The sequence below is a fragment of the Carcharodon carcharias genome, chromosome 23, assembly GCF_017639515.1.
Source record: "Carcharodon carcharias isolate sCarCar2 chromosome 23, sCarCar2.pri, whole genome shotgun sequence".
Classification (NCBI taxonomy): domain Eukaryota; kingdom Metazoa; phylum Chordata; class Chondrichthyes; order Lamniformes; family Lamnidae; genus Carcharodon; species Carcharodon carcharias.
The window spans coordinates 30965136-31037224 of record NC_054489.1 but is presented as its reverse complement, the minus strand read 5'-3'; positions in this window follow the sequence as shown (position 1 = coordinate 31037224).

The following is a 72089-nucleotide window of genomic DNA, read 5'->3' as shown; positions in this document are numbered from 1 at the left end:
AAACATGAGCAGCTGAAAATGATGTTGAATATTATGCCAGAAAAAGCTGAATTGGAATTATCAGTAGTAATGAAACAATGCACTGAAGCCCAGAATGAGTTGGCAAGCGGTCACCAAGAAAATGATTGGTTGAAAGAACAACTGATTGACCTTCAAGATCAAATGTAAAAGGAATGCATCAGTAACGTGAAGAAATGAAGACTGTCTTCAATAGTAGAATGGAAGTACAGTGGAAGGGACTCAAGGAGGCTGCTGAATTACAGGAAAATTCAACATGAAGCAAGTGAGCTTTGCAAAGTACAAGGATCACTCAGGTCAAAGTTTATTCTTCTGGAAAATTATGAAGAGAAGCCAAATGTATTTAACGTCACTCTGAACAAACTGAACAACCAGTTGGCAGAGAAGACTAAGCAATGCTCTATATTCCAGGAGGAAGCCAAAAGCTACAAGAAACAGATTGAAAATCTGAAGAAGCAGTTGAATGAAAATGAGGAAACATTGAAAGGAAAAGCTGTAGAACTTTCCAAGCTGTTAGTGGATAATGAAGCCATGAGGAGCACAGTTATAAAACTGAAACATGTTAAAGACTTTGCCAGAGACAGACCTGGCCAACAGTGAATTCAAAATGAAAGACAAGGACAAAGTTCTGTTGCAGACAGAGAAAGAAAAGACACAAATAAGATTGGAAAATGTAAATCCGACACTAAAGCACAAGGAACTGGAAGAAGAGAAAGCATTGGATGTCTCAGACATGTAGAACAACTGAGCTGAATGAAAAGATTCATAAGCTAGCAAAATGCTTTGAAAATAAAACAGCAAACAAATCTTTAGCTGAAATTGTGAAACAAATGGAAATGAAGGTTTCATTTGTGAAACATAAACATCCAGCAAGAACATGCTGCACATCACGATAAAAGAAAATTCAAGTCCACTCTAGGAACAAACGGAGTGCACATTCCCCTCAGGGGGAAGGGAAAAACACCACAATGTTCAAGAAAAGCAGACATGTTATTAATAAAGAGAAATGCAACTTGAAGGGGCACAAAAAGCAAATCAAATGGAGATAACCAAGTACCAGAAACACAGAGTACTACAGCCATCCCTCCAAATGTGACAGATGGAGATGTGGAAGAACTGTCAAGCCTCAAGTCCACCTGAGTTTACAAAGTCAGAGACTTGATTGGGGGAGAAGGGATAGAAGTAGAGATTGTATTGTAACACTCCTTTGAAAGGGAGGAAAGTTTTCTTTTGAGAAGAAAGCAAGATGTTGTATGATGTTGTTTGTGCCTGCATGCCACTGTACTGTAAAGGTGCCTGACAGAGCAAGGGTTAATGTGGGACTGGAGAATAGCACGACCCACAGTATGATGTATGGAGTCACATGGTAATAGACTGATAGAACAGCCTAGAAGCAGCCTGCATGCAGATAGCAGCACCATGCACAACATTAACTGGGATATGCACATAGTTAAATATTAACAATAAATGATTCATGTTTAAACATACAAGTCTCAAGATCTCATCATTGAGACATCAAATGAACTCATAACACAAGAGAGGCAAGGTTTAAGAAAATGTTAAGTGGATTATTGTTGTGTGTCTGAAATAAAAAGAAAGGGAGGTACTCTTTTTTGATTTGACCTAACTCGTCTAAGATATTGCTAAGCAAAGATTGATGTGAATTGCGTTCAAGGTGGCAGCTTCCAGCTTGGAATATATGGGTGATTATTTCCTTCTCTGCAGACAATCAGTTTTGAATTTCAAACACTTTTTTTATAACTTTGCACTCAGGGCAACCACATGTGTAAACGTTGCTGAATTTTTTTTCCACTGTGTTCCCATTCAAAAATTTGGGCCTGAATTTTACCTTTGGCAGACAGGCGCAGTAGACAGGCCCGTGCCCGCCCGCGATCGACCCCTAACCGCGATTCCACGCTGGCTGGTCAATTAAGGCCCACCCAGCGTGAAGCACGTCTTTCCGATGGCTGGGAAGAGGGCAGTGTGGCCTGTCAGCTGACAGGTCCAATGGCAACCAGGCAGCTGGTTTAAAAATGGCATAGGCAGCTCCTTGAAGGCTGGCAGGGAAGAACATATCTTCTGCATTGTGAACCCTGAAGCTATGGCATCAAGTGTGGCTGGAGATGCCAAGCAGGAGGGCAGGTTGGGTGGGCACTCAGGCCCTAGTTTTCTGACGAGTGCCTCGCAGTCCTCCTGGAGGAGGCGGCTGCCAGGAGAGACACCGTTGTCCCTACAGATGAAGAAGGCCACAGCTCCTGACAAAAAGAGCTTGGGAGGAGGTGACAACTCAGGTCAGCAGCAACAATGTTATGGAGCACATAGGGTGCAGTGCTGCAAAAGGTTTAATGACCTGCTGCACTCGGGAATGATAGGTACAGTGTTGGCATGGATCAGTGTGGAGAAGTGTTAAGGGCTGGCCATCCCCCTGAGGAGCTCAGGGGTGTTGGAGTCTGAGTGCCAACTGTCAATGGCCCCAGAGCTGGCCAAGGGGCTAAGCGCTGGCTGCTTGAACTGAGTGCCTTGTGGCCCAAGGGCCACGACTCGGATGTGCCCTGCAAGGTGTCCCTCAAATGGGGTTGGCCAGGCTGCAATGGTGCTGCAGGTAGAGAGTGGACTAATCCATGCTCCTCTCTCCTTCCAGGAGAAGCCGAGCCATAACAATATTGAAAGGTTGTGTACAGGCAGAGGCCCCGCCAAACCTCCTAATCCTATACAGATTTGAGGAGGATGCCTTGGAGCTGGAGAGGCTTCTCGGTCAACCGGTCATGGAGAGGTTGGAATGTCAGATGAAGTCAAGGGTGAAGTGCACAGAGGTGAGGGGTTCAGATGGTGCAAACATTCTTGTGTAGTCTCATCATTGATGGGAGCCTCAAAACTGGATTCCCCATTGATCATTGAAAGACGATGACACCATGATGCAGATCTCCATTGTTTCACCAGGGTGCCTGGTATGCATAGTGACATTGTCATTGTTCTTCCTTAGATTCACCAGCATGCACTCAATCACAGGACCCTGAAGAACCAGCCCTGATGCCAGAGAACTGCCAGGATTCACAGGCACCTGTGTCACACCCACTGTCTGAACCAAGCACCAGTGCAGCTACCAGCAGCTCAGCGGGTGTTAGATCCTCAGCTAGAATGTTGGAGCACAGCGGTGAGGGCACTTCATACTTGCTTGAGGAGCTGGTGGGGGCAGAGAGTGCCCAGGACACCGACAGTCGGAGGACTGCTGGAGACCAGGATGATACTGGAGCGAGGGCAGATGATGAGTGTCTGGAGTAATCAATTAGGTGGCACAATGTCCACCGAGATATACGGGAGGATCTGGCGGAGATCCATGAGGGTCTGTATGGAGGACTCCATGCAGAGCATGAGCACTGCGTTGACCCTCATGGCCTAACACACTGCCTCCTCCATTGAGAGAGTGGTGAGTCTCAAAGAGAGGCAGCTCCAGAAACAGAATCAGGGGTTCCTGGGGTTGCATTCGGACCTGCAAGCCCACATCCTGGCAATGACCTCAGGTGGTCATTGCCAGTATAGGAGATGAATGAGGCACCCAGTATCCCAGCTAGGTGCCCATCCATCAATGCCAAGCAGGGAGGTCCAGAGCGACCTCACATTGGCACACAAGCCGCTTGTCGTCTATGCATACTCCTTTCAGGGCACTCTGGATGATGGCAGCAGCTACTCCATCCCTCTGCCAGTGACCAAGACATCTGATGAGGCTGCGAAGACTGGGGAGATGCCAGCTGTGGCACTGGCTGCTCCCTCCCAGGCGGGGCCAGCACAGGCTCCACTGGCAAGAGGACAACCGCCAAGGTCATCAAGGCCAACAAGACACCAGAATCAGCGGGCTGTCTCCAATGCTGGTGCCAGCACGTTGGGTTGGGGAGGGTAGGGAGGTGGTGGTGGGGGGTGGGGCGGGGGGGGGGCGGATGGCACCAAGACATAGTACTTGTAAACACAAATTTGAGGTACCATGAGCACAAGGGTGATCTTCTGTTGTGTAATGTTTTGTTTATGTTTTCTGGCCTGGGAATGAAGACCAGAGAAGGTGATGTTAATTTTTTTTGGATTAATCAAAATGAGATAAATTTTGTTTTTGTTCTAATGGCCTGAGTATACTTCATGTTTGTATTTTTTGGTGCAGGGTATGCCATTATGTAATGCTGGACACAAGTGGCTCTGAACTTTATTGTACAGGCACTGAGTGGACTTTGAGCTCAAATGAAAGGGTCATTTCAGACTTCTGGGATGGAGACAGCAGCCCTGGCATGGAATGGAAGCAAATCTTTGGCAGCATAGCCGAAGGAGTGTTGGATCAAGGCCTCCCTGGTGTCCCAGCCTCCCTGAAGGATACAGAGGTCTACCTCCACACCCTCAGTATTCTCCTCACCGAGCTCCTCTTCTGACTCACTACTGGATTCATCATCTGTGGCCTGTGGAGCTGTGTCGACATCCTCTTCCTCCAGTGGGTCCCCCCTTGCCAGTGCCAGATTGTATAAAGCGCAGCATGCAACCACTATCAGTGACACCCGCACTGGGGGGGTATTGTAGTGCACCCCATGAACGGTCCAGGCATCAGAAGCGCATTTTCAGAAGACCTATGGTCCTCTCTATCACTGCCCTTGTGGAGGTGTGACTCCTATTATAATGCTGCTCTGACTCTGTTTTTGGGTGGTGGAGAGGCGTCATGAGCCACCTTTTCAACGGATAGCCCTTGTCACCCAGCAGCCATCCATCCAGCCGGGCTGGAGCACTGAAGAGCCTTGGCATCTGGGAGTGTCTCAGAATCTGCATCCTGCACACTATCTGGATGTTCATCAAGTGGAATGCTCTCCTGTTGACAAAGGCACCCAGCTGACCTGCTGGCACCTTGATGGCCACATGTGTGCAGTCGATTATACCCTAGATGCGGGGGAACCCAGCAATTGCTGCAAAGCCCCTGGCTCGCTCAGCCTGGCTGGCCTTGTCTCTACAGAAATGAATGAATGTCAATACCTGCCTTCTGGCACCAGCTTGACACAACTGCGGACAGCTGCTTGGGACACTCCACACTGATCCCCCACCGACCCCTGGAAAGAGCTGGAGGCTTAGAAGTTGAGGGCCCCTGTGACTTTCAGAGCAACTGGCATGGGGTATCCACCCACACAGTTGGAGCTGATCTCAGGCCCAATCATCTGACAAAAGGAGGTCACAGTGTCCCTTGAGAGGCGGAGCCTCCTTCAGCATTGCACCTCGGACAGTCTGAGGTAGCTGTATTGCTGCCTGTAAACACAGGCAGCAGGAAAGTTGCATCATCTGCGTCCCCTTCCACCTTGAACTAGCTGCTGGTCCTGTGCCTCTTGTGCCTGCACCTCTCCTCCCACAGGTACCTCCCCTGGAAGCTGCATTGGGACACCTGGCCTCCTCTCCCTCTGCCCCTCTCTTCCTCCTCAGAAGAGGTGCCTCCAGCAGAGACCACAATCCCCATTACCAGGGTAACAGAAGGCTGACTGATACCTGGAAGGGTCCACACAGTCTCAATTCTCCAGGGTCCTTGGAGACACCAAGGAGTCTTGAAATGAAGCCTTGGAATGTTAACAATGAAGCTCTGAACAGAGGTGAAGCCACCATATACCAATAAGTCACCAACAGCAAACTATCTATGAAAATCCTCGCTACTCACACTGACAATGCTGCTGACTCTTTTTATCCCACCTGTGGATGAGGTTTTTTGAAATTGTCAGCTGGCCACCTGCTCGTCTTTCCTGTGCAACGAGCACAAAATCACACAGGCAATGAAAAATCGGCATCAGTAGACTTTTTAATGGCCTTAACTGGCCTCTTAATCAATGGTGGGTGAGTCTCTGGCACCTGCGTGCGCCCGTTGAGTGAAATATCGGGCAAGTGGCAATGACATCGGGACGCTCACCTGACATCATCACGCGCTATTTTACGCTCGAGGTGTTGGGCACGCAGCCGCACGCCAAGTCAAAATTCTGTCCTTAATTTCCAACTCTGGGTCAGTTTAAAATAGAGTTCTGCATCTTATATCTGCACTCAACCAGCAAGCAATGAGCAATCAATCCAATTGACAGGCTCCAAACTATGTAAATTAATTTGCAGTGCCCTGTGTTTGATTTGCAGGAATGATGAGCAGGCAGGAATAAAGTCGATTGTTACTGAAAAATTCCTGTTTGATTGCGAACCTTGATCAGTTATCTTGTCCTCAAACCAAGGAGATTATCTTCAATTACAATGCATTACCTTTTCAAGATTGCTCTTCACTTACAACTTTAAGATTGGCCTGTCTTTTATTCTAGTAAAAATATAATTGAATACATTGACATTTGTACCATAGTCCCAGTGTCTGGTTAAATACATTGCTCTTTCTCTTATATTTGAATACCCTAAATCTCCTTCAGAATATTCTCAATCAGTATGAAATCAATCTTGATGGTCACCTGACAACAGATCAGGAATCAGAATTCAAAAAAAAGTGATGAAATTATAATTTCTTCAATTATTAAGTTAAAACATTTTTCAAATGTTAGAACATTCACATTGAGTATCACTGAAAAAAGACACATGCCGAAGCAATACGAGTGGTGTTCGCCACTTACAGGATGCTGCTGTTAAGCCAAAAACATTTTCTGCCAATCACACAAATAAGTAATGTGGTATTTGAATTTCAGTGTCAATGTGATGCTAGGTATGTAGGCCAAGCGTCCTAAAGACTGGCGGATTGTATCAAACAGCATGTCCCTTCGGCTGTTTGCAATAACCAGGGTACTGACCGTATCCAAACAGCCTGTGCTTGGAAAACTCAAAACACAGTGTCCAACCTTAGATGTGACTCCACCATTTGATAACATTTGTAAACAACCCTGAGTGTGCTTACAATTATGCTGACAACCAGTTTAAGATTATCAGTTAGGCTTGCAATTTGGCACATTTACATGTGCTATAGGCTATATTAATACACAAGGCCCTCTTTGCACACAGGAGCATGTACTCACATTGCACCTGTTTCTACTGAACAAAATAGGCAGCAGCCATTCTCTGGTTCATTCCCCAGGGCAATAGATGACCAATCAGAGTCAACCTGCCTGGTTGAGTTTAAACAAAGCTTGGCAGTTAACTGTTAGTCATCAGTTGTGGTGTATTCTCCATGGCAACACCTCTATCAATCAAAGCCCACTTGCCAACCAATCTACACTGTCTTCTCATGAAGTATAAATTGTTGTTCCCTTTACATTTGGTATTCTTGTGAACGTCCTGATGAGTACAAAATCAATAGCTTCGATAAAATCTCTTTTTTCAGCGATACTTAAGTTCTGTACATCTAAATGACTATTTAACATTCAAATTGTTCAGAAAAGTGGTTAATAGTTCAATGGCTGTCACCTCGAAGGTCTAGGTCACTATAAAAGTTCACCCAAAAATTAACATTAGTAAATACAGAAGTGATTTTGGAACTCTCTTCAGTGGAATGGCTCTGACCCATCCTTGGTCACTGCACAATTTTCCCTATTTAAAACAGAGACGTGGATAAAGCAAGTGAAAATGACAAAAGCACTGAGAACTGTGCAATGCATTTAAGGGATGAAGTGGGTGGAATTTCAAGGCAAAGTGGGATGTTTGGGTTAATCTGTTGCATATTTGATTTGAGGCGATTATAGATGCTCCAAGTTATGAATCTGGAGATTCTTGATATAAATGGTGGCAGAAGCAGAGTGTGAATGTTGCCATTTTGTCTATCCTGCTATGTGGCTTCCTATTGATACGGTAGTTATTTAATTTAACTGTCAAAATGATTTTTTTCACACAACTGCATGGCAACAGGAAGTAATAAACTGGGGCTCGGATGATAGTGAAACAATTCATTCATTTCCAATTACAAACATCCACCACTCATCAGGGTTATTTATAATGTTAAAAGGAATTATTATTTCAGGTTTTAGTTACTATTCTTTATCTTACTTTAGTTTTAAGCTTTGTAAAAAGATTAGCTCTGTCCCTCTCCTACATCCTGGCAAACTAACGTGTCTGTGAGCTTTCAAGGATAACTTTGAAACGCTATCTCCATGTTAACGTGAATCACATGGGTCTTGTATCCAAGTAGGAAGCTGATTCGCTATCCTTCAGATCCTAACTCTCTTTTTTTTGGAAGTGACTGAGCAGTTTAAAACACAACTGTTTACAACCCAACATTCCTAACACTCTTTTGGGACTTTAGTGACTCTCAGTTTATCCACTGTGCCATTCCCCAAGAGTAAACACCTTGCAGCTTCTTCCCATTAAAACAGTCTGGGCCCCTATAGTCCGCTATCAAGCGGACTTCAGAACAGGTCACATGACCACCTCTATTTCATCCAAAATGAAATACACAGTCCCAAAACATAACAATCTTATAAACCTCAGAATTGTAACAGGATCCTGATGTAGTAGTCAGAATTGTATAGTATATTATTGTAGGTGCATTAGAATGATGATTGTTCCCTCAATAATGATTCGATGTACTCAGATATACTCACCAAAGAAGTGTCTCCTGGATCTATGTGAAGTGTTTGCATTGGATTCAAAGGCCAGCTGAAAAGGCAGAGACAAAGTACAGCAAGTCAATAGCTTTGACCTTCCTGGAAGCCTTCAGTAAGATGGTGGCCACAGTCTACTTGCAAAACACGATAACTAGCATTGACACCAGATTTAATAGTATGACCAGTGTTTGACAAGCAGACATCAATCTATGTCATACTTATTGAACCATAATTATATGATAATCCATCATCTCCACTGTCCAGAGAATTAAAATTGCATTGTAGACAGATTTTTGCAGTAGCCTTATATTTGACCAAGATTCTGCAGGGCTCTCATTTGGTGTCAGCCTTAGGCTCAGTGGTAGCACCCTTCCTGTCCCACTCTAGAGACTTGAGCACATAATCCAAGCTGGCATTTCAGTTAAAATGAAATGTTAACAGTGAGGCCCTTTCTACCTTCTCAGGTGGACATAAAACGTCCCGTGGCACCGTTTCAAAGAAGAACAGGGAGTGCCTGCCCAAAATTCATTCCTCAAACAACATAATTAAAAATGTAGATTATATCACCATTATCGCATTGTTATTTGTGGGATGTTACTGTGCACAAATAAGTTGTCAAGTTTCCTACATTACAAAAGAGACTACACACTAAAAATGCTCAATTTGGTGTAAAGTGCTTTAGGATATCCTAAGGTTGTGAAATGTACTATATAAATATAAATTCCTTCTTTCTACTTCAGCTACCATGTTGATTAAGGAATCAGTTTTTGCTAATTATGCTGAATCACAGTTTTTATCTTCCAGCCTGTGTTCATTTTATATGGGACCTTGGTAAAGGCAGACTGATGCCACACTGGAACTTTATTATACAGTGTGATGCCCAAGAAATGCACTACCTTCCTCCTTTTTTTTTGATTAAGATTACAAGTTGCCAGTCAAATTGGAACCTGTTTCACAATGATGAGAAAGCAGGAGTAGAACTGCATGGTAAAGAGGAAGAATATAACAGACAATTGCTCCACAATACCCCATACATATTTGACTGTTATTGCTATACTTACTGTCCACTATTCCCCTCCTAACCATACAGCTAGAATTATTGTGTTTTTCCCTAATGAAGCACTCAAAAAATAGACTATCTTAAGCAGATAAAAATTCTGGCTCTTCTCTTGTACAATCACTCACTTAATCTGTCAAATACTATGGAGTGGGCTCACGAAAGCTTAATAAATCATTTTCCTTGTGAGCTATAAATTAGACTTAATTTATCGAGAATTCTGCCTTTTAGATTTCAGTTAATTATCATTCAATTCTTAAGTTTGTTCTTGATGTATCACAACATTACTTTGTTGGCACATTGTATGAGTTTCTAAGGTACTCACTCTCCCTAATACCATTGCCTTTTTACTCAGAAGACATTTAATATCCTTTGTGAAATTGATAAATAAACTCAAAAGCCAGTTGCGTCCAGCAAAATTTCCCTGCAGCCAAGGGGGTCAACCATTGTTATTCTCTCTTTCTCACTAACATATGTTAGTCCCTTTCTGACATTTAGAAACTTACCAGTTCTAGTTTGCAAGAAATAAAACCTAATTAAAATCTCACCACATACCAAAAAGCTGTCTACTGTTTCACGCTGATTGTTCACTCAGGGAAAACAGAAGTGCCCTTTGAAACAGTGATTGAAATCAGGTACTTTTCATTATATTCAAGGTATCAGACTGAGAGATGATGGAAGCAGGACATGTCGATGTGTTTTTTTTTCAATTTGTACTCATGTACTTAAGGAATAAATAGAACCTCCTTAAATAAGGATGGCTCACCTACCCATTTATTAAGTCTATTTTGCTTGGGCATTTTGATAAGTATTGCTTTGCTGATCTACTTTGAGTGCCTTCATTTGATTACCAAAAATTGAATGCAACAGCACTTCTTAAAGCATAACTTATTTCATTCATAATGGGCAGTTTGAACAAACTTGCAGACTCCTAATTAAAAGCACATTAAGGGATCTCTAAGAAGTCATTATTGCAGCAGTTCATGGTGGTTTTTGATCTTGATTCTTCTTGTATTGCAGCATCAATGAAGAGTGGCCAGATTCTGGCTGATTACATTTTTTAACTCCTTTCTGGTTTCTGAACAGGAGAATCAATTTTAGTGTCCTAGAAGAGATCAGCTAACAACACAGTGCATGTCAAGAACCACAGCAACCACTTTTTATGGACTCTCCTCAATTCCTAAAGAGAAGGCCAGGTTTAATCAGGATTGTGCACAGCTATGATGCTCTCCTTTATAATGAACATTTGGATGAAGTATTGAAAGGATGCAAACACTTACTGTAGTTTCTTTCTTGCTGAGTCAGCTGTGATCAACTAATAAGGGCAAAACCAGAAAATGCAATGTTTTCTACCACACTCAAATAAGTATTTAGTCACACTATTAACAGAAGATTCCGATGATCTTTACATTGAAACATTAGGAGGTTCCTCTGATGACTGAGTGCTAAGTAATACTACTATGCAGTTATTACCTTTATTCAGCTCTGGAAGCTTAAAGATTGCTTTGATTGACAGGTCAGCTGGTGTAGCATTTGTTAGTGTAGTATTTGTTGACATTTCCCTAAGGGCTATTATTATGTAATTACTTAGATTTGTCTGAGTTGCAAAAGTTGTAATTATCTCCATAGGGCTTCTGAGTTCACGGTTTGATTCACAGCTTAAAGAGTCTGTTAAAGATTGAGCTGTTACTGATGTGGGGTATGAATTCAAGTTTGTTTGTTTTTATGAGAGACTAACCACTTAAGATTTAAAATCTTTCAATGGGTTTCATGAATGGGCATTTTTTCACTATCAAGTGTCCAGAGTGAGAACCCTCTTGACTTTTTAGAAATTTATTTTATTTCACCTCCACATGACTCCTGAGGTCTGCCCATGGATACCAGTTGAGTTGGCATTGAATTGGCATGGAGGGTAGGAGGGTAGGAGGGGCCATTGGGGCCTGTGGGTAGGAGGAATGAGTTGACAATGATTTGGCATGGAAGCCACAAAGGGGTCATGGAGAGTGGAAGGGAGGCTGAGGGGGTGTGAGAGGTGAGGGCTAGATGGTCTAACTGTTTTTTAAATTACAACTGGGATGGATTCCCAAAGAAGCAAGGCAGAACTTCTAACCAGCCCTCCTCAGCACTTGCCAGCCCCTGTGGCCACCTCAGATCTGCTTCCAGAGTCGGCGGGCCTGCCTCTATCCCATCCCCATCCTCACAGGTAAAATTGCGTGTGACGAGGCCCTTTGCACTGAGGCAGGTCAGCTGAGGCTGAGTTAGGAAATTTCCTGCCTTAAATCTCTTTTCCCTTCCTCTCCTTTCCCTCTCCCCAGTTAATCTTTGCCCCCTCTCTTCCCCATATTCTGCCTCCTCTCATCTCTCCCTCTCCTCTCGCCCTCTTTCCCATTTTCTCTACCACCACCACCCATCGCCGCTGCCCCTCCGCCACCCCCCCCCCCCGCCCCACCCCCACCTGTCTCCTGCCCTCTCATATCTCTCTTCACTTTCTGACATGGATAATAGAGTCCTGATGCTGTTGCCAATTTTCAAGACAAAATTGGGATAATTAGCAGAATAACAGAGCTTTAGTACAACACAATGTGGTATTCCTTAGAGAAATATTTGAAGTGAACCATTTTACATTACAACTATTAGAAAATCATTTACTTATTAGAGTGACTGCTGCCACAGTTCTGTGAAGATTTCAATGTGTCGCCCATGTATGAAAAGCCACAAATTCCTGCATTTGATTGCCATGACAAGAAAATGGTAATAAAGTGTAGAGCAGGATGGCAATTTTGTTGAAAAAAAATCGTAATAAAAACTGACATTGTCAGATAAAGTATAGTGGTGCCCTGCCTCAGTGCCAATGCTTCAAGCATTTAATAGTGAATCTTCCAGGTTGACAGAGTGATTTGTAAAAGTTGTATTTAATGTAACAACTAGAGTCAGTACAGGCTGCAAATTATTTTTTATACCATGTTGATGTGTATTATTCCTCAATGTTAGCCAACGGTGGCCTTAACTGTACTCTACGGACTTTGTAAGATAGTGGACATAGGGCCCTTAGAGAATGAGGCTGGGGAAATAATAATGGGGAACCACAAAATGGCAGAGGAGTTGAATAAATACTTTGCTTCCGTCTTCATGGCAAAAGATACTAATAGCATTCCAAAAATACTAAATAATCGAGGGACGAAATGAGGGTATGGGCGTGGGTGGGGTGGTGGGGGGGGGGGGGGGCGCGGGGGGTGGTGGTGTTGGGGGGTGGTGGGGGAGGAAATTAATACAATAACTATCACGAGAGAAAAACTAGGAAAACTAATGGGGCTAAAGGCTGATAAGTCCCCTGGATCTGATGGGTTGCATCCTAGGATATTGAAAGGAAGTAGATGCTCTGGTAGTAATCATCCAAGAATCCTTAGATTCTGGAGAAGTCCCAGAGGATTGGAGAATGGCCAATGTAACACCCTTATTCAAGAAAGGAGGGAGCCAAAAAACAGGTAACTATTGGCCAGTTAGCTTAACATCCATCATTGGGGAAATATTGGAGTCTATTATAAAGGATGTAATAACAGAGCATTTAGAAATACATAATCTAATCAAGCAGAGTCAGCATGGCTTCATGAAGGGGAAATCATGCCTAAAAAGCTTATTAGAATTCTTTGAGGAAGCAACAAGCAGGATCGATCAAGGGGAACCAATAGATGTAATATATTTGGATTTCCAAAAGGTGTTTGATAAGGTACTGCACATAAGTCTACTTAATAAAGATAAGAGCCCATGGTATTGGGGGTATTATATTAGCATGGATAGAGGATTTGCTAACTAATAATAGAAGACAGAGGGCAGAATTTTTCCGGCGGTGAGTTGGGAGTGGGGCCCGCCCGCCGACGCGAAAATAATGTAGGATGAAATTGGGGGGAACCCCTAATATCATCCCGTCCGATTTAAATATTCAGGAAGGGGGCGGACAGCATGATCAGCCCGCCCGCCGACCTGTCAATGGCCAATTGAGGCCATTGACAGGATCATTAAGCCAATTAAAGGCCCTGCCTTTCCAACCTTAAGGCTGGCGGGCAGGCCAGGTGCCCCAGTGGGCTTCTGAAAAAGCATAAAACCTCATCCACTGGCGGGATGAGGTATCATGTCAGTTTTTAAAAAAGTTTAATAAAGTTTTTGTGATATTGATTAACGTGTCCCATCTCGTGTGACATTGTCACATGAGGGGGACATGTTAATAATTTTTTTATTATTCTATTTTTGAAGCTTGAAACACTGTCATTGATCTCCCTGAGATAGCACTTAGCCTAAGGGAGATGTGTGCTCTTTTGTGCGCATGCGTGAAAGAGCGCACTCTGACAGTTGGGGAATCCCCCCCCACTCCCCGCACAGGAAGCTCATAATGCTTCCCATCGGGCAGCCCGCTGGCTGGGCCTTAATTGGCTCGCCCACTTAAAATGGCGGCGGGGCCCGTTTTGGCAGCGGCGATTGGCTGCCCACCAGCCGCCGAGCTGGTGGGGCCCGCTCATCCATCAAGGGCAAAATTCTGCCCGGAGAGTTGGGATAAGGTGGGCATTTTCAGGATGGCAGCCTGTAACTAGTGGAGTGCCATAAGGATCAGTGCTGGGGCCTCACTTATTTGCAATATATATTAATGACTTAGATGAGGGAAGTGAATGTACTATCGCCAAGTTTACAGATGGCACAAAAATAGGTGTGAAGATGACACAAAGAGTCTACAGAGGGATGTAGACAGGCTAAGTGAGTGGGCAAAAACTTGGCAGATGGAATATAATGTGGGAAAATGTAAGGTTATGCACTTTGGCATGAAGAATAGAGGAGCAGAATATTATCTAAATGGAGAAAGACTGCAGAAGGCTGCAACACAGAGGGATTTGGGAGTCCTGTGGATGAATCCCAAAAAGCTAACATACAAGTTCAACACCTTAATAGGGAAGGCAAATGAAATGTTGGCCTTTATTTCAAAGGGAATGGAGTATAAAAATAGGGAAGTCTTGCTAAAAATATACAAGGCACTAGTTAGACCACACCTAAAATACTGTGAGCCATTTTGGTCCCCTTATCTAAGGAAAGATATACTGGCATTGGAGGCAGTCCAGAGAAAGTTCACTAGGTTGATCCCAAGCATGGAGGGATTTCCTTATGATAAGAGGTTGAGTAGGTTGGGCCTGTACTCATTGGAGATTAGATGAATGAGAGATGAACTTATTGAAACATGTAAGATTCTTAGGGTGCTTGACAGGGTGGATGCTGAGAGGCTTTTTCTCTTGTGGGAGAGTCTAGGACCAGAGGGCATAATCTCAGAGTAAGGGGGCACTCATTTAAAACAGAGATGAGGAGGAATTTCTTCTCTCAGAGGGTAGTCATCTATGGAATTCTTTATTGTAGAGGGCTGTAGAGGCTGGATCAATAAGTATATTCAAGGCTGAGAGAGACAGAGTTTTAATCAGTAAGGGAATCAAGGGTTATGGGGACAGGGTAGGAAAGTGGAGTTGAGAATTATCAGATCAGCCATGATCTCATTGAATGTTGGAGCAGCCTCGATGGACAGAATGGCCTACTTCTGCTCCTACGTTTTATGGTCTTATGGCCTTATGTGGAGCCAAAAGCCCACTGCCCCTCCAGCAGACTTCCACCAAAACTTGGACATTAGGTCAGGGCTGGATCCCACCCTTTCCCAGGAGTCCCCTACATGGCCTGATGGAGACAAGGTCTCCACCCACCCCAGTCCAGGTGATTGACACAGCAGGGAGTCCATACGCCCAGCATTCCCGCACTCCTGGCCCTAAGAGGGACCCAGCACAGAATTGACAATTGTGCACCTCATAGGATAAGGCATACCAGCCAGACAAAAGGCAGAAGTGGTCCTACAGGCCGGGACTGTGATGTGATGTCCAATGGAAAAGGAATGGCACTTTCAACTTCTGTTGGGGAGATAAATTGACACATGGCCCTTCCCCCGAGAAGCACCATCCCACACTCTAATTTGTGCCTTTTTTATTCATTCATGGGATGTGGGCTTTGCTGGCTGGGCCAGCATTTATTGCCCATCCCTAGTTGCCCTTGAGGAGGTGGTGGGTAGCGGCCTTCTTGAACCGCTGCAGTCCATGTGATGTAGGTACATCCACAGTGCTGCTAGAGAGGGAGTTCCAGGATTTTGACCCAGTGACAGTGAAGGAATGGTGATATATTTCCAAGTCAGTGAGCGACTTGGAGGGGAACTTCCAGGTGGTGGTGTTCCCATATGTCTGCTACCCTTGCCCTTCTAGATGGTAGTGGTCGTGGGATTGGAAGCTGCTGTCTAAGGAGCCTTGATGAATTCCTGCATCTTGTAGATGGTACACACTGCTGCTACTGTGCGTCAGTGTGGAGGGAGTACTGTTTGCGGATGGGGTGCCAAACAAGTGGGCTGCTTTATCCTGGACAGTGTCAAGCTTCTTGAATGTTGTGGGAGCTGCACTCATCCATGCTTGTGGCGTAAGATGAGTGACCCAGATCACTGTGTCTCCTGCCAATTCAAAATGGCCACAAAGATGGCTGCCGATACCCGTCTGCGCGTGCACAGAAAACCAATGACGGATTTTACCCTTCCAAACTTGGGTAGTGTCATTCTATTTTGAAATTATAAAGCACCATTGTAAATTGATGTGGCATGATCAATGAACTGACTGGGGAACGGCAGTCATAGGGATAAAAAAATCAGAATGTAAACGGGTCTCACGGACACTAGTTGTAGTAAGGACTAATGCTAGTCCGGCCTGTAAAACATCCCACAACATTGTCCCCCTTATGTTGCAGATTTTGTTAGTCTGTGTCAGCTCTCTGCCTGATATAATTTTCCAACACCGAAACAAGCAAAAAGGTAAAATGCAGTAAGAATAACCTATAAGTGGAAAATGCTGGACAGAATGAGCAGGTCCTGCAGCGTTTGTATAAAAGCTTGGGTTTATGGGTCAGAGCGGTGAACCTTGTCTAGAACTGAAAGCCAAATCCTAGCTTCTTCACCAAAGATACAAATTGCAGTTTATTTTCCTTTATATCTATCCTGGCCGCTTCCTACCCTGTCACTCCAAATGATGTCATGGAGTTAACAGTACAATTGTGCATGTACTGTGTTGGCAGCAAACCAATGTCAACTTGTATACGTCAGAGTGTGACCATACCCACTAATTTTCAGACCTGAGAATTATAAGCTTTAGTTTTAGAAAGGAGCCAGTTATTTCACATAATGTTTATGACTAATCAGAGTAATTTATTAATATATTAATTAATTATCTTTACCAGTCTACAATTAAAGCATCCATTTATAAAGGTAGGAAAATCTGTCTTTTAATTAGGTTGCTTTGCATATGTAAATTGGATCCAAATGGCATTGTTTGCTAATTGCTTATTACTAGTAGTATAATGATTATTCATAGTAAATTCATGATGATTGTACTTGTCTAAACATTAATTAACCCAATTTAAATGCTAAATTAAGTCAACTTAGCATCACTCATTATTCTATCACTCCTAATATTGTAAGTTTACTTTTTAAAGCTAGGGTCTAATTCCTTTAATTGTAAATAGAAAAGTGATAAATTTCCACTGACACTATCACCTTACAACTGCACTTTTCACTGTTACGGAGGCAATTCTTAATATTTTAGAGCTAAAATAGATACTCAAAGGCAAGGGAGGCAAATGAGGCTAAGAGGCAAACCAAAGAATCTGTACCCCCAAAAGATTTTAAAATTATAATTAAGTTTGTCAGAGTTTTATTTTGAAACTCCCTTATTTTTTTGAACAATTTCTTGAGATTTTTTTAAACATTCTTCAATAATGCTGTTACGATCAGGTGAGGACAGTTGCAAGGACTCCCCACTTCTTCCCTTTCCTCTTCTTGATTGATTGTAACTGGGCATTTTTTGTAATTTTAAAGGATGAATGTGCCGATTCAGTGTATGTACTTAACTGTTTATGTTCTGTTTGCAAATAACTCAGTCCGACAGGCTTTCTTGAGTTTAAAACAAGTAAAGAGCACACATAAACACACGCACGCACACATGCGCACACACACACACATACACACGCCCCCCCAAAAGCATGTAAAACTACAAGTTACAATGTAGAGGAGGTTAACTTTTGGCCAAATTAAGATCCTATGAGACAAGGTAAAGGTGTATAGGACAGGATTTTTCCCCCCGTCGCGGGTGAAGTTGAAGTGAAGGCGTACGCAGGTGCGCCTCTGATCAGCACCATTTTATGTGACATCCGCATGGAAGCGCTATGTGCTCCCTGTGCGGGCGAGGGTGAGGGGGAAATCCCTAAACCTAAGGGTGCACACGAAAGAGCGCACTCATCTCCCTGAGGCTAAGTGCAGCCTCAGAGAGATTGCCTCTACTGTCAAAAATGAAAAAAAAAAATCCCTGACATGTCCACTCATGTGACACTGTAACATGAGTTGGGACATGTCCATAATTTTCTTTAAAACTTCAATGAAATTTTAAAAAATCTACATGAAACCTCATCCCGCCAGGGCTCCTGGCCTGCCCACCAATCTTAACGTTGGACAGGCAGGTCCATTAATTAGTTTAATGATTCTGTCAATGGCCTCAATTGGCCATTGACAGGTCGGCAGGTGCACAGCTGATCTTGCGGCACCCCCACTTACCTGAAAATTGAAATGGGGCGGGGTGACATAGGGACTTCCGCCCTGAATCACCACGTGTCACTTTATGTGTCGGCGAGCGGGCCCCGCCACCTGTTCGCTGACTGGAAAATCCTGCCCATAGAGCTCACTGATTTCAAGTCCTTTGCAGTTGTTCATGACTGAGATAATTCTTAAGATGTAATCCTTGGTCTTCTCCTGGAAATACTACTGTGGATGTTGGCGTTTTCTCTGGTATTTATTTTTTTTTACTGCTGCCCACTGTCTAGTATAAACAAAACACAGGGTCCAGTTCAGTTGAAAGCGAGGGAGAGGCAAGCATCCTTTTTGCTGCCTTCGAATTTCCTTCCCAGACTGCTCTAAAGGAATCAGGGTTTTGTAGTAAAAGAAATTTCAAGATGGTGATCCCCATCACATTACCTCGCTCTCCATGATGATTGAGTTTGCCACAGAAGATAACTGATTGGCTCATGTCTGAACAGGCCTTGGCTATTGTGTTATGGCCAAAGTGATTAATTTTTAATGTCCAAGCCATTGCTTGTGAAAGATCCATTTTTCCAAGTAATGAGCTAAGGAGAACATATCAACACCTCCAAGATGGCCTTTATCTCTATAAACCCTCCTCTCCAGCCTGACAGAAATGGAATGTAGCTATTATAGTGATGCACCCAGCAGTTGAAATTGATATTGAATATTTGACATCAACACACCGCTGTAACAATGTAAAAAGGATATTTAAGAATTTTCAAAACTATTTTTTCAGCCTTTCATTAAATAATCTTGCAGATTCAGCCTCGGGGGCCAATGGCATCTTTCTCAAGACTCCAACTGTTCCTCTATTTTATTGGGGTTATGGTGGCATTCACTGCCAAGACCACCTTCTTTCAGTAGCCTATATTATTCTTATTGCCTGCTTCATTGTTTTAGAGCCGAAAATATGGGCCCTCCTTTGGTAAATTACAGACAGTAACAACTTAAGTGAGGAAATTTGTGGCTTCCATGTCCTGAACAAGCATTGGACTCAGTCTACATTGAGTCACCCTGTTACAGAAATGAATGATTGCCAGGGCCATTTTGGTTGCTGCTGAAACACTGGAATTTTTCTCCCCTCAGAGAAAGATAGCCTAAATAGGCTGACTTAGTAGTGGGAATCCACATGAATACCCTGAGGTAAATTGGACTGGTTCAGGAAGGGTTATACTAATGGACAGTAATCTGACTGCTATTTTAGTGTTAAGACCACCACAGTGGAAAATCCAGTTTACTCTATCACTCTCTCATTTAGTCAATCCTTTCAATATAACATCTACAAATATACTTATAGCTGTTAAGAAGTATGCAAAAGTATTGAAAATTCCATCATTTACATTTTTTCTTTTTTGCTTATGTTAATATTTTATTTTTTTTGTTTTGCTTCAAATAGCCTGCCCAAGATCTGTCTTATTTATTTCTATCATCCTTACAGAGCATTAAACAGCTACCCCGTCTCCCTGAGGAGTATCTCAAAGATTGCATCGTATAGACCAAATATTATTGTACTTGGGAATAAGCTGAGACCAGAAATATGATGAAGCTGATGTTTCTTTTTAAATTAGACTTATGGAGTGAGATTTTAACACGTTAAAAAACCCACTCACACAAAGTTAAAATCAGGCCCAATATTAGGTGTGTAGAAGTTAATGTTGCAGCTGTATTTCATTATCTTTCCCAATTTTCTGGAGGGTGAATCATCTTAATCAAACCTTTTCCATTGCTTCTTACCTGTGAGCGACATTAATTCCTTGGTGCAACAGCCACCAGGAAATGTCAGTGTAATTTGTTCTGTCTGGAAGCTCCTAACAAGGTGACAGTTGTGTCTACAGCTCCAAGCTTTTTAGCAATTTTAATGGTGTTCTCTCAAATCAAATGACATATTTCTACCTGATTTCTGTTACATTTCACAAGACATTACTCATTTGGTGTTAAGAATTTGGTTGAAGCTCTGTTAGATATAAAGTCCATGTTTTATTAGTCCGGCGCTTTAAATGTCAAAATAGCACCAGAATTTAATACAACCGTCAGATTCAAACCGGAATGAAATTTTGTTTGTTAACGATGACAAAGGCAACTGTGCTGGGAGCACAATTTTGTTTTTATACAGAACCAAAAGCAAAAAAAAAATTAAAACACATGGATGCCTTTCAAGCAGATAGTGCTACAAGTTCCAATTCCATTTACCCCAATATACTCAGGGAAATGGGGGAGACATGTGTTACCCACTGGTTCACACTGTCAATAGCTAAATGAGGTGTGGGTGGGTCCCCATGGACTGAAAAGAGATTTGTGTTATCCCATTATTTTAGAAGCGGAATTAAAGGCCTGAATGTCTGACGTTAGATATAGGCAAGTTGTTGGAAATGGTATTTATGACCATTTTGAAGACTTGTAGTTATTATGAATCCCTGGTATGGCATTAGGAAACTAAGTCCTGCTTTACTATCCCAATTAAGTCTTTGTGGAAATGATCAGAACATGGGGTAAAGACTTGTTAGTGGTTTGACTTTCAAAAAAGTGTTATTTAATTAAATGGCTATTAGAAAAATTAGATGGGGTATAGGATAGTTATTGTGTTGGACGAGTAGCTAGTTGGACTCACAAAAAACAAATGGGGCTAGCTGTGGCTGGAACATCATGACCCGGATTTTCATCCAGGCAGCCGGAGTTGGCAAAATTGAGAGCTCGGCCCACCCTTCTCAGGAGAAAGCGCCAGCAAGGGTGGGATTTTCATTGGGGGTGGGGGTGGGAGGTGGTGCAGGCTGGATTTGGGCCAGCTGACCTGGGAAAAAGTTTGGAGGCAGTCACAGGGGCTGCCAAGTGCTGACGTGGGCTGTTGCTGTGGGACTTTATCCCAGTTAAAATGTAAACAGAAAGGCCCTCCAGCCAGCAACCCTCACATACCCTCAACCCGCACACTCCCTATGCTCCATCCATGCCACTTCGTGCTTCCCACCCACCTCCCATGGCCCCTCATGGCCTTCATGCCAAGCTATGGAATTCCCATGCCAATTCACCCATTATAGACTATATTCAGCCAAAGAACTTTATAATGACAATAGGATGTGTATAAGAAAGTTTAAAAACACAGCTATTCATTGATAACAAAACAAAGATAAAAATAACTAGAAAAACTCAGCAGGTCTGGCAGCATCTGCAGAGAGGAACACAGTTAACATTTTGAGTCATATGACTCTTCAATAGAACTAAGTAAAGATAGAAGTGAAGTGAAATATAACCTGGTTTAAGGGGGGGGTGGGACAAATAGAGCTCGATGGAGGGCCAGTGATAGGTGGAGATAGCCAAAAGATGTCATAGACAAAAGGACAAAGAGGTGTTGAAGGTAGTGATATTATCTAAGGAATGTGCAATTAAGGGTAGAGAGAAGGACAAGCAAGGTACAGGGCTATCTGTGGCAATGCAGCTACTTCAATATGTCTGAGGTGCAATGTCGAAAGAAGCTCTGCCTCTCAAGGGAGACTGTGACCTCCATTTGTCAGATGATCGGGCTTGAGATCACCTCCGACTGTGTGGGTGGAAATCCCATGCCGGGGCTCTGAAGGTCACAGTGGCCCTCAACTTCTATGCCTCCGGCTCTTTCCAGGGGTCAGTGGGGGTCAGTGTGGAGTCTCCGAATCAGCTGTCCACAGTTGCGTCAAGCTGGTGACAGAAGCTCTGTTCAGGTGTGCATTGACTTTCATTCATTTCCGTATGAACTAGGTCAGCCAGGCTGAGCGAGCCAGAGGCTTTGCAGCAATTACTGGATTCCCCAGCAACCAGGGTACAATCGACTGCACACATATGGCCATCAAGGCGCCAGCAGGTCAGCTGGGTGCCTTTGTTAACAGGAAGGGATTCCACTCCATGAACATGCAGATAGCGTGTGACCATAGGATGCAGGTTCTGTAAGTCTGTGCAAGATACCCTGGCAGCTCCCATGACATGTACATCCTTAGACACTCCCAGGTGCCAAGGCTATTCAGTGCTCCAGCTTGACTGGATAGGTGGCTGCTGGGTGACAAGGGCTATCTGTTGAAAAGGAAGTGCGTGACACCTCTCCACCACCCAAGAACAGAGGCAGAGCAGTGGTATAGCAAGAGCCATGCCTCCACAAGGGTGGTGATAAAGAGGATTATAGGCCTTCTGAAGACTCGCTCCCGATGTCTGGACAGTTCAGAGGGGGCACTGCAATATCCCCCAGAGCAGGTATCACTGATAGTGGTCGCATACTGTGCTCTCCACAATCTGGCACTGGCAAGGGAGGGACCCACTGGAGGAAGAGGATCTTGATACAGCTGCAAATGCCACAGAGGATGAATCCAGTAGTGAATCAGAAGAGGAGCACGAAGAGGAGAACGCTGAGGGTATGGAGGCAGACCTCGGTAACCTCCAGGGAGGCAGGGACACCAGGGACGCCTTGATCCAACGGTCCTTCAATGCTACCACCTCATGCCAGGGCTTCTGCCTCCATCCAGGGTGTCTGAGGTGACCCTTTCCTTTGACCCCAAAGTCCACTCTGTGCCTGTGCAATAAAGTTTCAAGCCACCCACATCCAGCATTACATACTGGTGTACCCTGCACCACATTAAATAAAAAAGATGAAGGATACTCAGGGCATTATGGCAAAAGAAAATTTATCTCACGTTGACAGTCAAAACAAATTAACAGAACCTTCTCTGGACTTCAATCCTAGGCCAGTTAAAATAAACAAAACATTGCACAACAGAGGATCAACCGTGACCATTCCAAATGTGCTCATGGTGCTTTAAACTTAATTTTGCAAGTGCCACAACTTGGTGCTGCCCCTTGCTGTCACCGGCATTGGAGGCAGCCTGCTGACCCTGCTGTCTTGTTGGCCTTGGTAACCTTGGCGGTTGTCCTCAGGCCTGTGGAGCCTGCGCTGGCCCCACCTGGGAGGGAGCGGCATGTGCCATGGCTGGCATTCCCCCAGTGCCACGGCCTCAACAGATGCCACTGTCACTGGTAGAGAGGCAGAGGAGCTGCTGCTGTCATCCTATGTGGATAGGAGCCCACAGTGATGACAGGCAGCTCGTGTGCCAACATGAGGCTGCTCTGGAACTCCCTGCACACCAATGACGGACGGGCACTTAGCTGAGGTACTGGGTGCCTCATCCATCTCTCACATGGACACTGAAAACAGCTTGTAGGTCCGAGCACAATCCCAGGAACACCTGATTCTATTCCTGGAGCTGCCTCACCATGAGAGTCGCCACTCTCTCAATGGAGGAGGCAGTGCGCTCGGTCTTGAGGGTCACTGCAGTCCTGATGCTCCGTGTGGATTCCCCCATAATGGAGCCATGGCACACAGGCCCTCATGGATCTCTGCCAGATCCTCCCACACATCCTGCTGGACATCCAACATCTGCCACCTAATGGACAACTCCAGAGGGTTATCATCTCCCTTAGACTCAGCATCGTCCTGGTCTCCAGCAGTCCTCCAACTGCTGGCACCCTGGGCACTCTCTACCTCCACCTGCACATCAAGTGAGCGTGAAGTGCCCTCATCACTGTGCACTGACATTCCAGCTGCTGATCTAATGCTCACCGAGATGCTGGTATCCACGCTGGTGCCTGGTTCAGAGAGTGAGTGTGACACAGGCGCATGTGGAGCTTGGTGGTCCTCTGGCATCAGAGGTGGGTCTTCGGGGTCCTGTGATTGTGTGCATGGTGGCAAACCTAAGGAGAGGACAACAACATTTCATTAGTTTAAGTCACCAAATTGTCACTGTGCATGCCAAGCACCCTAGTGAGACAATGGAGATCTGCATCATGGTGCCACCATCTTTCAATAATCAATGGGGACTCCAGTTTTGAGGCTCCCATTAATGAACAGATTACACAAGACTGTTTGCTCCATCTGAAACCCTCACCTCTGTGCACTGCACTCTTACCTTTGCTTGACACCCCAGTGTCTCCGTGGCTGGTTGACCGAGGTGCGTCCTGCTTGTATCTGGTTAGGATGTGGAGGTTAGCGGGGCCTCTGCTGGTCCGCGACCTTTCAATGTTGTTATGGGCCGTCTTCTCCTGAAAGGACAGAGGAGCATTGACTGGTCCACTCTGTACCTGCAGCATCATTACAGCCTGGCTAACTCCACCTGAGGAGCACCTTGCAGGGCACATCCGAGTCGTGGCCCTCGAGCCGCAAGGTACTCAGTCCAAGCAGCCAGGGCTCACCCCCTTGGCCAGATCTGGCATCATTAACAATTGGCACTCAGACTCTAGCACCCCTGATTTCCTGGGGGGGGGGGGGGATGGGCAGACCTTAACACTTCAACACACTGATCTATGCCAGGCTTCCTGAGCATGGCAGGTCAATAAATCTCTTGCGGCACTGGACGCAGGTGTGCTCACCACATTATGGCTGCTGACCAGCACTGCCATCTCCTCCCAAGCTCTTTATGTTAGGCGCGGTGGCCTCCTCCTTCCATCCCTAGAGGCAAGGGTATCCAGGAAGACCATGAGGCACTCACGAGAAAATCGGGGGGCCAAGCACCTACCTAGTCTACCCTCCTGTCTATCGTCTGCAGCCACATTGGAATCCATAATCTTTACCCTCCTGCTGATAACACCGAAAATGTCTTCCTCGCCGGCAACGTTCCTGGGCCTGGCTGTGCTGGTCTTAAACTGGTTGCCGGTGCACCACTGGACCCAGCTGCTGATAGGACCCCGCCCCTTCCCCCACTCGCCCCTTCCCGACCATTGGGGAGCTGCCGTTCACGCTCAGTGAGCCTTAATTGGCCCGCCACCGTGAATTCGCTGTTGGGGGCTGATCGCAGGTGGTGGGCCGTTTCCCACCCACCAACCCCTCACGCTCGCTAAACTCAAAATTCTGGCCACAGTTCAGAGAGCCAATCACGTAATGTTGTACACCAATGGATGTCTGGGCTCTCATTCAGGAATACATAATGAAGCTTGGCTGAGAACCCAGAAATCCATTAGAGTACTGGAACACCTGAGCCCCAGGCAAAACATTGCTGTCAATGGAGGAATCCTGGGGGCAAACCGAGGGTACTGGTGGTAGGAAAAAACAGTAATGGTTAAAAGGCGTTAGTGGGATGCGGTAGGGTAGGAGGGTAAATGTCCATCAGTGATGGATCACAGGCTGGTTTGGGCTGTTAGAGATGACACAGAGGTGTCCATGGATCTTAGCAGTGAGGAGAATAAGGGTGGGCATTGGTGCCATCAGGGAGGGAAGGCATATGAATGGTAACAGTGATGGGCTGCAGCATTATTTGGGAGGAGGGGGTTACAGGGGGGCGGGGGGCGGGGCGCAGGGGAGTTGTTCAAGGGTTATGGTTGAGAGGTTAAAGGTAATACTGGGATAGGAGTCAATGGTCATGGGGGGGAAGGGTGTGGGGGAAGGGGGAAAGGTGGAGGGTAGAATGTGGTTAAAACTATCTCAAAAGAAACCGCACCGTCCTGATGTTGAAGCAGCTGTCCACCCCCACAATGTCCAGGTCAAGAAATGCTGCTTGGGAAGATGGTCATTGAGTGAGTGGAGCTGAGGGACAGCTCAACTAGATAGCTGAAGGAGGGCCCTAATATGCTGTCCTGACAAGGGAAAGGTATCTCTATAGACTAGGCAGTGGGGGGCAAGAGAAGAGCATGCATGGGAGGCTTCTCTTCTATGGCTTGCAAGGGCCCTGGCAAAGGTCGATGCCTCCATGCATGATGCAAGGGGCCATAAACCCAGCCTGTGTCGGCCCCTTGAAGCAGGAGATGGTGATGTGAACAGGCATCAACACAAACAGAAGCAATAAAAGCCCAGCAGACATCTGTAAAATGCAATTAAACATATATTTACACCCATGCTACCAGAGTGAACTTAGAACTTCTTCATTTTCCTTACCCTACCACTGCTTTTAGGTGCTTCCCCGTGTCCATAGCAGAGGTAGAGGCAGCCTGCTGACCACCATGCCCTCTTGTCTCCGATGACCTTGGTAGCCGTCCTCTGGAGGCCTGGAGGGCTGCAGCCTTCTTTGAGGGTTTCTTGCTCTGGGGCAGGTGCACCACAGCGGGCCCAGAGACTGGAGTTGATGGGGTCACAGACAGAGGGGACTCGGAAAAATAGAACACCCTTTGGAGGCTCCTGAGTAGAGGCCCCCAGGATGTCCACCTTATGTTCCTCCCTCCTTCGGGTACCCGAGGCCCCCATCCTGACCCTGGAGGGAGGTCGAGGTGCCTGCTCCCCCTCTCTTGTATTCACTGCAAAAGGTTGCCCATAGCTACAGTGATCAATTGCAGGTCCGAGCGCATCTCTGGCAGAAACTGGGAATTCTGCTGGACCAGGTTCTCCATGTAATCTGCCATCCTCCCCATGGAGACCTCAATGTACGCACATGTCGGTGCCACTACAACAGAGAGCAGGTGGACAGACTCCTCCACATCGCGTGGTACTCTGTTGTGTGCCTCTAACGCCTCTGCCTGATGCTCCCCCAGCCTCTCGCTGAATCTCCAGCATTTTCTCCATGACTTGTCCCAGGGACTCGTAATCAGGCTCGGTCTTAGCAGAGGCCTCTCTCCCAGCAGTCATTCTTTTCCTGCATTGCAGGGCAGTTGTCCTCCGAACAGAATTGACGTTGACCACCTTGGCACCCTCCTCCCATGTAGGTGTGGTGAGATAGGCGGGCCTCCTCCTTCCATCCCTTGGCAAAAGGATGTCCCTCCTGTCTTCCACAGCTAGCATTCGTGTATTCTGCGAGACATCGCTGAACCATGGGACCGCTGCTTGCTGTTTCCTGGCAGCCACTTCAAAGTCCAATCTCCTGGCATGATGAATGAATAGCTGTCCGGGAGCCTTTTAAATATTGTGCCCGGGTATGATGGCAGGGCTTGTGACTTCCTGCCAGCCCTGCCACACGGTCCACTGGGAAACACCGGCTGCATAATTAGTGAGCCCGACATCCCAGGATTCAGCAGGTTTACCCACTAGGCTCTGTGGCAGGAGTCCCTTTGACTTCCCGTTCCCACCACAGGACTTAGGCCCGAAGCAGAAAATCCCAGCAACTGTGTCTGATCTGCTCAACTCTATAATGTCCATCTTTTTTTTATTCGTTCACAGGATGTGGGTATCATTGGCCAGGCCAGCATCTATTGCCCATCCCTACTTGCGCTTGAAAAGGTGGTGATGAGCTGCCTTCTTGAACCACTGGAGTCCGTGTGGTGTAGGTACACCCACAGTGCTGTTAAGAAGAGCCTTCCAGGATTTTGACCCAGCGACAGTGAAGGAACGGCGATATATTTCCAAGTCAGGATAATGAGTGACTTGGAGGGGAACTTCCGGGTGGTGGTGTTCCCATCTATCTGCTGCCCTTGTCATCCTAGATGGCAGTGGTAATGAGTTTGGAAGGTGCTGTTTAAAGAGCTTTGGTGAATTCATGCAGTGCATCTTGTAGATGATACACACTGCTGCTACTGTGCATCAATGGTGGAATGGAGTAAATGTTTGCATGTGTGGTGCCAATCAAGTGGGCTGCTTTGTCCTGGGTGGTGTCTTTTAATGCAAATAGAGACAACATTCATTATGAGTTAGGAACAATAGAAATGCTTGACCCCAGGGGTATTGTGGTTTGCACTCAGAGTGTCAGGCAATGTATTAACACTTTTGATGTTACTGAACTTCAGAATACATCGCTGATTTGACCAACTGGTTGTGATTGCTGAGGTAGAGTCATAACAAAGTGTTGATAGGAATTTGCCAAGAAAATATATTCAGCATGTCCGCCATGTACATAGTGCTTAAAGGGTGCTTATACACTCAGAATCCTTCTGCCCATTCCTCTACTCATCTGAACTTTTTCATAGAATCATAAAATAATACGTGGCAAGCACGCTCCTCATTTCGAGGGACTGCTAGAGAGAGAGAGAGAGAGATAGAGAAAGTGAGAAATAATGCTGCATAGGAAGAGGCCCTGCTCACCTACTGGGCCTTTGAAAAAGCTATCCAATTAGCTTCACTCCCTGAAGCTGATGCAGCCTTTGGATTAATGGAATTTTGACAAGGTGGTGGGAGGAGGTAAACCTGTATTCACTTCAAACGTTATGGAATACAAAAGGGATTTTTCCCTTTGAACGAATAAAATTGTGAAAAGTCCTTATAAATAAGTTTATGATTTTGCTATACATTGGTTAACTACCTTGGTGTTGCCGCTCGCTGTGTATGGCCAACACCGACTGTCACAGGGGTCCTTTGCGTTTTAGTAATTGATCCCAGCAGGCATGGGCTCAAACCTGCAAGGATTCTGAGGCCTGCTGTGCACACTGTGGCCACCTGAACTGTCCCCCAGAAGGAGTGAATGGGTCAATATGAACAGACATGTGGGATGGCATTTAATGGAGCCGAGGGGGTTTGCCCACCAGTTGGACAGCCAGCAAGAGCTCCATGTCGCCTCCTTTTGGGAAGGCCCATTGAATTAAGTGCCGATCGGGCACCTAACTGGGCAGCACAGGGCCTTTTTTGAAACAGGAGTTACAGGCACAAATAGATGAATGTGAAGGCTCGTTTAAACTCAGTCACACGTGCAACAGGAGAGTACTGTTAAAGAGCAGTTTTAATTCAGTGTTCACAGTTAAGTTTTATTGCGCATTTTTAGCTCCTTGTTGCTGTGGTAGTACCTGCTGCATTCCTACAAACCAAAAAGAAAGAGAGCATTGATTTAACAGTTTTCCCAAAATTTAGAGGTCAAGTTTTCTGAAGTCAGGAAGGTTGAATAATGCCACAAGTCAATTTTTCATCCTGGCACCCAGTGACAATATGCAATCAGAGGGAATACTGCTATTGATTAGCAGTGACGTCTTGGTTCTCTCAGTACTTCCCAGGTGGGCTGCAGTAAAATTGTTCATGGGTGAATGTCAATTTTAGCCACTCACTCTCACTGGTGCAAGTAAATAGATTTTAAAAAGGCAATGCCTGCCTTGAGGGAGGCATTTAACTTTATTCATTGGTCTTAAATAATGACACAATTCAACAAAATGTTGAAAGAAAGGGTCGTGAATTCCATTTTAAAGGTGCAAGTCATCAGTCTTGCTGTACACAGGGTGAATTTCTATTACAGTAACAGTGAAGACTGACGCTATGTCTGCTATTAGTGAGGCTGTCAAAACAACACTATTAGTCAACGCATCAGCTCGTAGCTATGCTTCTTCATTCCCTCTAACTTTCCTCCCATTTTCTCCAGAGGGCAGCGGTTCATGCAAAGGTGGTATGGATGTCAGCCACTTTATAACATGTAGCCCAAATGACTGCAGTTTAACATTTGGAGGCCCGCTGGTGTATTTGAAGGTGGGGTGCTGGTGAAATAAAACAGGTGGTCTGCCCACCACTGTCACACACACCCCCAACATGTCTCCCATATTACGGTGGGTGGGCAATGCATTTGAGCCTACTGAGGCCATTAAGTGGCCACTTAAAGGCCTCATTCTGCCTCTGCCACTGTAATACCTGCATCAGGGGATGGTGGAGGCAAGGTGAGCAGTCTGGCAGCTTTCATTGCATAGGCTGCTGTTCGGCAGAAAGGGAGAGTACCTCCTTTAGGGGTCCCCTGTACCCTCGGGGGCACCCTGAACCCAAGATTGTACTCTTACCCAGGGTTCTAAAACCCAACATCTAGCCCCCTCACCTCACTCATTGAGCTCTGTCCAACCAAAATACCTGACTGACCCGAAGTCCAGGATCCATCATTTCTTCATCTTTGGGGACTGCCAGTAGTTCCAGCAGTGGCCAACACTCAATCCTGGTGTTGCTGAGACTACAGAGCTATCAGCCAATAAGATTAGCCAGCAGGTCTCTAAGGTGTGACTTCCTCTAGATGGGGGCAGTAGTCACACTCTGATCCAATTATGGCTGCCTCGACTGTATTATCACTGCTAGGCAACTGGGTTTCTGATCGGCGTGGTTCCGATGGACCATTTGGTTAGGGACGGGTATAATCAACACCTACCCACAACCCCCCCTCCACCCCTGTAAAATCCACCTATGTGAGTTTAGGCAGTGTGTGTCAGTGGACTGTTGTTTCATTCCATAATGGGCTTCTTCACCAAGCTCTCTTCACAGGTTCACACTTGAACGCTTTCATCCTGGATCGCAGACAAGGGTTTGGATCCGTCCTTAAACAAGTTGTGCTGATGTCAGTTGTAGCCCCTTTATTATCACTCTGTCTGAGAACTTAGCACAATCTGGGGATCAAAACTCAGACCTTTCAGGTCTATATGGTTCAATTCCACAATGCGCTTAACATGAAAGTACCTTGGATATTCTCCATTTTATAGTATGTTGTTGAATGGCTGTTATTTATCTGAAAGTATGGAGAGTCTTTGCCAGCAGGATTTTTTTTTTCCAAGAACAACATCTCTGCCAACTGTGTTGCTTATTAAAGGCTTATCATATTCATAATGTTAAAAGTTGATTGCGCTTGCATGGAAGCATCTGGAACTGCCTTTTATTTATTTAAAATTGACATTGATGAACGGTGAAGATGGCTGCAAAGAGTCAAGTGACATTAGATGTTTTAGTACCCTAATGGATGTCTGGCATCTTAGCCAAGAATACATAATGAGGCTCGGCTGAGAGCTCAAAAATCCATTAGCCTGTTTAAACATCGAGAGAAAACTTTGCTTGATTGACAGTTATGGCTCTCTGGTCTATGCTGTCAATTTCACAATGCTTATTTACAAAAGATAAAGAGGCTTCAAGTGCTTACAGTTTCAGTTATTGAAACTTTAAAGTGCCTGGGTGATGTAGTAAATTAAGAAAGTGGAAAGTTATCAATGAATGGCATTTTTAAAAAGCCCTTTTCACACATCCTACTATAGGGTTCATTGCTTCTGTACAATGTATAGTGGGTAAATGGTCATGGAAGTGCCATAGCTTGGCATGGAGGGGCATAAGGCCCTTAGGGATGGGTGGGGGCATACCTTGGCATGGGATGCATGAGGTCCAGAGAGGGTTAATGGGGGAAAACCTTGACATGAGAGACATGAGGAGAACCCTTTCAACTTACCTTTTAAAAGTCCCCTCATGCAGGGTAAGGAGAAGAATTTTCCTGTCAGCAAGCAGGGACGGGGCCCGCTCACTGACACGTAAAATGATGCGCGGTGACATCGGGTGGACATCCTGATGTCACCGCGTGTAATTTAGATTATCAGTTCGGCCGGCGCGCAGTGGACATGGCTGTGTGCCCGCCGAACTGTCAAAGGCCTATTAAGACCATTAACAAAGTAATTAAAGTTATTAAGAATGCTGCCCGTCCAGCCTTAATGTTGGCGGGCAGGCGAAGAGCCCAGGCGGCCTTCACATTTTTCATGAAACCTCATCCACAGGCAGGATGAGGTTTCATGAAGGGTTTTTTAATTAAATTAAAAATTTTGAAAAAATTATGGACATGTCCCAGCTCATGTGCCAGTTTCACATGAGGGGACATGTTCTTAAAAATTTTTTTCACCTTCATTAAATTTTCCAGAACTTAAAATAACCTCCTTGAGGCACCTCCATGCCTCAGGGCGATTTCTGCGCTCTTTCACGTGCACGCGCGACAGAGCGCAGGCCCCGGCTCAGGGAATTCACCCCCCCACCCCCACTGCCAGCACAGGGAGCACACAGCGTTTCCAGGTATGTGTCAAGTTGGGTGGGCCTTGATTGGCCCGCCAAACGTAAATGGCGGTGCGCACCCAACTGGGGGAATATTCAGCCCAAGGCATTGTGAACCATGGCTCATTGAAAATCTGGCCTCACTCCATGAATATTGCAGAGAACTGGGACTTGTCTATCCCCACAATGGAGCTGACCAGGTCAGGAATGCAGAGTGTGGGCTTTTGACCCAAACCAGCCCAAACCCTTAAAAGGGAGTCCCGAAAATTGGAGAAATTAGGAATAGGGTTTGGAATCCCAGAATTGGGTCCTGAGTCATTCTGACTTAGTGAAAATCCAGGTTTATGTCTCCAAGTTTGCAATTTAACAAAAGAAAGCTGACGAGACCAGTTATCCATATGTTAAGTGCATCACCATCTAACTCCTATTGTGTAGTGATGTCTTTAGCCTTCTAAACTATTCTGGTTGAATGATACCAGTATCGGGCATATAACTGAAACTGGCTCGAGATCTATAGAATATTATAAATGTTGTAACTAGCAGTGCTACTCACTAAGGGTCAATTACTCACTCCATTCAATGTTTCAAGGCAAAAATATTTAACAATGGAGATAAATTAATTCATGGAATATATTCCAGTTGTGGCAAAGAAAGTAGAATGAGGACCATAGTCTGTAGAAGATAGAGTTGGTATTAGGATAAGATCAAATGAATCAAAGGACATTCTTCATCTGAACATACCTTGGAGTCCAGTATTATGACACAGCAGTTGATAAAGGCCTGTGTTGTTTAAATCCCAGAGGGAAACTTGAACAACTGTCATAACCTATATTTTCAATTGGTATGTTGGAGATGCAACTCTGAATTCAGGAAGAAGAGCAGCGAACCTCCAAAGGTTTTTTAATATAAAACTAAATTAAGCATTTATTAGTTTAACAACAAATTAAACACATACACGTGTCTACAAATTACTACTATAATAACATTTAAACAAATTCCCAAATTAATCACTCCCAGGTAAATCATCATGGCGACAGTAATCCATGGACTTTAAACAGGCACAAGGCAAAGCACATTTGACCTTATGAATTTAAAATGAGGTTACTTGCAATTTGGTTCCTTTGCAGACACAGCTGTAGGTTTACAGGCTGGTTAGATCTTAAATGTATCTGACTTATACACACAAACTCATTTCTGTTTATACCTAGCTTCCCCTTTGAATGTAAATTTTCCTTTGTATTATTAGACTTTTAATCTTACCTCTCCTAACAATACCCTTTCTATTCCACCAATTTTATTAGTAATATAAATGCATTGCTTGGCGTCTCCCAGCTAGGAGCAAGATTTTACCCATTCTTTTGAATGGGTTATTCAACAAATGCAAATTTACACCTTACCTTCTCCTCCTAACGTTTATCTAATTAACATCTCAAACTACTATACATCAAAGCACCCAGACTAACTGTCTTTAATCCAATTAAGCCACACACACAGACACACACATAGACACACACATAGACACAGATCATACTACAATTTCAATTTAAAAATAATTTCCAATAACGTCATAGACACGAATATCTCTTCATGACACCAGTGCCTAGTTGCCCTCACACTGATGACCAACTCAATGGAGAGGTTGAAGTCTATTTTTTTTAAATGCTGGAAATATAAAGCAGGTAAAAAGAGAAAGCTGGGATAGCATTTTGAGTAAAGCTGTTCAACAGAACAGTTTATAAAATTTGGTCGTAGATAAAACAGAAAATTTGAACTTCCCATTGAAAAAATGCACCAGTGAAAGGAGTAGGAAGAAATGAATTCTTTTGAAAAATGCCATCAATTAAAGCAACATATTAGTTGGGGCTCCCACCACTTTGAAAACCAGCACAGGTGACAAAATAGCCATGTAACCAAATGAGTCCCATTGTAAATCAAAACGATGTAATTTACATTTTTAATTTTGAAAACCACAAAGCCAGAAGAGAAAATTTGTTTAAACTGTCGTGACAGGTATGTTAGTGTCAGCCTTACCCTGTGGTTTGTGTCATCGGTTTGGGAGAATAACGGAAGGTTCACTGCTTTTTATGAAGGTGTTAAAGGACAACTTTTTCCATAGGTTTTGCAGATCACACTAACTCTTTTATCAAGTGGAAAAGATCACCCTGTGATCTTAGCGTACTTCATTGTCTGACACTGAGCTTAATATATTTATTTGAACATGGTTAGCTTTGTTAAATCCATAGACAAGGGAATATTGTATGAGCATATATCTTGAATTTTGGTTCTTTGAACCTCACTTTGAGATGAATTCCATTTGTTTGATATTCGTTCCTCCAATATTTTAAAGATGGCATTTTATTTTGAACAGGTTGGTGCCTCTGTTAAAGCCTAAACAAGGATTTAATATGAGCACATAAAGCATTTGTATGCTAATAATCTAAAGATGAATTTCACAGCAGATTTTGAGTAATTATAGGCAGAAGGATGATGACCATCAAACTTTGAGGGCAGTTGCATAAGTTAAGCTGCTGCCTTTATCCCCTGAGGTATTTTCTCTGTTTGATCATCTCTATGAACATATCAACCATAGATGGAGGCCTTAGGTTGTCTGATGTTGCCCTGTATACTTTATGGAGTATTGAATCATGTATTCCATTTCCTTCAATATTTTTTAGAATTAGGAGTTTGCATTTAGTCTTTCAGTCCCAGAAGTTTTGTTTTAAGCTTATCTGGTTTAAATAGTGTACTCAAATCTGGTGTACAGTACCTGTGTACTACACCTGCTCCAGGTATACTCAAATCTGGTCTGCAATACCTGTGAACTACACCTGCTCTAGGTATGCTCAAATCTTGTCTGCAGTACCTGAGTACTACGCCTGCTCCAGGTATACTCAAATCTGATTTGCAGTACCTGAATACTACACCTGCTCCTAGTATACTCAAGTCTAGTCTGCAGTACCTGAGTACTGCACCTGCTCCTGGTATACTCAAATCTAGTGTGCAATACCTGTGAACTACACCTGCTCCTGGTTTACTTGAATCTGGTCTGCAATGCCTGAGTACTACCCCTGCTCCTGTTATACTCAAATCAGGTCTGCAATACCTGTGAACTACACCTGCTCCTGGTATACTCGAATCTGGTCTGCAGTACCTGAGTACTGCACCTGCTCCTGGTATACTCAAATCTAGTGTGCAATACCTGTGAACTACACCTGCTCCTGGTTTACTTGAATCTGGTCTGCAATGCCTGAGTACTACCCCTGCTCCTGGTATACTCAAATCAGGTCTGCAGTACCTGTGAACTACACCTGCTCCTGGTATACTTGAATCAGGTCTGCAGTACCTGAGTACTACACCTGCTCCTGCAATCATTGTTAGAATGCATGTCTGCCCATTAAATGCCAATGATTAACTTCAAGCTTTGCTTTTACCACCTGACAACCAGCACTACTGTTACGGTGCAAAAACATCACATATTGAGAGGAGGAGGTAAGTGGTCTCGATGTGTTTCACTTGGCAGACCCAATGGATCCCGGAGTGAGGGACATCCGGGTACTGGGCGGGGGGGAGGGTTTAGACAACTTAAGGAGGAATGCGGGGGGTGGGGGTGGGTGGGGGTGGTGGGTCTTACAGAGCATACAGGTAGGAAGAGTTGGAGAGTACTATCTTAGAGGGTTGCCCCAATGCACAAAGGGCACCCCCCAGATGTTAGCACCCGCCCCTTCCTTCCCGCCCTTTTAAAATCTTTTTAAAAATGTGGGGGGCCCACTCCCACCTGCCTAGGCCAGTCAAACTGTATTATGGCATTGGCAGTGTCAATTGGCGTGTTAACAAGCACAATTGACTCTAAATTGTTTATTACATACAGCGAGCAGGCTGCTCATTTTGGCGCCCACCCACTTACCATGTTGTGGGGATAAGCTCGGAGTTGGGTGGGAAGATGGTTGGCTGAACACCTGCCCTAATTTACATGACCACTGCCAAAAACACACTCAGCGAGAGCAACTAGAATCCAGCCCCACATATTTAGTGTCGGAAACTGTTTGACACCAAAGCTAAACTTTGCCTGTGAATGCACACTGAATTCTAGAAAGTTGATTATTATGAGTATGAATGAATGGATGATGGTGGCAATAATGTTGTGCTGGATTTTCTCCCTGGGGGACAGGAACAGGGGTTCCAACTGAACCTTCCCCAAAGGGATGCAGTCATTTTTTGGGATTTTCATGAGGCGCCCCCTTAATTGGCATGACGAAGGGCGGCAGGCAGACTCACGAATCTGCGTGGCTCACCAGAGGCTTTCCAGTTCGAAAAGGGCAGCAAACTGAGGTGAAGGGTTAGCAATTGGCAGAGCGCTGCCACATGGCCTCGAACCTACCTCAGCGAAAACAGTCGGAGTCGGCACACCAGCTAGCGCTGGTATTTTCATGCCCCCCCCCCCCACCACCACAACCCCCCCCCCCCCCCCCACCCCCCCGACCCATTTTGCCAACCTCGGCTGAGCTTGAGAGTTCAGCCCATTATGTTAGCCATTTCAACAAGTAACCTGGGCAGAAACAGCATGTCCTGGGGGGAGAGCTTTTTATTCACAGTGACCTGTCAGAATGTTTCCTGAAATACAGGCCTGAATTTTCGGTCCCACCAAAGCCAGTGGGCGTTTGAATGGCTCTCCGCATCCACCACACGGCCAGAAAATCCGGGCTGCAAAGTTTGATTAAAAGGTAAATGAAAATTGAAATACTCCAAATCATGTTAATGCACTTGGCATGTTCTGAATCGTTGGCGTCAAATGTAGGTTGCCCTCTACACACGCTAGGGTGGAATTTTACTGCCCCATCATGGCGATCACGGGACTGAAAAATGCGGCGAGCCGTTCAAAGCCCCATTGAGTTCGGCAGGGTCAGAAGATCCCATCGGTGAGAGGGGCCATAAAATCCTGAGCTAGGCCCATTATTTAACCAGGAGTAAATGAGTGACTCAATACCAAAGTCAAGACAATGGGAATGATAGAAAAATGTGAGATTCTCTGAATCCAGTACTGCAGAAAAAGCTTGCCCACAGGGCATATCTTTTTCAATGTAGGCAGTCTCCACTGTGGTAACTGATTAAACAGCAAAGGAAATGTATGTTATAATTAAATAATAACCAAAACTGCAAATCTAGAGCCTCAAAGGCTGCCTCGTGGAAAGTGACTCACAACATCCTGAGCTGGGAAGAAGTGTTAAAAGTCTTTGTAATTTATTTTAAAAATAGCCTCTTGGCCCTGACACAAATTGCACAGGTTCCCATCCTGCAATTTGCTTTAAAATAACAATTCCACACCCATAGCAACATGTTTAGTACAGAGACATTTCCTGTATCAAGTGTTGATGAATGACAAAGGTAAATTATACCGTGTGATGTATTTCTGTGATTTGTATAAATTTAGATGTGCCTGCCCATTTATGGGTGGATGTATTTTAAGCCCAACCACCACCCTACACCCACCACCCCACCCTTCCCCACCACCACCACCAGCCCCCCCCGCGCCCCCCACCCCCTCCCTCCCTCCCCCACCCCCACCCCCCCCCCCCCCCCCCCCCCCCCCCCCCCCCCCGCCACACCGCCCCCTGCATTCTTCAAAAGTGATATTCTGTAAGGGATAGGGAAGAATGCAAACCTGTCTGTGAGACTCAGGATAAAAGGTTTTTGCTGCATTCTGTTGGAATTGGATTAACTACTTGATGTAACTCTTAGAGAAAGACAAGAAATATGTGTGCATATGTATGTGTGTTAAGGCACCTTGCGGTATGGTTTCATCCACAGACTGTTCATCAGAATCAACATAATGGACAGTTTTTTTTGTCTTTTCTTCTGGTGATTCCTCATAATGCTAGGTTAAGATTTACAGCCTTCTTTTCCCCTCCCTCCCTTCAATCTAGCAGCACTGACTGACTTCCAGAAACATTCAGCTAAATGATTATTTCCTGTGCAGTTATGGCAATTATCTTTCTTATCTCCAACACGGTTGAATGACTCCGTTCATACCAAAGCTATTGAACATTGTGGCCTGCAGAACTTGCTAGTTTGCCAGGCCCCAGACTCTGTCCCAAGTGCTATTTCGAGAGCTTCAGCGGATGTGAATTTATCTTCTATTACCAGTTTCCTCTGTATCAAAACCTCCTTCAAACTACATACAAAGGGGTCTCTTACTTTGTTGTCCAGAAAACCACCAAAGTTGCACAAACGAAGAATTTCATTACCTTGATTCTAAATAAATGTACATTTTCAAGGTTCACAGATAGAAAGCAAAGCTGGTCTCCCTTTTGTCTCTGTGGTAAGTTGCTTTGTTCAAAATAATTTCTGAACTTTTTTTGGTACTTGTCGATTTTTACAAACTGATTTTTATATGATAAAAAAATTGCAATGAAAATATTGACCACTACTTCTGTAACAAAGATATCCAATATTCAATCTTCAGAGCAACATTTTATCCATTATCCTGATTGCTAACTGATATGTACAATAAACACTTGGTGTGGTAATTTATCTGTTACCATCGTTAGATGAGATTCTCCATGGGAGGGATTTATAGATACTCCTAGAGGCAAGGCTGTTGGTAACCTTTTCCTTTTGTTGAATATTCTACCACGTACAATACAAAGCTTAGTATGAGATAGAACAGATAGTTCACATAGAACTATCTCTCAGCATACTCTGTTGTCATATGATCTTACATCACTGAAGATGTAGACTGTCTATTTACACATTTAACATTAACTCTTTGCATACATCTCTCCTCAAGTCTCTGACCATATTAAATGCATGATATACATTATTTTACACCTCCCCCTGAAGTCTATGCCTCCATCCCTGGTTCAGAGAGATAAGTGTTGTGGTGGTTTCGCCAATCTCGCCGACCTCTTTCAGCTCTCTCAGAGGATGTAATGTACTCAAGTTCTCCATTTCTCTCTTGAACTCGATAGAATAGAATATGAATCTTCAGAGGCTACTGGCTCCCTGTCAAGCCGTCTTCCCAATCATCTGGGTAGTTGGTCCGTTCCGTTGATGGTCTTTTTCTTGTAGGTATAAGTGCGCTGCTGTTTCTTCTCGCTATTCCATTTTCAGTCTCCCCAAGGTAAGGTCACGGATGAAGTGTTTTTTCTAAAATCCAGTTTTGTGATTCTGGTCATGAGTACATACTGATTCCTCTGACTGGAGTTCTGGTAAGTTATGTACTTTATGACATTGATTATAGTTTTTGGTTTGAATTGCATGATATTCATCCTCCTTCTCCCTTACTCTCTCTATATCTGCTGCTTTAATACATGGCGTAAGTGTGTATGGAAGAACAGGAAGTTATGTCTGTAGACACCTTCCCATTAGAAGCTCTGATGGAGCCAAACCATTCTGGAGTGGTGTGGAATGATTGTTCAACAGTGCTAAGTTGATATTGTCATTTGTCTTCAACAAAGCCTTTCCTGTCCTTACTCATCTTTTGGCCTCTTCATTAGCTTGTGGGTATCTGGGTGAACTAGTTGTATGGACAAATCCATAATCTTCTGTGAACTGGTTAAAACAATTGTTTGCAAACTGTGGGCCATTGTCTGAAATGACTAGATCTGGAATACCATGTGTGGCAAAATTTTCTTTTTGTAATTTAATGACTGATTTTGCGGTGGGACCATGAAGACATTTAAACTCAATCCATCTGGAGTGATAGTCAAAAACCATGAGGAATGTCTTCCCCTTGAGCTTGAAAAGATCCATTCTGAGACACTCCCACAGTCTGGATGGAAATGAGGATACCATCAGTGGTTCCCTTTTCTCCTGGCAGTGGATCACACAGATGGCGCAGCCAAAAATAATTTTCTCCAGTGATTTTGAGATTCCTGGCCACCAATCAGAGTTTTGCACTCTAGCATGACATTTTGAAATGTCCGGGTGTCTCTGATGTATTCTCTGAAGGATCTCAAGCCTAAGGACTCTAGCTATGAGCAATCTCCCATCATAAATCTGCAGGTCATCCATGACACTGAGATGTCTTAAGTGCTCAAAGTATTGCTTTAGGGTGAGATTATTTGGAACACAATCTGGCCATCCATTGATGCAATGTTCCCTAATTTTAGCACATCCTTCATCTGTTTTTTGTGCTTTCGAATTTCATTTAACTTCTCTGTTGTTGCTGGTAGCAATTTTATGGTCAATGAGGTATGGGATTCTACATTATCAACAAAATTTATGACTTCTTGTTCAGGCTTTTCAACAGGAATGCAAGCCAACAAGTCTGCTGTTGTTTGTTGTCTTGCTCAATGTTATGACACAGCAGTTTGTAAAGGCTGATTTATTTAAAATCCCAAAGGAAAACTTTAAACAACTGTCATGACCTATATTTTCAATTGGTATGTTTGAGAGGCAGCTCTAAATTCAGTAATAAGACCACCAATTTTCAACAGGTTTTATATCAAACTGAATGAGACATTTATTAATTTAAACAAATCAAACATATACGCAAGGTTACAAATTACTACTATCATAACTTTTAACACATTCTCAAATTAATCTCCACTAAGACAACAGTAACCAATAGACTTAGCCAGGCACCAGGCAAAGCATTTTCACCTTATGAATTCAAAATGAGGTCCCTTTCAATGTTGTTCCTTTGCAGACAGTTGTAGACTTATAGCTGCTTTGATGTTACATATCTCTGACTTCCACATACAAAACCCTCTCAGGTTATACCCAGCCTGCCCTTTGAATGCAAATTCTCATTGGATCACCAGGCCCTTTGAGCTCCACCTCTTCTGACAATAAAACCTTTCCATAGTACCAATTGTATTAGTAATATAAATGTTGCTTGGTGTCTCCTAGCTAGGTGCAAGATTTCATCCCCAGTCTTTGAATGCACTGTTCAACAAAATGCAAATGTACCTCTACCTCTGTTTACATCTCAAAATTACTATGCATCAAAGCACCAAGACTAGCTGGCTTTAATCCAATTAACACACACACACAGACTAAACCTCTATTACAAAAAATAGTTTCCAATAACATTATATACATTCATAGCTTCATGACTCTCAGGTTTGCCCATCCATTTCTTGATTGATACAAGCTACCCTTCCAAGAAATAACCTATGGTTGTCTCAGCTCCTGTTCATGGGAAATCTTCTGCCTGGTTTTCTCAAAGTTTTCACATGGTTCTATTAGGTTTTGGCACTCCCAACGAGGGCATTTGTTTTGATCTTCTCAAGACCAGTGAATCATTTTGAAAATTCTGTCCTGAATTCTGTCAGCTTCTCTTGCCTTCCCAGTTTGTCTACTTCATAGGTGTGTTGTAGATCGGTGTGAGCTTTTCAACTCAACACTGAACACTCTTGGCTTTGGACCAAATGCTGCAGCATACTGATTTAAGGTGTCCTGTCCTCTTACAGGAATGGCCTCCACATTTTTGGAGGGGAATTCTCTGTGCTGGTGCAGCCTTTTCCTGCCACAGCGATAACATTGAGTAACAGCGGTTACCACGCCCTCTGTGCTGTTTCCCTGCTTTTGAACAGGTTGCGCTACTACTTCTCTGTCCTACAAACTGCATTGTGTCAGTTCTTTTTCTCCGCCAATTCTCTTTGTTGCCTCAAATAAATGCACGATTTTGCTTTCTCACTTCTTTCTGCCTTGTTAACTGCACAGTTGTTAATAATGTTAAATCTTTCCCTTGACTGCAGAAAATCTGATGAAGTCTCCACTAAGACTCCTACAACAAAATGATGGTGAATTAATTCATCTTTCAAAATTCCATATTTGCAATTCTCAGCTAATCGACATAAGCCATTAATGAAGGAATCTACACTCTCCTGCTATTTTGAACTTTGCCCTTTCTATGATGGTGCTCCTTCTATGGCTGAAATATGTATCAAAGGCTTTTATAGCCTCTTCATACGTCACCGTCTCTTCGGAACAGTACTGACCTGTTCTTTGTTAGTTTTCTTCGCTAGTCCAAAGTGGTCCTATACCTGCTAAACCGACAACATCAGTTCTGCCACTTCTCGGCTTGACCCTGGCCTTCCATGGTCGAAGCACCCTGGCAAAGGTAAAATTTTCTCCATGTCTGCCCTTCACACTAGCCTTTGTTCAAGTTCTGTTGGTGATTTTTCCTGCATTGTCCTTGCCCTGCAGTCATTTCTCTTGCTGCTTTTTCCAGTTACTGAGCTCTTTATTTGGTATTTTTTTCTGTCGGTCTTTTCTGCTGTCACCATCTGCTATCATCATTGTGGGTCTTAGGTGAGGATGTCCATGGGGAGGATTTTCGGACAAAGCTGGAGGCAAGGTTCTTGGTAAACTTTACCTTTTATTGAACATTCTATTAACAATGTACAGTGCAAGGCTTAGCATGAGGTTTCACATAGAACAATCAGCATACTCCTTGACATGTGATCTTCCATCACTGATGTAGGCTATTTACATATTTAACATTAACCCTTTATATACAAAGTAATAGTTTATTTTATTGCAGACTCCCTTGGAAGATTTCCTTTAGCTAAAATAAGCAATATAAAAGCTGACCCTGGACCGCTGTTGCTTCCATCAAGCAGCTGTCTAGTGTTCCATTTTCAAAAAGTAACTGCATTGTGTTACCGTCTTTTGGATGAACATTAACCCAAGGTTCCATTTACTCTCTCAAATGTGTGTAAAAGACCCCATGGTACAATTCAACAAGGTGTCCTGGCCAATATTAATCAGCATCACTAAAACATCTGATCATTTACCTCATTATTCTTTGTGGAATCTTGCAGTGCTCAAATTAATTACTTTATTATAACCATGACTACACTTCAAAAGTACTTCATTGGCTGTAAAGTGCTTTGGGACATCCTGAATTTATGGTAAGGGCTACATAAATATTATTTCTGTTATAGTATTGAACACAACCAGGGTAAGAGGAAAAGAAAACAATGTAAGACAAGAAATGGTGATTAGATGGTGCTTAACTTGGCTTTGAAATTCGGGGATAGACATTTCTGAGGTAAGGGGCTGTATTTTCAAAGCGGTGCCAGGAACCCAACACCCAGATAGATGACTTCTGGTCCTGACCCCACACCTGAACTTCAGCCCAGATTTTCGCCACAACAGAGCAGTGCCCGAACATAGCACTTCCCATTTTCATGGGGGTGGGGTGTATTTCGCACATACCTATTTTATGGCCATTTAAACCATCAGCTGCTTCCACCCCAGTCTGATTTTGGTGGCCTAGGAGAGTGAATCCCGAGGTGTGCAAAATGGATCTAACAGCAGGTCTGAACTTGGAGTATTTCTTTGGAGAGCCAGGGAACCCCTTTGGAGAGGTAGAGTACACCTGTTGAATTTGCTTAAAAATTGTATTCACAGCCCCAGACACGGCACAAAACAAATTGCAACTGCCTTCCCTTATCCCAAGGGAGTTGGATGGTGGGGCTCTTGATGTCAAAGGGCAATTATTTATGCCCCTACTGACTCATGCACCCAAGTGCCAGAAAGAACTTGGTTCTGGAGGCTGATGCATTGTGCTTCATGCAAAGGAACGTAGAGGGTGGGTATGGCACCTTCGCACATAGAGGCTATAGAAGCCAGTCACCATGAGCAGCTGGAGGCCAGAGGGAAGATCAGGAGGAAGAGACTACTACCCATGCACCAGGAAGGAGCTGGAGGAGAGGCAGGACAACCCAAGAACCACCCTGTGGTTAGAGTTTACAGACCTAGGACATCCTACCTCAATATGACTGAGAACCAGTGTCAAAAGGTGACTGAGTCTGACCTGTGAGGTGGTGACAGAAATATGTCGTATGGTCCAATGATAACTTGAGCCACAATCCATTGACCCCCATGTCTTTCTGGTAACTATGAAGGTAAAGTTTCTCTCAACTTCTATGCCTCAGGATCTTTCCAGAGATCATCTGCAGACTTGTCTGGTATATCCCAGTTAGCAGCAGACAACTGCATTAAGGCTATAACTAATGTCCTGTTTGCTTGTGTGGGGGAATCACATTAATTTCTCTATAGATTTGGCATCTCAAACGCAGAGAGCCACAGCCTTTGCCCAATTAGCAGATTTCCCTCAGGTGCAGGGGGTTATTGGTTGCACCCATGTTGCCATAAAGGCCCCAACTCAACATACGGATACCTTTGTCAACTAGAAGTCCTTCCACTCAATGTACAGGTAGTTTGCAATCATCACAATGTTTTCCTTCATATGTGTGTAAAGTTAGCTGGAAGCTGCCACAACTCCTTCATACTAAGGAGCTCCCACCTCCCTCAGCTATTTCAGCCAACGCAGATTAGTGGTTGGCTTCTAGGGGACTAGGGCTACCCCTTAAGAACTTGGATAATGATCCACTTTAGGAGCCCCCAAACAGAGGCAGAGCACAACTACAACAGCAACCACATCAGCACCAAAAGTATCATCAAGCAGGCAATTGGCATTTTAAAGATGAGCTTCAGGTGTCTCAGTCGTTTGGGTGGAGCTCTGCAATATGTCCCAGCAAGGGTATCAAGAGTAGTAGATGTGTGCTGCATGCCGCACAACATTGTACTGCAGAGAGGCATATAAGGCGATCACAATGACACCAAGGGCAGAGCTCCAACCTCTGTGGAGGAGGACGAGGAAGCCCCGGTCCATTCCAAAGAGTCCAAAACAGATGAGGATGAGGAGGCAGCCATGTAACCAGAGCAGTTGAGAGGCATGGCCATGTAACCAGGGGTAACTGTGCAGGAGTGGATCATCACCAGGTTGGTTCTCGCACAAAATAGATTCTCATAAGGCCCTCCGATATCACAATTGTCATCAGTAGGTCCCTGGTCCCTGATACTTCCACCTAAAGAATCTTGTACATTGACTCCATGATTATTCAGGGAACTGTTCATCCCCCACAGGTAGAGAATAAACATCAATGAGTTTCATTCAATCACATTCATATGGCTGAAACCCTCACCATTTTAACCATGGACCTCATCATATTGCAAACAAATGTGGTAATGAGTCATTCACAATCTGGCCCCCTCACATGAACACCTATGACTGCAAATGAGGGGTCCGTGCCACCAAATTGTCCATAATTAAACCATGTCCATGATGCTGAGAGTGACACAACGTCAGAATTCAAACCCTATACATGCTAATAGGATTGCATATTGTAGCATACATGCAGTTAAGGCATCTCACACATGAGGAGCCCATAACTGTGCAACAACAGCTCTTTGAAAGAACTTGCACACCATCCATTCCAGTTTCTAATGTGGACACCACATCAAGCATTCCTGGATTCCATATATCTCTGATTACCACACAAAGCACATCCTGTGACACCTGAAATGCAAACATGGCCAAAGTAACGGGCACAGCGGACAGCCAATATTACCTGCACAATACATGGCCTCTCGAGCTGCGATACATACACCTAGGCTAATGTGTAACACTGAAGTGCAGATGATTGCCCTGCACTCATGCTTGAGATGTAGCTGTGACCCAGCATCTGTTCATGGAGTCTGATCATTGAACCTCCCTTAAAATCAAGCTTGGATGAACAATGAAAGATACAAGGAGCATCTCAGTGCTTGAGCCTTTGAACAATGTGATACAGTACAGAAGGAAGAAGCCCTCCAAAGTATCACAAATCAGCCGACAACCTTGATCCACACCGAGTCATGTACAAGTGTAAGTAAATATATTAAAGTGCTCAAATGTGCTATATACAACATGAAATAAAGGTCCAGCAATCACACTGGCACAAGTAGGTCCATGAAAGCATCAAATGCAGAGAATCTTTTGATGTCCTCGCAATGAACCCAACAACTGGGCACTGACGCACAACAGACTGTTTGGGTTTACCGAAATAAACATTAAAAATGGCATTCTCCACTAGACAGGCCCCTTAGCAAGCTCCATAAGGAGTGTAATGGGCCATTAATTGGCAGCAAGTAGGTTTCCTGCTACCTTCCCAACCCCGCTATCCCTCCTTGCTGGCCCATTGAAAATTCCAAACCGCCCGGAGGTGTTGAGATCCTGAGGTGATCTCCAGGACCATGATTTTCAAATAATGCCCACAAGTCCCATCCCTTTGGCCATTTGAAAATCCAGCCCAAAGTTCTGCAGTTTTGAGGCACAGGGAATGTATGTGCTAGAATGGGAGACTGTGTGATCAGTCTTGATTCCAATACAATGTGGCTGCAGTGAGAAAGAAATTGTTCGCTAATGATTGCACAATGTTCAGCACCATTTATGACTCCTCAGATACTGAAGCAATCATGTTTAAAAGCAGCAAGACTAGCTCGGGCTGATAAGTGGCAAGAAACATTTATGCTACACAATGCCAGACAGTCACAATCTTCAACAAGAGAGAATCTAACCATCTCCCCTAATATCCAAAGGCATTACCATTGCTGCACCCCCCACCATCAACAACTGGGGATTACTATTGACCAGTAATTGAACTGGACCAGCCATAAAATACTGTGGCTGCAAGAGCAGGTCAGATGTTGGGAATTCTGTGGTGAGTAACTCACCTCCTGACTCCCCTAACCTTGTTCACCATCTGCAAAGCACAAGTCAAGAGTGTGATGGAATACTTTTAAAAATTCTTTTTCATGGGATATGGGCATCATTGGCAAGGCCAGCATTTGTTGCCTGGCCCTAATTGCCCTAGAACTGACCTTGTTAAGTGATTTCAGGGGGCAGTTAAGAGTCAATCACGCTGTTGTGGATCTGGAGTCACATGTAGGCCAGAGCAGGTAAGGACGGCAAATTTCCTTCTCTAAAGGGCATTAGTGAACCAGATGAGTTTTTACAGCAATTGATGATAGTTTTATAATCACCATTACTGAGCCTAGCTTTATATTCCAGATTTATTAATTGCATTCAAATTCCACCAGCTGCCATGGTGGGTTTTGAACCCATGTCTCCAGAGCATTAGCCTGGGTCTCTGGATTACTAGCCCAGTGTCAACTTTCCTGAATGAGTGCAGCTCCAAGAACATTCAAAATGTTCAACATCAACCAGGACAAAATAGCCTGCTTGATTGGCACCCCATCCACCACTTTAAACATTCATTCCCTCCACCACCAATGCACAGTGGCAGCAGTGTGTACCATCTGTGTGTACAAGATGCACTGTAGTAACTCACCACGGCTCCTTTAAAAACACCTTCCAAACCCACAACCTCTACCACCTCAAAGGGCAAGGGCAAGGGCAACAGATGCATGGGAGCATCACCAGTTTCAGGTTCTGCTCCAAATCACTCACCATCCTGACCTGGAACTATATTGCTTCACTGTCAAAATTCTGAAATTCCCTTCCTAACCTATGCCACATGGACTTCAGTGTTTCAAAAGGGCAGCTCACCACCAGCTTCTCAAAGGCAATTAGGGATGGTTACCAAATACTGGTCTAGCCAGCAATGCCCACATCCTGTGAATGGATCAACAAATTATGCTCGTGAACAACATTTAAGCCATCATGTCTTCTCACAAATTAAATAACTGCAAAAATATCATGTCATTTCAAGTGATGCCACTTTGCTGCTGAACAACTGGCATTAATGCACAAGATGTAAGATTAAACAAAATAATGAAACATTGGGTTCCCAAATTGCAGTCTTAGAATTCCTCGTACTGTGTCAACCGATAGGTGTTTAATCCTCTCCTTGACTGACATCAGTTACTTTGAACAAGGTATTTTCAGTGTGGAAATCTCATCTCTGCAATGGTGTGTGACTAAAGAATTCAGGAGACAGCTGCATTTTACAAAGACTTCAGCCTTTGGTTGTGATAGTCCAATACTAGATAAGAGCAAAGCATTTCTTTCATCAATTTTTCTTTCAGGGTGACTGAGACCATAGTGTGATTCCATAAAATGATTATTCCCTTACCTCATGTCATCCCAGCAAGTCAGAATGACCTCTGAGAGACAGAGGTGAAGGAATAATAAGGGTGGTGGTGTCATAAATAGAATGTGACTCTATTCATGACAACCTTACTGCTCCTTTCCTGATCAGCCTCAGAAACCAACCTAACTTCTTGCTGTGATTCTGAATGGAATTAATTCACTGCTCCCAGCAGTGTATAATTTACCTTTTACAACTAGTTAGTTAGCCACTCAAATTGATGCTACTGTAGCGTCTGAATTTACAGTATTTGCTTAGAACTGACTTGTGTTTCTTTTTAATTCAGTTGGCACAGATAATGGGACCCAGAAGAATCATATTAGACTTTAACTAGGTATTAGTGTTCAGGTAAATCCAAACTTTAAAGACAGATTTTTCACTCTGACAATGAATGACTGTAGAATTGTACAGTACAAAGGTGAAATAATAAAACCCAAAAGTCAAAACCTTCCATTAGTGTACATCTGGACAGGGAACTGGGTGAATACCTGACCTGGGCTGTTAAAGTTTATATGCGCAGGCCTACTTCTTGATTACCTAAGGAAACAGTGAACAGCAGGGACATATTCAACAGTTCATTGTCATAAAAGGAAACAGGCTCACATATCTATGCTGAAAAACAGGCATACAATGTTCTTGACCAGTGTTAATGAAAATAAATCATTAAAATATATATTTGCAGGAGGCGCAATGCTCCCCCTACCTGCTCTGAATTTGCATCTTTCTCTAGTTTCTTTCCTATCACACCTTATGCCCTCTCTGAGCTCATTTTGCCCATGAGACTTACCTCCTATCCTCTCAGTCGTGTTCCCATTAAACTGCTGATCACCCAGCATCTCCTCCTCCCCTGCCATGTTAGATGATATTATAAATGGTTCTCATTTTTCAGGTGTTGTCCCTCTCTCCTTTAAATCTGCCATCAACACCCCTCTCCTCAAAAAACCAACCCTTGACCACATTGTCCTTGCAAACTAGTGCCCCATCTCCTTTACATCCTTTACCTCTCCAAATTCCTTGACTATGTTGTCACTTCCCAAATCCGTTCCCATCTTTCCCAGAACTCTATGTTTGAATTCCTCCAATCAGGTTTCTGCCTCTGCCACAGTATCAAAAGTGCCCTTATCAAAGGCACAAATTACATCCTATCGTCCAGCAGGGTGAAACTGCTCATGCCTGCTTCTATTCAAATCTATTTAACTGGAGCTCGAGTATCACTTGCAATCAGGGCCAAGGAGAGAAATAATGGACCCTGAAGCTTCTCCTGTTTCCAGGCCCTTTACCACCTCCCCTCATAACTTGCAGGTGCCCAAAATTTGGAATAGTCACGGTAGGGTAGAACCGTTTCATATAGGCTTAGCAAAACTATTTGACTTTTGTATTCTATGGACAGAATTGTTCCCAATTTGCACTAAGCGTGGCAGCAGGAGTGAAAAAAGTCATTTTACCTGCCGGCCGCAGTGGTGGGTTTGCACACCATATTATCCCATTCCCAGCACGCCCTGCCTCATTAATAATGTATTCCCAGGAAACACGCCGGATCGCTGGCAGGGTGGCCTCTGATTTGCCGGCCTCGCTGACACCTCAGGCCTTCAGTAATCCGGGCACCATATTTAAAGGGCGCCCCTGCACAGAACTAGGACCCTCCATGGCATCCAAAGAAGCTGCTGGAAACTCACGGCTGCTAAAGGGAGGAAATATGCTGTCCCCAGATTTAGCGATGCGTCCCTCGGGTGACTACTGGATGCAGTGCAGGCCCACTGCGGAGTCTTCCGCCCCCGTTCAGGGCAAAGACCAGCAAGCAAGGTCACCAACCCAGCATGGGAGGTGGTGGCAGTGGTGGTCAGCGCCAACGCCCTGCAAAAGAGGACAGCCACCCAGTGCCGCAAGAGGATATATGATCTCCTCCGCTCTGCCAGGATAAGTCAAACTTCTCATCACTCATAACTCACATACTCACAAATCCATCGCACATCCACAGGGATCTCACTCACTGCCAGTTCAAGGAACATCACCATTCACTCTCTCACACACACCTTCACCTGCCCTGTGGATCGTGTCCTCATCCTGTCCATGGCACAACTCACCAGCTACACATGCCAGGCATCCTTCTCATCTGGCCTGGCAAGTGTCCTACTTACACTCTCTCCATCTGTATTCATGCAGGGCATGTTGACACACAACAAAAGGCAGAGGCCACAGACCGGTGGAGGAACACCTGACATCAAGGTCCTCACAGATTTTGAAAATAGAGTTATCCAGCAGGCCGGTGATAATCTGGACTATTCCTGTGCTGACAGTGAGGTTGGTAGTGCTTAGCCAAGTGAGGATCCAGCAGTGCAACATCCATCAGACAATCATACTGAGTCAGCTCCGCTGTTCTGCAGTCCCCTGCCAAGTACTAATTATCTCTCTTTGCTTTCGCAGGCACATCTGGGAAATGATTGAGGGGGTCCACGAGCCAGGTCCTCGACTCAAGCCCTGAAGACACCTCGGAAGAAGAATCTCTTGACACCTTAATTGAAGACCCGTCACAGCGCTCACCCACATAACTTCCATCAATGCAGAGACCCATCTCGGTGGGACATAGTTTTAGAGTGACTTTGGTGTCATAATCTGGTGAGCACATCGCACTGTCTGATCCACAGCAGGCAGTGCCGGTAGGGACTTCTCAGGTGTCTGGCACTCGGGAGACTGCTAGAAGCCAAAAACCTGCTGAGTCCGACTCAGATGATGAGCCTCTGGACTCGGTCATGCCTCAGTTGCTGGAGCTGCAAAGGCAAACTCGGGACTATCAGGAAGGGATGTCTACAGCACTCATTAAACTGCAAGGCACAATGGAAAAGTCCATCTGTTATCAGTCTGAGGTGATAGCGCCGGCATGCCATCGCACTGAGGTCAATATGGACTAAGAGGGGAGCAGCCATGGAGACCTTGGTCCAGGACATGGGTCCTGCACTGCTGCCCGGGCTGACACCATAATTGGCCTCCAGCAGTGTGAATGCAAGAAGGGTGCGGGGAAGCTCGATCTTGCTCCAGCTTCCCCTCCCCTCAAGGAGTCAGCCAGGAGCCCTCGGGCACCCATAGGGAGAAGGATCAGCAGGTTCACACCCTGGTGCTATCCACCCATGTGACTCTGGGGTGACTCTGGGAGTGCCTTGGCCCATCTGAATCCCCTCTACCTGTGGCCCCAGCAGCTGCAGCTTCACAGGCCAAGGAGGGTGCCACGGCCACACAGCAGGACCCTGAAAGCAGGCCGGGGCCCTCAGGACTTGGTCCTCCAGAGGACGCCTGCCAACGACATCACAGACAAGGTGTAGCAGTCAGGAAGCTGCCTCCACCTCCGCTGTGGATGTCGGAGTAGCACCAAGACATAGCGGCAGGGTTAGCAAAGTTAGGAAGATATAGTTGCACAGCTTGGGCATGGACGTTAATCATTTGTACATAATGTTCACTCTTGCAAATAAACTCCCAAGAATATCTCCTTGCCTATGGCTCCTTGTTCTGATGAGCAGTGTTCGTGTCACTCAGATGTGAAACCTTGGTTCCTGCACAAGATAAAGGCAGGTGTCTCAGTCCAGGGCCTCATCCCTGTTCAGTGTGTAACCTTCAGATCAAAGTGATGGTCCGGCCTCACACTCGCTGGACACATCAGTGACGTTGCACCTTGAAGGTACTGCCAGAATGTCGTGGGCAGGCATCACAGAGTTCTCTCATTCTCTCTGTGTGCTCTCAGCACCTTTGAGGTGGGGCTGGCCCCCATCTCTTCAGCATCTGTGACCAGCGATGCTGTGCTCCTGAAGGGGTCAGGTACTGAAAGCTGACTAAGGATCAGGTGCATTTAAGGTTTCATGGCTGTGTCTCCACGATATGACCCCCTGACCACAGAGCGCAAACAAGCTGGCCTCACCCAGACAGGAGTCAGACATTCACAGAGGCATTTTGAAGATCTATGGAGTGCCCTCACTGCATGTTGTCATCATCCTCCTGGAATCTAAAGACTATTAGGGCCTCCGCTGCATCTCCATGACATGAGCCTGAGCACTGAGGGTATGTGCGCTACCAACAGCCACACAGGAGTCAAACATTCACAGATGCAAGGTGAGGATGTCAGGACTGTCCACACTGTTTTTCACCATCATCCTTCACGAATCTAGCAGTTTTGGGGGCCTCCCGAGCATGCCTGACTCATCTGACCAGTGCGATGCCCTCATCACCATCATCCCATTCGACGTCCTCCTCATTGGACGAGACATGCAGATCCCCTCCATCTCATCCTCAACCCGGTGCTCCCCCCATTGCAGCACCAGGTTGTGGTGCATGCAGCATGACACCCTCAGGGGACTATGCTTCAACGGACCTGTCGAGACATCAGAATCTCATTTTCAAAATGCCTATCGTTTGCTCCACCAAAGTCTGGGTCCTGGCATGAGCCTCGCTGTATCGTTGCTCTGTTGCCACCGCACAGACATCATCAGCTACATCCTCTGTGGGTAGCCCTTGTCCCTGAGGAGCAAACCCTGCATCCTCTGTGTACCCTGGAAGGTGTCAGGGATCTAAGACCTGCTAAGGATGTAGGAGCCATGGACACTCCCTGGGAAGCATGTGCAGACCTGTAGGATGTGTTTGTGGTGGTCACACACCAGCTGAACATTCAGCTAGTGGAAGCCCTTGTGGTTGACGTAGTTGACTGCTTATTGCCATGGAGATCTAAGTGAAACGTGAGTACAGTTGATGGCACCCTGCACCTGTGGAAAACCTGAGATCTGCACAAATCCCAGAGCTCCTGCTTCCTGGTTTTCCTGATCCCAGGCGAAATGCACAAAGTTCTGTGGCTTTGCGAAAGAGGTGTTCATGACCTCCAGGATACACGTGTGCGATATCCCACAGGGGTCACCTGTGAAGCCCTGGAAGGAGCTACCGGTGTAAAAGTTGAGCGCTGCAGGCACTTTCACAGCCATTGGCAGTGGATGCCCTCCATGTCCCCGTGGTGCCAAATCCTGCAGCAGGTGGCATGTGTGACTGACCCGTTCCCTAGACATATACAGTCTTCAGCGACACTGGTTCTCAGTCATCTGCAGGAATAACCAACGCTGCCTATAGACCCTGTGTCTTGCGAGGTGCCTATGAGCGATGACTCACTGTGGACCTTCAGCTGCCTGCACAGCAGGCCCTGTCGCCCTTTCATCTTGAGGGTGGTGCTCCTCCCTTAGCTGAGCCAGGCACCTCCACCACTCCCTTCTTCTTCTTCTTCTCTGTTCCCTGTAAGTCATGAGGCATACCACTAAATCACCAGGCTCCATGATCCTAATGTTCTCCTACTGTAGGATCAAAGAGAGAGAGATACTTGGGTTGGCATATGTGTCCTAAGAACCTCTCTTGGTTAAGTCTGAAAGTCCCTTCTCGCATGCTGGAGAGTGCTGGCCACCATTTGGATGGCCAGTGTGTAGTGTGCTTAAGGCTGTCCAAAACCCCATCCACCTCCATCCCACTCCACTTGGCCAAGTGACTGCAGCTTTGGCCACTGGACTGCATGCTGTGCTTTCAGCTCAGGAGCAGGCATTCTCTTAACACACATTGCAAGACTGCGCTGTTAGCCTGAACTATAATGGATACTAGTCCAAACCTTAATAAAGACATTGCAAGGGGTTGTGAGTGCCTCCACCAGTGACTGCGCCATGGTCACCTTTTGCAAGGGGATTGTACAACTTGCCCAGTCAGCCAATTGCTCTACTGCCCCCTAAAACAAATGTTAATTTGCGGTCTGTGCCTGAGGGGTGAAAAGATCTGGAGCATTTGGCGGTACTTTCATGCTTTTGCATTGCTTGAGTGGGAAGTAAAGCTTCAGAGGCCCGACACCAAGCAGGTCAATGGAGCTGCATCTGAATGGCCTCAGCTGCGGAAGAATGATCACTTTTGACAAGCTTCCCTCACCCCACCTCCCCCTACCACCTGGCAGGTGCTTGAGTACTTCCTTCAGACTGTGCTGCCTTGCACCCCACGCCCCACCGTGTGGATGCCCCCACCATCCACCACCCTCCCCCACCTCCCCCACCTCCACCAGCCTGACCCGCACTGAAAGCCAGCCGGACAAAAGCGACTTGTCCGTGCTGCCTGCGAATGCGCGGTGCCCCTTCCATGATGTCCTATGATCAATTTGCAGCGCTTGCAAGCAAGGTTGCTCCAAGTTCCCCCCGAAGTTCAGCTTGCCAGGTGCACACCTTTTAAAGGCAATTGCGAAGCACATCATTCCGAAGTCACGCTGACATTGGCGGTAAAATTGACATGGAGGGGAGCGATTCCGGCAAGCAGGGCTGATAATGAGGTGCTAAAGTATTGAAATTAGATTCCCGAAGAGCTGCAGTGGGAAACATGCCCTGCCATTGACAGGTGGAGCGGACAATTGCAAACCTTTTTCACGACAGTGTGAAACCAATTTTTGGCCTTCTCACCTTGCCAGCCACCATGATGCCCGATGCCAATGGGGCTGGAAAATTTGTTCCTCTGCCTTTATTTATAAAGCCTATCGAAAACTCAGCTTTCAGAATGATGATACACTTTACAACCATGGTTTTGTCAGACAATTACACAGAACCTATTCAACCAGCTCTACTTCTTTGAACCTGATGCAATTTCCACTTCTTTGAACCCTATGCAATATCCACACAGCAACATCCAAAAGGCTTGAACCTCACAAGCACCACAAACAACAATCCCACGTTCAGTTGAGAATATCTTGAACTGACAGAAACGTATTCTATTGGCGATTGACTCCTGGTTTCACTTCCAAGTTTAAAAATCAGCACCAACCAATTCATCTGCAATAATGTGCTATTTCTATCCATACAAGTGGGCTTTGTTAACAGGTAAATTACACTTTGCATTGAGCGATAAATATTTTCTCATTTGAAATTGAAACTAGCCACAGTTACAGGTGCCTAGCGTGGAGCAAATAATAGGAGAGCAAAGTACTGCAGATGCTGGAAATCTGGAATATAAACAGAAAATGCTGGGATTGCTCAGAAGTCCAGGCAGCATCTGTGGAGAGAGAAACAGAATCGACACTTCAGTTTCATGATTTGCAGTAGTTCTGACGAGGGGTCGCTGATGTCTGTTTCTTTCCGCACAGATGCCACCAGACGTACTGAGCATTTCCAACACCTCCCGTTTCTATTGAAGCCAAAATGACCCCTTTTTCCAGCTTCCGAGAAGCAATCAGACTCCAGCGAGCCTCTCATTCCCCTTCAGCAGGAAACCCAGCAGCAGCTGCCTGAGATCTGGTTTGGCACATCAGACAGGAATTTCAAAAAAAAAGTTAAGTTATGAAGAAAACAAACAGCTTGCTGAGTCAAAGAAAAAATCAATGTCAAAGGAATAAATTGATCGTTTTTAAAAATCAGTAATTAATAAATATGACCATTAAAAATTGCCAAGCAGCAGGACTAATTAATTAAACACTTTTTGCTATTTCACTTAAGAAGCAGAGCTAGAGAGAGACAGACTAGGCCCCAAGCCCTGGACACCAGGGACGGGAAAGGGGACCACGGCTAAGCTAAGGATTTGGGTTTAACTGACACCAGCCTTGCATTTGTGTCTGGTGGTGCCCACTGCCTGTTGGCCTTGGCGGATTTGTCACGCAAGTGGAGGTTGAAAGCAGATTGCCTTTCAGCCTGCTTTCTTTCCTATCTTGGCCTGTTGATAGGTTTTTGGGGAGGGAGGAGGGGGATGAGGGTGTGTGTGCGCGCGTGTGTGTGTCTCTGTCTCACTCCCAGTCTCAGGATTCTCTCTCTTTCTCTCACACAAACTCACTCGCACACACATTCATTCACTCTTTTCAGCTTTAGTGAAAAAGCCAAACTTTTCAAGCTTCTCTTCATAACTCTGCCTTCACGTCCTTCAGTGGTAAACCAGCATTGCATTTTCTATTACAGTTATATCCTTTCCATTTAAGGGTGCTCAAAACTACACAGTAATCCCATGTGCAGTCTAATTATGGTCCTGTAAAATTCCAATATTACCTCTTTTCTTTTGTATTCTGCACTTACAGACACACCAAGGATTCGTTTATTTATTTTTATGGCCCTGAGTACTTGTCTTTTTTATTCCATCTTTTTAAGAACTTGTATATCGGCACAATAAGATTCCTCTGCTCCATTTAACTTCTTGCATTTTTGAGGCCTATATTTCTTTTCCCTACTCTTACTTCTAAAGCCTATCACTTCACATTTTTCTATGTTGAACTGCACCTGCCCAATCACTGATCCGTTCTCTATCCTATTAGTCTAGGCTCTGCCGCAGTCTTTCACAACCAGCACTCAGTCACTCACCTCCGGGCCTGGGAGGTTTAGAGGTCAATATTGCTGAAGAGTTCAGGATGGCTGTGAAGGTGGCAAGATGCACTTCCTGTCAACCCTGACTAAATCTAGTTGCCCCAGGCCTCACTGTTTCAGCAACCTGCTGCTCCTCCTCCTGGCCTCCCTGGCCTACTCTGCCATCTTGATGTGAAGGTGACACCTGTATTCCTTTAGAAGTGCAGCCAAGTGCGGACTACATCACCCAGAATGCAACCTGGCTGTCAAAACAAACGGCCCCAAGGACTCAGGCTCTCTCTCCAGGACAATCGGTACTTGAACACTGGAACTTTGTCCCAGAGCAGCATGCAGTTGTTAGCGAGTACATTGAGGCATGAAGTAGCCACATGAGAGAGAGGGTGGTGCTGCCTAAGCCCAGGTCCCATGAAGGAACAAACCATGGTGATTAGCACCGTGAGCACTCTCCTCTGTCAGATCCTGCTTGCAATGGTTTCTCTTTCTGTTCCCACATCTTTGGTGTCCCCAAAGAATCAATCCTGGGCCCCCTTCTATTTGTCACCTACATTCTGCCCCCAACGACATCATTCAAAGGCACAAGGTTAGCTGTCACATGTACGCTGACGACATCCAGCTCGACTTCACCACCACCTTTCTTGTTCCTCTTGCTGATAAATTATCAGACTTTTATCCAACATTAAATGCTGAAATTTCCTCCAATTAAATATTTGGAACACTGAAGCCTTTGTTTTTGCTCCCCACTACAATCTCTGTTCTCTAGCTACCAACTCCATCCCTCACCCTGGCAACAGTCTGAGGATAAGCCAATCTATTCCCAACCTTGGTGTCACATTTGATCCTAAGATGAGCTTCTCACCTCATATTTGTGCCGTCATTAAGACTGTCTATTGCCACCTCCCTGCCATCGCTCGACTTCACTCCTGCATCAGCTGCTGCTGAAACCATCATTTATGCCTTTGTTACCTCTAGATTTGACAATTCCAATGCACTCCTGGCTCTTCTCCTTCATTCTACCCTCCGTAAATGTTAGGTCATCCAAAACTTGCTGCCCATGCCTTAACTCACAGCCAACCCCATTCCCCTATCACCCCTGTGCTTGCTAATCTACATTGGCTCCAAGTCAAGCAATATCTTGATTTTAAAATGATCATCCCTGTCTTCAAACCCCTTCATTGCCTCACCCCTCACTATCTTTGTAACCCCCTCCGCTCCACAACCCAACGAGTTATCTGTGCTCCCCTTATCCTGGCCTCTTGTGCATTCCCAATTTTAGTTCCTCCACTATTGGTGGCCGTGCCTTCAGCTGCCTAGATCTCAAGCTCTGCAATTCCCTCCCTACACCTCTCTGCCTCTCATCTTGCTTTCCTTCTTTAAGACAGTCCTTAAAACTTAGCTCTTTGACCAGCCTTTGGTCACCTGACCTAATATTTCTGCATGTGACTGGGTGTCATTTGTTTTATAATGCTTCTGTGAAACCCCTTGGGATGTTTCATTACGTTAAAGGCACTATATAAATATAAGTTGTTGTTGTTGTGGAGCTGATTTACATCCATGTTGCAGACAAATATTTTGGCACAAACTTTGCACTTGCTAAACAAGATCACTTTTCATATGCGTGCTGAGACACGGGCAATTGGGATGCTCGTTCAGATCTTGGCATGTTGCCAGTTGACTGAGATTTTGTTTATGATCCCCTTATCCTCATCAGTAATGCAGCATTATTCCATTGGAACCAAGTTAGCACTTCCCAAAATCATGTCACTTCAGGTTCTTTCCTGTAGGGGAGAGAGAAAGGAACTCTTATCCTGTCCACCTAAACAAGGTTTCAAGACCAGTGCCAGAGATGAGTTCTTAGTTTCCTTACCCACTCTGTGTGATTTAAAAATGTTTTCCTATTTCAATGTCAACAACAAGCACATCTAGGTCAAGTTTCATACAAATTAGATGCACCCTACACAGCTCTAAAAGATAAGTTTCAACCCAATCTCAAAAAGGCGGACCCTTAGTCTACCGTTCCCCTGCACGAGGCACCTAATAACTCACTAAATGGCCCAAACTCCTTTTATGTAAGCACAGACTGGATGTCTCAGATAATATTTATTGAGTCACCCAGGTCTGAATCTGAAAAGCCCCAACGGCATTACTGTGGCAATGCTTCGATGGCTGATATCTAGCTTTATCAGTCAGAATTTCCATAACTTTCCTTTTAGTTGTTGTCAGAAATGTCAATATGGGATAAAGTGCTGTAAGTTCTGTTTAACAAAGAGCGTGTGACACAGTAAAAAGCCTGGAGCACAAGTTGGTGTCATTTTTTTTTTGCGGCCCGGGGAGCCTTCCATAAGCGATTTTCCTCATGGCACAGCCGATTATTTGCTCAGCTTCCACAAAATATATTTCCTGCCAACGGAAGCAGCTGCTGTTGCTGATGTGAGCGAGCATTTAATATGCAGGTAATTCCTTGCAGTTTCCATGCGTTTAGTTTCTCCTGAAGATTAGAGCTCTGAGTGTACCAACAGAAAGAGATGTGAGATGCCAGTCTCCAGCACTCCCTGCTGTCTCACAGCATGCCTGTGCTGAGAGAGCTTCTGTCAAAGACTTCTTTTAAGAAAAAAAGAGTGGTGTTGTTTTTTTTAAAAAAAATGTATTTCAAGTACTATTGAAATAATGTCATTCAATTTCCATAGAGATGTTTGATCTCTTTTTATAAAGGCATTAATTTTATTTTCTCCATCCCATTTTGCTGTTGCACAGTGGGAATGAAGTTCCTGGGAAGGTATATTATAAGTCTAGCAAATCATAAATGCATTTTCCAAAAAGGGTACATTTGTGATTTTGTAACACTGAATACAGATCAAATCTTTCCACCATTTTGCACCTTTGTGAATGTATCAACTGTAACAGAAACTCAGGGCCCAGCTACTATTATAACTTGGAATGAAATGTGTCAACAGCTCACTGGTGTGGACAAGATATATTCTGAATCATGGGAGCAACTGTCAATCAAACAGGTCACAGGACCAATGCAAGAGCAAAATACTGCGGATGCTGGAAATCTGAAACAAAAGCAGGAAATGCTAAAAGTACTCAGCAAGTCGGGCAGAATCCCTGGAGAATAAAACAATTGATGACCTTTCATCAGAAAGGGAGATGTGACAGGTTTTAAGCAGGTACAGAGGCAGGAAAGGGAGCCAGGTGGGTAAAGAGGGATGTAATTGAAGGCATAGCCTTTCCTACTGCCTATCAGGGGTCACGTTGTTGTTTTTGGAGACTCTGACCAATGAACCCTAAGCGCAGGTAATCCAGGGGCATGGATTTCTAGTCGAAGACCTGGTTCAAGCACATAGCTTCTTAAAAGCTCTCCGCAATAAACTTATCTGTTTCAAATAGAAACCTGTCCGGCACATCTAATCATTACAAGGGGAGATAAGTAAAGAATAAAAAGGGAGATCTGAAAAAGGGTGGAAGACAGGAGAGATGACAAAAAAGGTAATAGTGCAAAGCAAAAGGAGATGGTAATGGAACAAGATCACGAGACCTCTGTGGCTGTAGCTTCCCTGGGTGTCACGGATTGTACGTCCGATTAAAATGTCTAACTAGGTTTGGTTGATTAACTATTTAGGGGGAGGCGATGCGTGGTGATATTGTCAGTGGGCTAGTAATCCAGAGACCCAGGGTAATGCTTTGGGGACCCAGGGTTTGAAATCCGCCATAGCAGATGGTGGAATTTGAATTCAATAAAAATCCGGAATTAAAAGTCTAATGATGACTATAAAATCATTGTTGATTGTTGTACAAACCCACCTGGTTCACTAATGCCCTTTAGGGAAGGAAATCTGCCGTCATTACCTGGCCTGGCCTATATGTGATTCCAGACCCACAGCAACGTGGTTGACTCTTAAATACCCTCTGAACAAGGGCAATTAGGGATGCAATAAATGCTGGCCTAGCCAGCGATGCCCACTGCCTATGAATGAATAGTAAAAAAAATTCTATCACTCTCATAAGAGCCAGAACAATTCCTCTGCAGATGGACATTTTATCCTGGAAAAAGAGCCCAATACTGCACTTGCTACCATTGCAATACCTGCGATGTATGCCATTTTCTTTAGTCTTGTTAGGGCTGAACTTAGGGGGAGAAAGGAAGACTTGGTCATTATGTGCAAGGTATTTCTCAATTTTAAAAAAAAATTACGTCTCCTGTCTGTACGGGGATGACCTTATTGGGCTGAATTTTACAGGCCTTTGGAGGTAGGCCGTGTGGCAGGAAGGCTTGCAAAATGGTGTGGGTTGACATGGGGGTGTGCCCATTGCTTTCCCACCATTACACCATTTTTTTCCGTGATGAGAAGGGTGGTGGGTCGCCCTCCCAGAGCCCAATTAAGTGGCCCCAATTAAGGGCTTCTTCCCTCCTCCATTGGCATTTCACCAGCTGTGGGGAGGTGGGGAGATCGTCAGGAAAATCCTGGCGGCCTCAAAGCAGGTTTTGGGGGAGTGGTTCTATGCCACTTTATGTCACTATCAACACCTCCTTTAGCCCTTACCACTACCATTAACACTCCCTTTGTCTTTTCCTCCATGACATCTTTGTCAATCTCTCACCCATTGCTGGCCTTCTTTCCAGCTTCACCTGCTTCACCCCCTTAAACATTATAAATTTCACCACATTTCTCTTTAGCTCTGAAGGAGGGTCATACAGACTCGAAACGTTAACTCTGTTTCTCTCTCCACAGATGCTGTCAGACCTGCTGAGTTTTTCCAGCATTTTCTGCTTTTATTTTGGGGGAGTGGTGCTGCTTTTTGCACTCTTTGGCCAGCCCTGGCAGCATCAATCCTACCTGCACTCAGCACGCACCCCCCCCCCCCCACCCCACACACCTTTGCTGGGACCTTCCTTGGCACCTCCAGGCCCCAGGCTGCGGAGGCGCACACCCATATCTGCATCCTCTCCCTCCCAGTGGAGGTGGTGAGGATGCTGAGCTGCCAGCCCTCTGTCCGCCCAAGTGGGAAAACTGTTTGCCTGTCAGAGGATTTCCAATGCTTTTAATGGAACCTGGCATTAAAAATTAGCCTGGCTGTTCTGGATCTGCCGCCAGCTAGGCAACTCTAGGAGATGTGTGGGTCACCCTTGTAGGACCCTGTCACCTGCACAAATGAGGAGCAGAGTCCAAAATTGCCATAGCCCCAGGGCTGAAATACAATGTTACACACAAATGGGACGTGAGGGATTGCTGTGTGCAGGAAGTGTTCTCCCAACCTTTAATCCCTTATGTGTTCAATGGTAAAATTGTACTTTTATTCCAACATATCCCTCATTTTCCCATATAATCACCTTGAATGATCTTCAACTTTTTTGTTCTTCCTCTGATTGGAATATTTTTGACTCCCTACATTGTCCAGATATTTCTGTACAAATTCTAGGTAAATTATGTCATTGATGCATCACCACACCCAGCGGTTCATCATAACTGAAAACATCCAGTTTTCTGCCAGGATTGTCATCAATGTTCTGAGGATAGAAATCCAGAATTTCACCTGTCATCCCAATAAAAGGAAACAGTGGCTGTTCCTGTAGTACGTGCAAAGGCCTTGATTCCTTATTATCAAGCATATAGTCAATGAATCAGTCAAATTTTGTTCTCAGACGTATGTTGATGAAGCCAGGGTTGGCTCTCAGAATGGATTGACTCTCCTGCCACAGTTTTGGGCAGGCAGTTCACACCTTCCACTGATTGTTCGCCAGAAGATAAAATCTCTTCTAAAGTAACCAGGCAAGATGTGGGCACAAATCAGGTCAGTTTTAAGTGAATTTATTTGTCCCATATGACTGCATTCAAACTGATAAGTGTGCAGGACAGAACTAGAAAAGATCGCAGTGATCCATAAGGCTGGGAGACATGTTGTTGGGTGGGAATAGAAATGTCAATGCTCTTATCATTCAGTCACCTTCCCTGAATGCACTGATAGCAATGATTTTATGGAAATACAAAGGAATGTCCTGAGTTGTACCAGTGCAATAATATACCAAAGGAATTCAAGGAATACTGGGCGCTTACCCAAGTTTATGAAAATCTAATTGAAAGGTATTACCTCATGACACAGCGGCAAGACACAGACAGTTCCTGGAATTCCCTTCCTAATAGCACTGTGGGTGTACCTACACCACATGGTCTGCAGCGGTTCAAGAAGATGGCTCACCACCACCTTCTTAAGGGCAAATAGGGATGGGCAATGAATGCTGGCCTAGTCAGCGATGCCCACATACTGTGATGTAACAAAGAAAAAGTTCCCACTGTGTCCAATTTGGAATAAGTCTGCAATTTTACATGAATATTTGCTCTAGTAGTTTAGGTGTTGGATTCTTGGCGGTCAGAGTGTGTGGTGCTCAGCCATGCAATTTGCTACAACCATCCTACATGGACCCCATTTAAAAGCCATTCCACACTGATGAGATAAAGGTCTGTTTTTACTGTCTGTACATGTTCTGTGTGAAGTAGATTAGGGGCAATCGGGAGTAATCTGAACCTACTTCTGAGTGAACTCTGTTCATATAATTGGCAGAAATTGACACTAGCTGTAGATGCCTTCCTGAGAGATCATTAGCAAATGGTGGGAGATCTTACACTGGGGATTGAGGTTTGGCTTATGCCACAGTGGTGATAGTAAATGGAGCTTTATTCTGCGGTTAATTATGTCATTCCTGACCTGGGAATCAGAAGTGTTGAAACTGCTCCATTCCCAACACTGACATCTCTTATTTTAATGAATGCAACTTAATCCTAAATATACTAAGGGCAGAATTTCTGCCCCCCCTGCCCCGTTGGGGGGTGATGTTTGGGAGTGAGCGCATGGAGGCACGCCTCCGATCGGCGCCCCCAATCGGGGGCGTGCTGCCATTTTATGTGGGCGGGTCAATTAAGGCTGTGTGCTCCCTACACGGGCAGTGAGGGTGGGTTCCATCTGTCGGGAGTGCGCTCTTTTGTGTATGCGCATGAAAGAGTGCACTCACCTACCTGAGGCTAAGTGCTGCCTCAGGGAGATTGGCACCAAATTTTAAAATGTTGACAATAGAAACAAAAAATTCCCCTGATACTGTCATAGGAGTTGGGACATGTACGTCCCTTTCATTAACACTTTTATTTAAAATTTAAAACCGACATGAAGCCTCATCCTGCCCATGGATGAGGTTTCATGCTTTTTCCAATGCCCGCCAGGGCTCCTGGCCTGCCCACCAACCTTAAGGTTGGACGGGCAGGTCCATTAATTACTTTAATTACTTTATCAATGGCCTCAGTTGGCCATTGACAGGTCGATGGGCGCACAGCTGATTCTGCTGAGCCCCCGCCCACCTGAAAATTGAAGTTCCACCCGACATCACCACGCGTCATTTTACATGTCAGTGAGCGGGCCCCGCACCCCCACTCGCCGATTGGGAAATCCTGGCCTAAGTTAGTAAAAATGAAACATACGAGCAGAAATTCCAATCACCAAACAGATGCCAGGTGCAGGTGCAGATGCAAGAACTTCCTGCAAATCTGTTTAAAATAATCTGTAAAAATAGACACAGGAATGTGGATTAAGGGACTTACATGTCTGTATGTTCAATTTTATCCTGTAGTACAAGGGAGTTATGTGTCTGTATGTTCAATTTTACCCTGTAATGTTGCCATGGGGAAAAGACTTTGTGAGAGACAAAAAAATTGTTCCCATTAACCTGTTTCACACTGGGTTCAGCTGTTCCTTACATTTGCTGAACAGGGAGAGCTGAAGAACTGGGCATGTCCACTGCTCAGGGATTCTCCATTGTAATCCCTAAAGTGATTCAATCTGTAATCTGGAAAACTATAGTCACTAGTGAACTCTAGAAGTTGGAAGAAATGAAGTCCCAGAGATTGCAACTGGAACCATACATGGAGAGGACAATTCATTAATTGGCCCCCAGTGCACAGTCAGAAGGAAGATCTTGTCTGAGGACTAACAGGTGACCTCAATTCAGGTGACGTGGTATAATGCTGCATCAGAGTAAATGATAGACTCACTTGGGGTCATCGTGACTCTGGCTGATAGGGTAAAATGGACAATATTGAATCAGCCATGGAGGTTAAATTTGCGGGAGGTATATAATGTTCTGAGAATTGATCCACTATGGGCCAAAGTCAAAATTATCCCCATTGAAACAGAACCCTTTTGTGGAATATTGTGCTAGAGTGACCAAGCGAGCAATGTTCATCCTGCAGTTCTCTGCAGGAAAAAGTGGGAGAGCGTGACTAATTGAATAGCTTTTTCTAAGAGCTGACATAGACATGATGGGCCAAATGACCTCCTTCTGTGCTGTATGATTCTAATGAAAGTTGATTTCTTGTTTTACTCTTTTTCTTCACTCAGACTATACAGATTTAATTCTTACATTCTCTGCCTAACTGATAAATAGCCTACCATTCATTCTCACACACTGGACCTGAATTTATTTCAATTGTGTTCACACCTTAACGCTTGAATGGCTTGTCCCACAATACTTTCATATTTATGTGTGTTTTGTTGAATTGTTTTTTTTTTGATAAATAAAGCATTTCAAGTAAGTAAGGAATTTTAAGTGATTGATGTGATAGGTTGTGGTCACTAGATAGAGAGTGCTACCACATAAATTCTCCATTTCATTCAATATAGAGTATTAGAGATCTCAAACTCTGGTATTAAATAGAAGACATCTTGCTGATGATGATGAGTTATGGCATTTATTTCATGAGTATGAAAGACTCATAACTCATGGATGCTGAAGGCACAAATAAGTTACGATAAAAGCAAAATACTGTGGATGCTGGAAATCTGAAACAAAAACAAAAATAGCTGGAAAAACCAGCAGGTCTGATAGTATCTATGGCGAGGAAGACAGAGTTAACATTTTGAGTCCGTATGACTCTTCATCAGAACACACAGGATGTTCTGATGAAGAGTCAATGGGCAGAATTTTACGACAGCGGGATTTTACCTTCCCACTGTCATCAATTGGATTTATAATGACCAGCCGCATTTTACAGCCCCATCCCCGCCGAAATGGCGCCATAAAATTCTGCCCAATGAGTTACGATGGTCCCTCACATGACTAAAAGAGCGACTAGAACTCAGGGTCCCTGCTGAGGCAGACTATATATATGAAAGATACAAAAAAGGGCTTTTACAAGCATTTAGCACACCCTTACTTTTAAACACCAGCCAAGAGGATGTGTAAATGATCTAATATATAAACATATGTACAGTTGCTAAATTTGCTGATGACATAAAGACAGATAGGAGAGTAAGATGTGGAATTTTATGCCAGCGGGATTTTACAGTCCTGCCGACGTCAATGGACTTTTGAACGGCTCACCGCATTTTACGGCCCCGCCCCCACTGTGATGGGGCCATGAAACTCCGCCCAAGGAGTCTGCAAAGGGATATAGATAGGTTAAGAGAGTGGGAAGCGTGTAGAAGATGGAGTATCATGTGGGGAACTGTGACCCAATCCACTTTGGCAAGAAGAAGAGAAAAGCAGAATATTTTATAAATGGTGAGAGATTGCAGAACTCTGCAGTACAGAAGGACCTGGGTGTCTCGGTACATGAATCAAAAATCTTAGTATGTGGATACAGCCAGTGATTAGAAAGGCAAATGGAATGTTATTGTTAATTGCAAGGGGAATGGAATATAAAAGTAAGGAAGCTTTGCTACAGTTGTACAGTGTGTTGGTGAGACCACTTCTAGAGTACTGTGTACAGTTTTAGTCTCCTTATTTAAGAAAGGATATGATTGCTTTGGAAGCAGTTCAGAAAAGGGTTCACTCCACTGATTCCTGGGATGAAGGGGTTTTCTTATGAGGAAAAGTTGAACAGCTTAGACCTATATCCATTGGAGATCGGGAAACTGAGAGGTGATCTTATTGAAACATATAAAAACCTGAAGGGGCTTAACAGGGTGGATGTGGAAAGGATGTTTCCCTTTGTGGAAGTGACTAGAACTAGAGGACACAGTTTAAAAATAAGGACTCACCCATCTAAGATGGAGATAAATAGAAATTTTTTCTCTTGGAGTCTGTGTAATTCACTTGCACAGAAAGCAGTGGAGGCTGAATCATTGAATATGTTTAAGGGTGAGTTGGATAGATTCTTGACTGACAAGAGAGTCAAAAGGTATAGGGGGTAAATAGGAATGTAGAGACCACAATCAGATCAGTCATAATCTTATCAAATGGCGGGGCAGGCTCGAGAGGCTGAATTGCCTACTCCTGTTCCAAATTTGTAAGTTCATATGTTCGATGAAGAGTTATGGCATTTATTTCACGAGTATGAAAGATTCATAACTCATGACAGCTAAAGACACAAATGAGCTATGATGGCTTTTCACATGAATAAAAGAGCTTCTGGAACTCAGGAACCCTGATGAGATGGACTATTTAAATGAAAGGCACAAAAAAGGGCTTTTACAAGCATTTAGCATATCTTGACTTTTAAACCCCCTTCCCCAGCCAAGAGGATGTGTAAATGGTCTGCTGTGAATGCTCTATAGATACCTGGTCCCAGTTCTCTATAGGTATCACCCTTTAATCAGGGCCTGAATATTACCTTTGACTGGTACACATGATCTGCGAGCCTGGGAGCAGTCAGGAAACGGATCCTGACTGCAATCGGCCCCCGACCACGATTTCATGCTGGCCAGTCAGCGTGAAACGCGCCCTGAGAAGCTCAGCGCTGCTGAGGAATGTGGGGGGTGCTGGAAGTGAACAGGTGACGATTTCACTGTGGGTGAGAGCTGCGAGAGAGCTCCATGAAGACAGACAGCTGCCTCGGGGAGCTGCAGACATCCAAATGATGAAATAAAAATTTTAAAAGCTGCAAAAAAAATGTTCATGCCTCGCAATCAAGCACCTGAAAATACACTTCAGAAAAATGCTGTCCACAAATATTTATTTTTACTTTATTTCATAATGGAGATTTCATCCCGCCCTTGGATGAGGCTTGATGAAAAATGTAAAGGCCTCCTGGCCGATTCATCCATCCACCAACTGTAAGGTTGGATGGGCCATGAAAAATCGAAGACAATTGCACCTTTAATGGGCTTAATTGTCAGTGGGCATGCTGCCAACTGTTGCATGCGTCCGCCGAGCGAAATATCACGCGAGTGCACGATAACGTCGGGACGCTCGCGCGATGTTACGCCCAGTTGGGTTGGGCGCGTGCCCGCCAACAGGGCGTATAATTCTGCCCCAGATTTTAACATGCAGGATAAGCAACCAAGCATAACTCACCCTACACCTGAGGAATTACCAAGCTTTCTCTCAGCAGTTCTATCGATGAATTGACCTAGATCAAGATCGATAATAAGTTCTGAGCATGAGTTTGCAACCACCAGGAGATACTGCACCAGTTTGTGTCTGCTTGACTCTGTTGGTAGCCTGCTCATCACACTGTAGGATCCAGATACAGTCCAGAAATTGAGCAAATAATTTGTACTGACACTCCAGTTTTATGCTCAGGGAGGGCTGCATTGTTGGCGATGGGCCCTTCAGCTGAGATGTTAAATTGGGGACTCAAGAAAGCTTCCATGACAATATTTAAAGCAGAGCAGGGAATGCCCCAATGCCCTGACTGACAAAATTCCATTAACCAACACCATCAAAAGCAGGTTCGTTTAGTGAATTAAGTGAAAAATTTTAATCATTTTCCTTCATTGCTGTTTATGGAATCTTGTGCACAACAGGGCTGCCATGTTTACCCAGGCATCTACAGTGACTGAGATAGACATTTGTTAAGTAAGAGTATCGAGGGATATTAAGCTAAGGCAGTTAAAGAATCGGGGAGCAGATCAGCCATGGTCAAACTGAATGAGGGTCTGAATAGCCTCCTGTTCCTAAAAGTAATCCATTTTCCATTAAGCTTTGAAATGTCCTGCCAATGTAAAAATTACAAAATATTATGTCCATCATCTACCATTGAAACAAAATCTGTACGTATTGACCAACGGACAAATTCATCCTTTCTCTTTATTTTGAAGCTTGCACCATCCTGAACCTAACATGTTCTAATTGAAAGTTTCTGACACTGGAAATTGGGATACTAGTGCACAATGTTTATGCAGCTGTTAGAATCTACTTTGGTATGACTTTAATATGGGCACCAGCCTATTTAAAGGAATTTCATTTACAGTAACTGGGTGAACTGAGTCTGCATTGCAATGACAGAGAGAGGAGTGTTGGACATTAATTTCAGAGCCTTTAAGATGTTTGATTTTTTATGCAAAATAGTACATGAAATAGGATAAAAATGCAAAAATAGCTGGAAATAGGAGCAAAAATATGGACTTTTCTCTTCAGAGTTAATTTCCCTGTCTATGAATTATCAGCTCTGAGTTTCATTAGAGCAAAATATTGATCCAACAGGCAGTAATGTTACCAGTCACGTCCATAGAGTAGCAGCACTTATCCAGTGTTGCTGTTGCTGCCTGTATCCCAAGAGAGGATTATCAGATTAATTTCCAGCTAATAATCACCAAAGGGCTAATTCAGCAATGTTGTAGACCTATTGCTGACCCACCATCTCTTCACTTCCAGTGTCCCTGTTGGGAGTGCTTTGAAAGTGGAAAGAACCCCCAAATGGCATACTGTCATTCTTCCTGCCACATTACAGTGCCGTCTGGGATGTAATATTCCCAACTACAATTGTCTGACAAAAACTGTAAAACCAATATGGGAATTTATTACGTGTTACAAAAGCAGTAAAAGAATTTTTTTATGGTTGTTAAGTTGCATTATTAGTAGAAAGCGCTGCAAAAGCACAAGATGGGTTCAATGGAAAAGATCATTCAGTCCAATTAATCTCATCCATTGACAATACCCACCTAACGTTCCCATCACAGAAACTTCTTTAAATTAATTCAATCGTGGCCTCAATCACCTTTCCTTCTGAATCATTCCAGTTGCTGATGACACTCTGCAAATAGAATTAAACTAAGAATTGTTCTTTTCTCAAAGAAATGAATGCTTGTTAGCTTAGTTTCCTAGGTAGTTTGTAGTTAAATGAAGACAATTTGTACATGAATGTTGTCCCTATGAGATCTTGTCTGTATTCCATAATGTTGTATTTTGTCTCAATGATCTAGAATTGATCAGAAAAATCTTTATATTCAACAGAATGTATTTAGTTCCCCAAGTGACTACTTTAAATTTGGATCCACAGAGTACTGGAAAGTTCAGTGAGATTAATAGGAAAGACGGTGGGCAGCTTCCATAAGAGGGGGGGTGGTGGGGGGTGGTGTGGGTTGTGGGGTGGGGAGGGTGGGTGCAGGGAGGAGAGGGATGGTGAGGGTGGTGGGTGGGGACTTGGAGGCAGACAAGGACCCTGGGGGTGGGAAGGAGGAGGTCAGGGAGGTCAATCTGGTTGGCGGTGGGATTCTCAGGAAGGTAGGGCACGTACAAGTTCACCTGGAAATTCTGGAAAGGAAAGGATTCAGGTAGATAGGTTATGATAGGTGATGCTGGGGGGGCAATTGTCCTGAGGGATAGGACATGGGTGACTGCAGGGGGAGGTGAAAGATGAGGGAGCTGGTCAAAAACTTGACTATGACCATTGTTATCAAAATCGAAAGTGAAAGGGGCCTCATGTTGGACGGGTACAGATGCTGCATGGGAGTGCAGTCATTAGGTGGGCAGAGATGCAGGTCAGCTCAGATGGACAACTGAAAGAGAGCCCCAGCAGGCAGCATTGAAAATGCTCATGACAATAAGATGTGTGAGATGAATGAAGGCTCTGCATGCGTGGGAGAATGCTTGTACAAGGCTCAGAAAGGCCCTGCCACACATTCTCCCTCCAGAATCACTCATGGTCTGGTTGCATGGAATTGAACTGCTAGTGGGAGGGGGTGCAGTGGGAGGACTCATGAGGCCTGTCAATGAAGCTGAAAGACACTATTACACGTTATTCAGTGAAAGTGAATACATTTTCAGATTGTAAAGTGCAAAATGGGTTCACCTGTGCAACCACTTGTTATCAGAATTTCTTAACTTTTCTAGACCTACCACTTCTTCTAGGTGTTGCCCTGACATCCGCAGCAGGGGTGGAGACAGCCTGTGCAATGGTTGGCCCTGTTGCCTCTGATGACTTTGGCGTACATCCCCTGGAGAGCCAAAGCATTGGGTGTTCCGGCTTGCTTTGGCTGTCCCCTGTGGGCCAGCTTCTCCTTCTAAGGTAACAGAGGATGGAGTTGAGGGGGTCACAGGCAAAGGGGACTCGGAGGGAGCGATCAGCCTCTGAGGTTCCTGAGTGGATGACCCAGGGGTGTGCACCTACCACTGCTCTTCTCTTCAGGTGCCTGAAGCCCTGGATTCACGCCTTGAGGGGAAGAAGCACCTTGAGGGACATTGAGGTGCCTCTTTTCCCACTCGTGTTGCCACTGCAGGAACTCACCCATGGCTACCGCAATGGATTACAGCTCTGCATGCATCTCCACATTCGGCTGGACCATATTCTCCATGGCATCCTCCATCCTTCCCATGGAGACCTCCATACACACACATGTGGGCACCACTTCATCAGAGAGCAGGGGGACAAACTCCTCCATCTCATATGCCACACTGTTGAGAGCTTCAAACTGCTCTGCGTAATGTTTCCCCCACCTTCTGCTGACTCTCCACAATGAGTTGGAAAGGCCAAATCCAGAGGCTCATCACATGACTCGAACCTCACGGATGCTTCTTCCCCAGCAGTCCTCCAAGTGCTGGGGAGCTCAGCTGAGCCTGCCTGTGGACACTTGCCCATGCAGTGATGGTCAGTTTGTGAACCCGAGCCTGCTCTAGAGCTAGGTCCCATTAAGGTGTGTGTCTCTGCGCTGGCACAGGGTGTGGGAAAGCACTGTGATGGATCTTCCAGGCTGCTTATCTCCAGCTTTTCAATGGAGGAGGTGCCCTCTTGGCTGGAGGTAAGGACACGGATGGAGCTGAGGCTTTGGCTGACTGAGAGCATTGGTTGCTTGGCAGAGCTCCCTGTGAACTGAAGTAGAGATAATTAGTGCATTTCGGCAGAGTCACGAGCAGGAGCAGGAGCACTCACAGTTGTGTTGAGAGAGGGATGAGTGCAGGATCCTAACCTGTGTGTTAATCTCTGACCTCACCAATCAGCATGATGGTACACTCCTCAAAGTGAGTGAGGGCCTAATGTGGACCTCTCCACCCATGGTCTGGGTCCTCTCCCTGCTGGTTTGAGTCAGCTTCTCCTGCATGAAAACAAATGGAGAGAGTGTGAGCAGGACACATAGCACTGCGTGGAATTTTTGTGTGGTGGGCGAAGCCATTGATGGGATGAAGAAGTGAGCTGCAGAGGATACGAGCCTGATGGAGATGTGAGCAGGTGTGTAAGAGTTAGTGGTGTTGTCCCCTGAGATGTGAGATTCCAGTGGATGTGTGATGGGTTTGTGAGTGTGTGAGTTGAAAGTGATGAAGTGGTTGACTTACCCTGGTGGAACAGATGAGAGCATTCATCCTCTTCCTGCACTGTATGGCTGACCTCCACTGTGCTCCAGTGGCATTGACCGCCACTGCCACCACCTCCCGAGCTGGATTGGTGACGCTGGTGGACCTCCTGTGGTCAGAATGGTGGTAGAGGACATTGAGCTGACCTTCCACTGCGTCCAGAAGGCACCTCAGAAAGGCATCACTAAATTTGGGGGCTGCTGTCTTCTTTCCTTTCAGGGCCACCTGTCACCTGGAGCAGTCCTTGTCTGCAGACTTGAAGTAGGCTGCGTTCTGGTGCACATTAAATATGGTGCCCGGAGCTGAGGTCAATGTGGGCATGGACAAATCTGAGCCCGACTGCCAGCGATCTGGAACGTTTCCCATGAATCCGTTATTAATAATGGGAATGGGACGATATGGCGCGAAAGCCCGCCATTGTGGCCAGTGGTTAAAACAATTTTTTTCCCGTCCTACCATATTTTGTGCAAATCTGGGATGATTCCACCCA